General features: G+C 44.8%; 2 protein-coding genes across 6 annotated transcripts in view; both read right to left on the bottom strand.

Annotated features, from left to right (window-relative positions):
* LOC140740875 (pyrethroid hydrolase Ces2e-like) overlaps positions 1 to 24,940 on the bottom strand; it is a 114,448-nt gene extending 89,508 nt beyond the window's left edge. For 2 of the 5 annotated variants that reach the window (XM_073070462.1, XM_073070466.1), the window contains exons 1-3: positions 24,877 to 24,940; positions 14,668 to 14,872; positions 12,687 to 12,826 (exon numbers count right to left, since the gene is read on the bottom strand). In XM_073070462.1, coding sequence (XP_072926563.1) covers positions 12,687 to 12,733 — 47 coding nt within the window. In that variant the 5' untranslated portion in view covers positions 12,734 to 12,826; positions 14,668 to 14,872; positions 24,877 to 24,940. Of the gene's footprint in view, positions 1 to 12,686; positions 12,827 to 14,667; positions 14,873 to 24,572; positions 24,613 to 24,708; positions 24,796 to 24,876 lie in introns of those variants that run through there. The other 3 variants (XM_073070463.1, XM_073070464.1, XM_073070465.1) reach the window with 3 other exon arrangements.
* A 6,896-nt stretch (positions 24,941 to 31,836) lies between these two features.
* ciao2b (cytosolic iron-sulfur assembly component 2B) lies at positions 31,837 to 55,946 on the bottom strand. The gene is made up of 5 exons (XM_073070460.1): positions 55,777 to 55,946; positions 54,298 to 54,377; positions 39,755 to 39,880; positions 36,905 to 36,950; positions 31,837 to 33,276 (listed from the first exon to the last, which is right to left on the bottom strand). Exons 1-5 carry the CDS (start codon positions 55,931 to 55,933, stop codon positions 33,179 to 33,181), a joined length of 507 nt encoding a protein of 168 aa, XP_072926561.1. The 5' UTR covers positions 55,934 to 55,946; the 3' UTR covers positions 31,837 to 33,178.
* Between the last annotated feature and the right edge of the window lie 16,143 nt (positions 55,947 to 72,089).

Raw genomic sequence — 72,089 nt, 5'->3', positions numbered from 1 at the left:
TTTTTCTTTGACTGTAAGGAGATAGCAATATTCATGTCATCTGGTTGGAGGCTACTCAGATGGAATATAAAGGTCTGCCCCTCCACCAGGGGTGGACATCTCCGATGTCCTGGAAAGGAAAGTTTCATCCTGTGAACAGATGCGTGGAGACGAAGGAACTGAGGAAAGGGAGTACCAACTTTACAAGAGATGGTGGGAAGAGGTATAGTCAAGAAAGCTGTGGGAATTAGTAGGTTTATAAAAGATGTTGGTCGACATTTTGTCTCCAGAGATCGAGGTAGAGAGATTAAGAAAGGGGAGGGAGGTGTCAGAGATGAACAAAGTGAATTTGACGGCAAGGAGGAAGTTTGAGGCAAAGTTGATGAAATTGACAAGTTCAGCATGAGTGCACGTTGACGTTTGAGAAAATTCGGTGTGTGCCGGTTAAGTCGGGGATAACAACTGATGACAGCCAGTACTACCCACAGTGGCAGAGGTGGCACAGTAGCAAAGCGGTTAATTAACACTTTACTGTGCCAGTGATCCAGCTTTTGTTTAAAGAGTGGTTTCATTTCTCACATACAGTACTGTGCAAAAGTCTGAGACACACATGGTTAGGTAAGGTGCCTAAGACTTTTGCACAGTACTGTAGTAATTTTGTGCATGTAATTGTATAAAATTCTGGTTAAGCCACATCTGGTGTGTTATGCACAGTCATGTTCACCCCACTGTAGGAAAGATGCTGAGGCTTTAGAGAGGGTAGAGAAGAGGTTTGCCAGGATGCTGCCCGGTTTAGAGGGCATGTGCTATCACAAGAGGCTGCATAAACTTGGGTTGTTTTCTGTGGAGTGTTGGAGGCTGAGGGGAGGTTTACAATATTATGAGAGGCCAAGATAGAGTAGACAGGGAGTATCTGTTTCTCAGGGTTGTAATGTCTCATACCTGAGGGTATGCATTGAAGGTGAGAGGGGATAGGTTCAAAGGAGATGTGAGGGGTAAGTTTTTACTCAGATTGGTGGATGCCTGGTGTGGTGGTAGAGGCAAATACATTAGAGGCTTTTAAGAGATGTTTGGATAGGCCCATGAAAGTAGGGAAGAAGAAGGGATATAGACATTGTGCAGGTAGGAGGGGTTGGTGTTTTTAGACCATTGGACCATGAGACGGAGCAGAATTAGGCCATTTGGCCCATCAAGTCTGCTCCGCCATTCAATCCTGGCTGATCCTTTCTTTCCTCCTCAGCCCCACTCCCCAGCCTTCTCCCCATAACCTTTGATGCCGTGGCCAATCAAGAATCTGTCAATCTCTGCCTTAAATACACCCAACGTCCTGGCCTCCATAGCTGCCTGAGGTAATAAATTCCACAAACACATCACCCTCTGATAAAGAAATTTCTCCGCAACTCTGTTTTGAACAAACACCCCTCTATCTGAGGCTGTGCCCTCTTGTCCTAGGCTGCCCCACAATAGGAAACATTCTCTACTCTGTCTAGGCCTTTTAACATTTGAAAGGTTTCAATGAGATCCCCTCATCCTTCTAAATTCCAGTGAGTATTGGCCCAGAGGCATCAAACATTCCTCAAATGATAACCCTTTCATTCCCGGAATCGTCATTGTGAACTCCCTCTGAAACTTCTCCAATGCCAGCGCATCTATTCTGAGATGAGGAGCCCAAAACTGTTCACAATACTCAAGGTGAGGCCTCACCAGTGTCTTATAAAGCCTCAGCATCACATCCCTGCTCTTGTATTCTTCACCTTTTGAAATGAATGCAAACATGCCATTTGCCTTCCTCACCATCGACTTAACCTGTAAGTTAACATTTAGGGTGTTCTGTACAAGGACTCCTAAGTCCCTTTGCATCTCAGATTTTTGGATTTTTTTCCCTGTTTAGAAAATAGTCTGCATGTTTATTTCTTCTGCCAAAGTACATGACCATGCATTTTCCATCACTGTATTTCCATCAGCTTTCTTGCCCATTCTCCTAATCTGTCTTTCTACATCCTACCTGTTTCCTCAACACAACCCACCCCTCCACCAATCTTCATATCATCTGCAAACTTGACAACAAAGCCATCTATTCCATCATCTAAATCACTGATATACAGCATAAATCATACAGATATATAGTTAATTCCCATGAATTCTAGGACAAGAGGACATGACTTCAGGATTGAAGGACGTCCTTTTAGAACTGAGATGAGGAGAAATTACTTTAGTCAGGGGGTGGTAAATCTGTGGCATTTATTGCCACGAGTGGCTGTGGAGGCTAAGTCATTGGGTGTATTTAAGGCAGAGATAGATAGATTCTTGATTAGCCAGGACATCAAAGAGTATGGGGTGAAAGCAGGGTAGTGGGGATGACTGGATGAAGTGGATCAGCTCATGATTGACTGGCAGGGCAGACTCGATGGGGTGAATGACCTAATTCTGCTCCTAAACTTTATGGTCTTATGGTCTTATAAAAAGAAGCAGTCCCAACACCAAGCCTTGCTGAACACCACTAGTCACTGGCAGCCAACCAGAAAATGATCCTTTAATGCTCCCCATTGGGATTTGGGGTTTTTAATTTTGTAAAATGTTTTGAAAAACTGATAAAAAAAATTTTAAAAAAATTATCCTTTTATTCCCACTCACTGCCTCCTACCAATCAGCCAGTGCTCTAAACATGCCAGTAACTTTCCTGTAATAACAAGGGCTTTTAACTTGGTAAGCAGCCTCATGTGTGGCACTTTGTCAAATGCCTTCTGAAAGTTCAAATATACAACATTCACTGCATCCCCGTTATCTATCCTACTTGTAATCTCCTCAAAGAATTCCAACAGGTTTGTCAGGCAAGATTTTCAGTGAAAGAAACTATGCTGACTTTGTCTCATCTTGTCCTGTGACACGAAGTACTCCATAACCTCATCCTTAATAATTGACTCTAACATTTTCCCAAACACTGAGGTCAGGCTAACTGCTCCACAATTTCCCTTCTGCTGCCTTCATCCTTTCTTAAAGAGTGGAATGACATTTGCCACGCTCCAGTCCTCTGGCACAATGCCAGAGTCCAATGACTCTTGAAAGATCATTACTAATGCCTCCACAATCTCTACTATTACCTTTTCAGAACCCTAGGATGCAGTTCATCTGGTCTGGGTGACTTATGTTCCCTCAGGTCTTTCAGCTTTTTGAGCAGCTTCTCCTTTGTAATAGTAGCCGCACTCACTTCTCTTCCCTCTCACCCTTCAACATCTGACACCCTGCTGATGTCTTCCACAGTGAAGACTGATGCAAAATACTCATTTAGTTCATCTGCCATCTCCCTGTCCCCCGTTATTATTTCTCCGGCCTCATTTTCTAGCGGTCCTATATCCACTCTCATCTCCCTTTTATTTCTTATATACTTAAAAAAGCTTTTTTCTATCCACCTTGACATTGTTTGCTAGCTTGCTTTCATATTTCATCTTTTTCTTCCTAATGATTCTTTTAGTTGCTCTCTGTAGGTTTTTAAAAGCTTCTCAATCCTCTGTCTTCCCACTACTTTTTGCTTTGTTGTATGCCCTCTCTTTTGTTTTTACATTCGCTTTGACTTCCCTTGTCAGCCATGGTTGTACTATTTTGCCATTTGAGTATTTTTTGTATTTGGAATACATCTATCCTGCATCTTCTTCATTTTCCCTAGAAACTCACACCATTGCTGCTCTGCTGTCATCCCTGCCAGCATCTCCTTCCAATTTACTTTGGCCAACTCCTCTCTCAATTTCCTTTACTCCACTGAGACGGAGTAGACTTTACCTTCTCCCTAACAAATTTCAAGTTGAACTCAGTCATATTGTGATCACTGCCTCCTCAGGATTCCGGTTCACTACATTAACACCCAATCCAGTATCGCTGATCCCCGAGTAGGCTCCATGACAAACTGCCCTAAAAAGCCATCTCACAGGCATTCAACAAACTCTCTCTCTTGAGATCCATTACCAACCTGATCTTCCCAATCAACCTGCATGTTCAAATTTCCCATGACTATCATAACATTGCCCTTTTGACACGCCTTTTCTATTTCCCATTGTAATCTGTGGTCCACATCCCAGCTTCTGTTTGGAGTCCTGTATATAACCACCATCAGGGTCCTTTTACCCTTGCAGTTTCTTAATTCAACCCACAAGGTTCAACATTTTCCGATCCTATGTCACATCTTTGTAATGATGCGATGCCATTCTTTACCAGCAGAGCCACACCACCCCCTCTGCCTACCTTCCTGTCCCTCAGATTCAACGTGTAACCTTGGACATTCAGCTCCCAACTACAATCATCCTTCAGCCACGATTCCGTGATGGCCACAACATCATACCTGACAATCTGTAATAGTGCAACAAGATCATCCACCTTATTTCTTGTACTCCGTGCATTGAGATATAACACTTTTGAGTACTGTATTTGCTCCTCTTTTTGATTCTGCATCCCTAATGCACTGATACTCACCCTGCTGGCTGCAAATTTGTCTTGTAATCTACCTGGCTTCCTGACAGTCTGACTGCACGCTGTCTTTGCATTTTTACTATCCGTCCTATCCTGAATCCCTTCACTCCAATTTCCATCCCCTTACCAAATTAGCTTAAACCATTTCCAACAGCTCTAACAAACCTGTCTGTGAGAATATTGTTTCCCCTCGGGCTCAGGTGCAACCCATCACTTTTGTACAGGTCACACCTCCCCCAGAAGAGATCCCAATGATCCAAGAACCTGAAGCCCTGCCCCCTGCACTAGCTTCTCCGCCATGCAATTATCTGCCATATCACCCTCTTTCTGCCCTCACTAGTGCAAGAATACAGGCAGCAATCCAGAAATTACTGCTCTGGAAGTCTTGCTTCTCAGCTTTCTGCCTTGCTCTCTAAATTCTCTCTTCAGGGCCTCTTTGCTTTTCCTTCCTATGTTGTTGGTACCAACATGTACCATGTCTGCTCTCCCTCCTCCTCCAAAATGTTGTGGATGCAATCTGAAGTGTCCCTGGCTCTGGCACCTGGGAGGTAATAATACCATTCGGGTGTTCTGTTCATGTCCACAGAATCTCCTGTCTGCTTCCCTGACTAGTGAGTCCCCCATATACCATTCCCCCCCTTCTCCCTCTTTCCCTTCTGCACCACAAATCCATGCTCAGTGCCAAAATTATGTCATCTGCGTACAGGGCTATGCGATGTGCTTTATCTCCTATAGTTATTCCTGCTATGTTAGCCTGTTTCCAAATTGCCATAGCAAGTGGCTCAATGGCCAGGATAAATGGGAGGGGAGATGGGGGACAGCCCTGTCTTGTTCCCCGTTGAAGTTTAAAAGATGCCAAAAAAAAGCCCATTAGTTAAAATTTCAGCCTGTGGGTTAGAATAAAGAAGCTGTATGCACCTTGGAAATTTTCCCCCATATCAAATCTTTCTAAAACTTTAAATAGATACTGCCACTCCACTCCGTCGAAGTCTTTCTCGGCATCCAGTGACAGAATAGCGATATCAGAGCTTCCAGATTTTTCATGAAGTATATTAAGCACTCTTTGAATGTTGTGGAAGCCGTGCCTTCCGTTAACAACGTAAACACGAGGAAATCTGCAGGTGCTGGAAATTTCAACAACACATACAAAATGCAGCAGGCCAGGCAGCATCTATAGGAAGAAGTACAGTCGACGTTTTGGGCCGAGACCCTTCGTCAGGACTAACTGAAAGAAGACATAGTAAGATATTTGAAAGTGGGAAGGGGAGGGGGAGATCGGAAATGCTCCTGTCTTCTTCTATCATTTCGGATGTGTTCCACCAGCATTTTGGGTGCGTTCCTTCCCTTAACAAATCCATTTTGCTCAGGGTGGACTATTTTTGGCAAGAGTGGCTCCAGCCTTCTAGCTAATACCTTATAGAGAATATTGAGATCTGTGGTGAACTACATATACGTGTCTGGACTGCTCCTGTGGCTCCTCCCACAGACCCCTGTATAAAGGCGACTGAGGCCTGTTGCCCAGCCTCATTCTCCAGGATGTAGTGTTGTTCATTCTTCCAGTCAATAAAAGCCGATATCTCGCTTCTTACGTCTCAGAGTGAGTTATTGATGGTGCATCAAGATCATGGCCCAGAAGATCCACATAGAGACGGTGGTTTTCTAGGTTTTAACAGTAGTGTAATTGCTGCATTATTAAGAGAGGGGGGAAGGGATCCAGTGTCAAATGACTCCTGATACATATCAAGCAGAGGTGGTATTAGTTTAGTCTTAAAGATTTTATATACTTGTAGGATCCTCAGATTATTAACTGTAATGTTAACTGTTAACTGCATATATAAAATGGCTTCTCTTTTAATTAGGTTATAAAAGAACTAACCAATGGAAGCAACATTGTCCTATCTGTATGTGTGGGAACCTGGAGTGAATGCGCAGGATTTTTCAGGTGGAGAACTCGAGAGGAAGGACGTGCTGGATGTGCTCTGGTCGACCACCGAGGTTGGTCCCAGGCGGTGGGTCGAGGAGGTCGGAGAATATCGAATGGTGGATCGAAGGCTTCAATAATTGAACTCCAACAGTTGTTCATGAACTGATTGAACTCTGATAAGTTTTGGCGCCCTTTTCTTTCTTTTTATATTGTATCGCTATTAATTATCTAGTTCCAGTACGACTTATAAAGTGTAATCTGTAAAATGTGCATTGTGTGCTGTCTGATATTGTACGTGCGAGGTTGTACTAGTGTGCATTACACAGCATCTACGCATACGGGAGATACGGTTTGGCGGGTGGACGGATTTTCCCCTAGACAAACACAAGCTGATAGCCCTAAGCGCTACATATTTCAATCAGAATTCCTTTGGGCCCAGGAGTTTTCCCTCCCTTCATGTTAGTTATAGCTTCAGAGAATTCTTTAGCATCTAAGTTAGACTCCAGCAAGGTCAAGGACATTTCTTCCAAGGGTGTAAACTCTAACAAGTCGAGAAATTCCTTTTGTATTTGTGGAGCTGAATCTGAATATTCTGAGTTATACAGATTTTGGTAAAATCTCAAAAAGATATTGTTTATTTCTTTTGGGTCAGATTGTGTGGAGTTTACTGCCCTTCCTGTTTATATCTGTTTGATGCGCCAAGTCAAGCGTTTGAAGCCGCCACCAAGGGGAGTAATGTAAAGCATTAGGCAGGTTCAAGATAAATGAAACTGGGGCGTGATCTGAAATTATTATGCTATCGTACCAGCAGCTTATAATTGTGGATATTAAAGCAGCTGAAACAATTCTGGAGAAGGTCTGGCAAGTGCTAGCAGGAAAAACTTAGTTTATCCGGGTACTTCCTTCTCCACGCATCAACTAAATTAAAGTCTTTAGCGCATTGCAATAACTCTTTTCTTGTCTGATGGTGAGAGGTATCTATCCCATTAGATCTGTCTAGTTCAGGTTGAAATCACCACCTACAATAAGTTGGCCCGGCAGAGCAGCTGATGATAAAAACAAGTGTCTGAAAAAAACCTGGATTGTCATCATTTGTCCCGTACACATTGACCAAATTAAGCCTGATTGAGAAAATTTCGCATTGAATAGTAAGATATCTGCCAGATTGGTCTTCAGTAACATTAACAAGGTGGAGAGTCACCAATTTATGTATAAGGGTAATTACCCCCCATGAGTGTGAACTGAAAGAGGCTTAAAAAACCTGTCCCGGCCATCTCCTCCTTACTCTGACTACATCCTCAGGGGTTAAATGGGTCTCCTGCAGAAAAACTATTTTGGCTTTTAACTGTCTTATCCTACTCATGACTTGCTTTAACTTGACAAGTTTATTTAATCCTCTTACATTCCAAGAGGTAAACTTAAGTTCGCAGGGCATAGGCTATTAGTTATAATTTCAATCCTGTTGAGCTGAATTGATTTAGAATGACTTCTAATTGAAATTACAACGTAACAAAAAAAGTTAAGTAAAAACCAGTAAATAGTAACTAGAACATTGTAAACATAACTGAGTGTAGTTCCCAAACTGAAATACACCCACCCACCCCACGATGAACACCTCCTGACGGCCCCGAAAGAGAGCCTAATTATGGAGCTTAACTGGTCCTCCCGTGCCGTCGTCATGGTGAGGAACAGCAAGGCCAGCAGCCAAAACAGAGCCCCAACGTTATCAGCTGTAGAGAATATTACAACCAAATTATACCAAGAGTCTTTGTCAAATTTAACTTGATTGTAGTTACAGTGCTACTATTCAAGCGCAAAAGTCAGCAAGCTGCTGTACTGTTTCACTTGCCCGCAGCCTCCACGTTGAGGTCCTTCAGCTCCTGCACAAATTTCTCCGCTGCCAGTGCACTGTCAAAGGTGTGGTGTTTTCTTTTGTAGGTCACCAGCAGTTCAGCAGGGTGAATTATCCCGTACCGTAGGTCCAGGATAGAGAGAGAGGCTAACTCTTTCTTCACTGGATCAAAAATTTTCCTTCGCCTGAGGAGTTTGGCAGAGACGTCAGGGAAAAACATGATTCTCTGATTGTCCAAAAGTACAGGTTCTTTCAGCCTTCATAACTCGGGTCTTGTCTGCGTAGTTTAGGAACTTAATTATCACTACCCTGGGTCGCTTAGCTGACTGTGCCTCAACTTTGTAGCCCTGCCAATTCTGTGCGCTCTCTCAATCAGCAGGGGCCCAGGGAAGCTTTCAGCACCAAGCACCTCGGGGATCCATTTTTCCAAAAAATAGACCATATCAGTCCCTTCCACCCTCTCTGGGAGACCCACCAGACGAAGGTTAGAACAGCGGCTACGATTTTCCCAGTCGTCCACTTTAAGTGCTAACACCTCCATAGCTGCTTTTGTGGTTGTATTCTGATTACGCAGAGAGGCAATGTCATCTTGACTAGTGCTAATTCTATCTTCGGCTTCTGTAGTGCGCACTGTGACAGCTTTCACATCAGCTTGCACTCCCTGTACAGCGTTTAGTAGCCCATCAAATCCCAACACGAGGTCATCTTTCATTGTTTGAATAGCGTTCAGGATCTGGTTTGGGCTTACTGCCCTGCTAACGTCTGTAGCCTCTTTTTCACTAGCATTGTCGTTAGCTTGCACCGCATGGTTACAGGTGGGGTCTAATTTCAAAAACTTTTGCGTCTGCTTTGTTGGTTTCAGTGGCATTTCGGCTATCACTCAGGTTCCAATCAGACAAACTGAAGCTGTTCAGGTAATTTGAGGTTGTTTGGTTGCGTAATTTCAGAACTTTTTGGAGGAGCTGACACATGTCTGCTCAGCACCGTGCCATGACCGGAAGTCCCAACTGAATGACAGTAAACCTGTTTCTGATCCCACAGCCCTACACTCTCCACACAGTCCCACGTCAATTCCCAGAGTATTCCCAGTGGCCTGCTATCTCCTCACAGCCCCATAGTTCCCAAATCCCACTGTCCCACTCTCTCCCCACAGCCTCGTGTCAGGCCAATCTCAACCCACTATCTGTGTGTGTCTATAAATGCCTTTCTGTCTGTGTCACTCTTGTCATCTTTTTGTAAATGTTTATGCCTCTGTGCATGTGTGTATGTGCTTTTCTATACCACTGTGTTGGTGTATATGTGAATGCGTATCTCTGTGTGACTGTGTCAGTGTCCATGTACCCTGGTTTAATACCATGCTTCATTTTATTAATATAGTTGTGCTATTGGGCATTTTATTTTTTGTATGGATTATTTCAAAATGCAAAGGTGTATATAAAGTGTCCTTTTAATTGCATTATACAATCGAGTATTTAATTTTGCTGTTTAAAATTTAAATGTTGTTGATTCAGTTGGGTTTGGTGAATTAGCCAATATGATTTGTCTTGTTAACACTTTATCCGATTAGATACCTGAGAGAATAACGGGCAGCCATTTTTCTCTAGAGAATGTGGAAAACAAACAGGTAGCCTTTTCTTTTTATAGAGCACGGGATCGAAGGAGTTTCAAAAAAGGAGAAAGACGGAGAATTGAAACGGACAACAAACATAGTGGAAGAAATGCTCACAGAACCCAATTTGGAAGGACAGATACTTATGTCGGAAAGTTCCCATGTAGACTATGGTTTCACGGAGATCGTGTAGATAACTTTCAGCCAGTCAGTACCCAACACTGGAGAAAGTCCATCGCCTTTTTCCCTGGATGTTGCACATATATTTATTTATTAATGTTTTACTTGGACTGGTTCTTCAGCACCGAGAGTAAACGAAGCGATGCAAACTGGATTGATTATGTAGCGACGAGCTCAACAATTGTGTGCATGTAATAGACTTACTATATATAATTAACAGTGATAATTTATTTAATGTGCCTTTTTCTTCACTTCATCAATTAAAGCTTATAATATATAGTTAATACAATTTTGATCTGAGTTTATAACTGGTTTGAGCTAAATTAGTGCTTCTGATGAACTGTAATTTTGCATGGGTATGTTATTGTCTTTATTAAACATCCAGGACTTTTGTGTTTTTGTGTTTACCTGAATCATATCTAAGTTAACACAGAAACACAAGTTTGAATGTCGTTATCTTGCTGTTAGTTTGTATTCACAGTAACAGCTAACTCATAAGCCTACAGTAAGAGGGTTACATCTCTACCTGTGTGTGTCTCTTTTTCTGTTGTGTGTGTGTGTGTGTTTGCGTCTCTATGTGTGCGTGTGTGCGCACGCGTGCATCTCTTCCTCTCTCTGTAGCTCTATGTGCGCGTGTGTGTGTGTGTTTGTGTCTCTGTGTGTGCGCATGTGAGTGTGTGCGCACGCGTGCATCTCTTCCTCTCTCTGTAGCTCAGTGTGTGTGTGTGTTTGTGTCTCTGTGTGTGCGTGTGTGTGCACGCGCGCATGCGTGCATCTCTTCCTCTCTCTGTAGCTCTGTGTGTGTGTGTGTGTGTGTGTCTATGTGCGTGTGTGTCAGTGTGAGTGTGTGTGGGTGTGTGTGTATGTCGGTGTGTGTGTCGGTGTGTGTGTGTCGGTGTGTGTGTGTCAGTGTGTGTGTATGTGTCGGCGTGTGTGTGTGTATTTCGGGGTGTGTGTGTGCGTGTTTGCGCCTGTGTGTGTGTATTTCGGGGGGTGTGTGTGCGTGTTTGCGCCTGTGTGTGTGTATGTGTGTCTGTATCTCTTTCTCTCTCTGTGTCTCTGTCAGTGTGTGCATGTGTATGTACTCAGTCTGAGGCACTCTCTAACAGACTGTACCAGGATGTACTTGTGGCCTGCACCCCCTGCCCCCACCCCGTGTTGTGGTGTAGAATGTCATGGATGTTCACTTCCTGGGTCAGGGGTGGTGGTGGGGGTGGGGGTTGGGGGTGGGAGTGGTGGTGGGGGTGGGGGTCGGGGGTGGGGATTGGGGTGGTGGTGGGGGTCGTGTGGGGGTGGGGTTGCTTCTTCTTTTTGTTTTGCCACACTTAGCTTCCAAACACAACCGCTGCTACGTGAAAAGATCAAACAGTGCAAGATGAACTTCCAACTAATGTTCTTTGTTTAGCTTCTGGTTCTAAATGGGAGTCACTTTTTAAGTTCTTAAAAACTAAATAAATCAGCTTGAAGTTGAGAAAACTCATCTTTGCAAACAAGCTCTGTATAAACTGGCTCATTATGCCTGTCCCGTTGCTGAAGGTGCAGTGTAAGCCAATGGGCTAGTTAATTCGGTATTTTTTTTAAAACAGACAGTGTTGGCCAGGTTGCTTAGTTCCAGGAAGCTTGCAGACCAGAGGGACAATCACTTAGCACGTCAATAACTGATGTATTACTAAGTTGGAAGGTGTGTGTTTTCATGGAGTTTGCTTCAGAACATTTCTTGTAGGTAGCTAGTAGCTTTTGGACCGTTTGTGTAAAAGGGTATCTGAAAGAATATCATGTGTGTGAGGTCACCCAAGTAGCAACGAAACAGTATGAAAGAAGAGAGCAGTCCAGGCTTAGTTGGAGTGAAGTAAAGAATATTCAGAAGCATGAAAGAAACACAGGGTGAACAAGAATCTATTCCTCTGCCTTCGATTTCTGCAATGGATGACTGGTTCATCCGCATTGTTGGTATGTCTTTTTAGTTTATTGGAAACTAAAAAGTGTTCTGGAAATCCTTTGTGTTTTAGAAATGGTTTGTACCTTGGAAGTCTTTTAGCGTCATAGAGTGATAGAGTCATAGAAAAGTACAACACAGAAACAGGCCATTTGGCCCATCCAGTCCATGCTGAACCCTTTAAACTGCCTAGTCCCATCAACTTGCACCTGGACCATAGCCCTTCATACCTGTCCCATCCACGTACCTATCCAAACTTAGCTTGAACGTTGAAATCGAAAGCATATCCACCACTTGCACTGGTAGCTCATTCCAGACCCTCATCGCTTTCTGTGACGAAGTTTCCCCTCATGTTCCCCTTAAACTTATCACCTTTCACCCATTTACAAGACAGAAATCCTGAGTTTTAAATGTGTTTGAAGTACGTTGTCTGAATTTAAACACGTATCAATGAAAATAAATGAAATACGTTTTAAACTATTTTGTTAGCTGCAAGTATCTTTTCATTGGTAGGTGAGGGGACCCACCATTCCCCTGTCAGTAGTGGGTATTGACAGCTGAAGTCAGTGTGGAGAATAAACAGGAAGTGGACTAGTCTTTGTAGATTGGATAGTCACAGTATAACCTCCCATTAGTGAGGATACCCATTGCTATTTATATCCGATAAAACATAAAATCTTCGTCTGAGTTTAGAGATTCACAGTCAGCGGACCCAACAGCATCACAAACCCCATACAGTACTCACAGAAAGCTTTGTCTTGGTGTCACTGGGCCGGACAGGTGTGTGCACATTCAGGTACAGGCAATCCTCACTGTACGCTGCTGGTCCTGAGGTAACAGAGCAAATCTAACAGAAGCTCCATCAAAGTTGAATTCTGTAGACATCTGGGACATGAGAGAGAGGAGTGGATTGAGTACGAGTGGAGGTCAGTAACCCTGATCACAGGAGAATAACCCAGTTCAGCCTGCCAAACAACCAGGAGCTGCCAATCTGTGGCCATCATGTTAACATTGGCTGGCCATTACAATGAATCCTTCATATCACTGCTTTCTACCCAGTCCCCCTCCTCCCTCACCACTTTCCCCCAGAAAGCGTCCCATCCAGATGCTTCACGGCTTGGTTATGGCAGCTGCTCTGCCTGAGACCGCAAGGAGCTGCAGAGTTGTGGGCACACTTAGTACATCAAAGAAACCGGCCTCGCCTCCATGGATACGGTAACAGGCCGTGATCTCATCTCTGTTGTCAGGAGGAGGTACAGAGCCTGAGGACCGGGAAATTATTTCCTACCCCGCCAGGCTCCCGAACTGGTGTGGATAACTTCACTCACCTCAACTCTGATCTGACTCCACAAACTATGGACTCACTTTCAACAACTCGTGTTCTCTGTAATATTTATGTACTTATTTATTATTATTTTTAGTTTCATTTTGTAGTTGCACAGTTTGCCTTCTTCTGAATATCAGTTGTTTGTCAGTTTTTGTAGATTTCCACTGATTCGTTTCTATTATCTATTGTGGATGCCCACAAGAGAGTGAATCTCAGGGTTCTATATGGTGACATAGATGTACGTTGATAATAAATTTACTCTCAACTTTGCTGGAGCTTGCTGTGCACAAATTGGCACTGGGTACCCCCAGCTTGTTCCCCATTGATTCCCATATTCTGGAATCTCAGTAGGTGTGTCGCTACCCCTCTTCACATCCTTTGCATGACCCTTGTGACCCTCACCAATATTTATTGAAGCATCCTATCCAGACGCGTCTCAGCTTCACATGGTAAAGGCAGAGAGTTGTGGACCCAGCTGTGCACCTCACAGGAACCGGCCTGCCCTCCATGGACACTGTCTACACTTCCCACTGCCTTGGTAAAGAAGCCAAAATAATTAACGACCCCTCCCACCCTGGACATTCTCTCCTCTCCCTTCAGGCAGAAGATATAAAACTCCGTAAGCACGTACCACCAGGCTCAAGGACAGCTTCTATCCTGCTGTGAAAATGAACTTGATCTCCAATCTACCTTGTTTTAGTGGGAAGGTTTAACACCAGCTGCCGGTCCAAAGCCACTGTCGCCATGTTAGTTCTTGAGTGGCCTGTTTAAAGAACACTTCTGGCACTGCTTCCTGTGTCCAAGTACCGCTATAGTATAAATATAGCGCATGGGAGCAATCGCTCTTGTTTCGGGGCTCACCATGGACTGGGGTTGTGACCAGTGACATGGAAAGATCAGAAATGTGCTGCAGAGAAAGGGCCCATTTGCACACTTAGATAAGCATCTATGTAACTTAATTTTCAGTGAATCTTTTATTGTTTGTCTTTATTTTCTTAATAAATACAGTGGATTCCAGTTAATGGGGACACATCAGGACATTCTGGTCCAACTATGAGGTTAACCCAATTAGCTGGCAATGACGGGCCATTCCCACTGCTGCCAACCCTGCCAGCAGGGTAGCAAGGTGGTTACTACAACACTTTACAATGCCAGCTGTAAGACCAGGGTTCAATTCGTGCCACTGTACGTTCTCCTTGTGACTGTGTGGGTTTCCTCTGCGCGCCCCAGTTTCCTCCCACATTCTGGTTAGTTGTGAACACGCTATTTTGCCATAGCATGGCGATACTTGCGGGATACCCCAAGCACAATCCTCGCTGATTTAATTCACTGTGAACAACACATTTCACTGTATGTTTTGATGTACATCTGACAAATAAAACTGATCTGTAATCTTTACCCTGGAGCGAAGGTCCTCGCCTTTCGTGTTCCAGTCCACGTCTCTGGAGTCTGCGGGACGGAGAACCTCAAGGGACCAACTGGCGGCTTCGCAAAAGGGATACCGAGGTAGTTATAGACGGGCTTGGCCATTCCCTTCACCGACACCTGCTTCCCCTCCAGGGCTCCGTACTTGGTGACGACAATCGGAGGTCCATCATCTACATCTGAGAGACCAGGACAGGGTTAGAGACTCACGTTCTGGCTGCCCTACACCAAATATCATCTTGTACACCTCCATCACGTCACCTCTCATCCTCCTTCATTCCAAAGAGAAAAGGCTCAGCTCATGTAACCTCTCCTCATAGGAATGTCCCCGTAACCTATATTTTTGTATATTATGCTGTGTATGCATAATTTATGTTCAGTTGATCTCATTTATAAGTGTCATATTTGTGATGCACTGTACTACTGCTGGAAGAAATCACATTTTTACGGCATTTATCCCATCGGACCATAAGAATTAGGAGCAGAATTAGGCCATTCAGCCCATCGAGTTTGCTGACGATAACTTGAATCTGAAATGCAAAGAATAGAATCATGGCTGATTTATTATCTCTCTCAACCCCATTCTCCTGTCTTCTCCCCGTAACATTTGACACCTTGACTAATCAGGAATCTGTCAACCTCTGTTTTAAATATACCCAGTGTTCAAGGTTCATTTATTATCAAAGTATGTATGCAGTATACAACTCTGGGATTCACCTTCAACAGACAGCCACGAAACAAAACCATGGTAGCCATTCAAAAAAACCATAAAACCCCACTCCCCATGCTCAAAAATCATGCAGATGGCAAACCCCTCTCCTTGTGCAAAAAAAACCAAATCACACAAACGGCAAGAAAGAACGGGCAAAGCCACAAAATAAACCACAGAAACTGAGAGTCTAAATGAGCTGCAGTCAAATCCAGAACTTCGGTATCATCCTCTGACAGCATTGCGGGAGAGAGAGATCACCTGGACACCAGGGCAGTCCCTCGGGAGGGGCGAGACTGTCACACACAGACACCCTTCTCCGGCAGCATTGCGGGAGAGAGAGATCACCTGGATACCAGGGCAGTCCCTCGGGAGGGGCGAGACTGTCACACACAGACACCCTTCCCCGGCAGCATTGCGGGAGAGAGAGATCACCTGGACACCAGGGCAGTCCCTCGGGAGGGGCGAGACTGTCACACACAGACACCCTTCCCCGGCAGCATTGCGGGAGAGAGAGATCACCTGGACACCAGGGCAGTCCCTCGGGAGGGGCGAGACTGTCACACACCGACACCCTTCCCCGGCAGCATTGCGGGAGAGAGAGATCACCTGGACACCAGGGCAGTCCCTCGGGAGGGGCGAGACTGTCACACACCGACACCCTTCTCCGGCAGCATTGCGGGAGAGAGAGATCACCTGGACACCAGGGCAGTCCCTCGGGAGCGGCGAGACTGTGACACACAGACACCCTTCCCCGGCAGCATTGCGGGAGAGAGAGATCACCTGGACACCAGGGCAGTCCCTCGGGAGGGGCGAGACTGTCACACACAGACACCCTTCCCCGGCAGCATTGCGGGAGAGAGAGATCACCTGGACACCAGGGCAGTCCCTCGGGAGGGGCGAGACTGTCACACACAGACACCCTTCTCCGGCAGCATTGCGGGAGAGAGAGATCACCTGGACACCAGGGCAGTCCCTCGGGAGGGGCGAGACTGTCACACACAGACACCCTTCCCCGGCAGCAGCGAGCAAGTCGCTGGTCAGTGGTGCTGAATACTCGCTCGCTGTTCACATTCACCTCGGTGTCTCAGTCTTCCTTGATATTTTAATCAGCCAGAAATTGAGTTAATCATGGGCGCATGCCTCGTCTCTAGGCTTCCAGGCCTCATTTCTGCCTTTCTCCTGGAATCTTCATGGAGACAGTAAAGTGCCCAATTGCTCAATCGATCTTCAAACTGTAGATCACAGGTTCCTACAGTACCAGAAACACATTTAAAATAAAAGACATAGAAGAAGAGAAAGAAAGAGTTTTGTGGGAGATGTTGCCTGAGGTTGCTTGCTTGGCCTTTATATACTTATCAGTCAGCTGATTAGCTGTCATTACGGAAGCTCAGTATTCACACTAAATGGATACCCACGGAACTTCATACGAAGATGCCCGAGAGCTCAACAATGCACTAACCATACATCTGAAATATCTCGGAAATGATGGCTCGACTGCTCCAAGACTACAGCATTTTGGTCACGCACAAGCCAACAGCAGAGTAATCTGCAAACTGAAACAACAAACCAAGTTACCGAGCAAGATCAATGTTGTGTGGTCCTCAAAATCCAATGTGGGGACTGCAGCAAACATGACGTCAGCTGGACAGGGAGAAAACTACCCACAGGGAGCCACCAACATCAACTGGCTGGAAAGCAGCATGACCAACTCTCCCTAGTCTCTACCCATGAAGATCGAGACGGGTCCAAATTCGATTAGGAATCAGTGAAAGTCGTGGCACAAGCAAACACGTGGCATGCAAGAGAATTCCTGTAAGCATGCTTTTTCACAAGCAATTCTGTAAATCGACAAGTAGACCTTGATCCTATTTATAAACCAATGCCGGCAAAATTCCAGACCACAATGTATAGAGACTCCTCCCTACGTCACAACTGCGTTCCATAATGGATGGATGGCATCCGATAGTCTCGCGAGACCATGGATCTGTACCTGGAAAGTCTTGCTTTGATCTCCTCTCCAGGGCACAGGCCTGGGTAGGGTTGTATGGGAGACCAGCAGTTGCCCAAGCAGCAAGTCTCCCCTCTCCATGACACCGATGTTGTCCAAGGGAAGGGCAAGGACTGATACAGCTTGGCACCAGTGTCGTCGCAGGAGTTGCCAGAACGAGGTTGAAGGCAACGTCGGACAGCCTTAGGGACTCCAGCTCCGGATTTGTCCTCAGGGTTTACTCCCGAAGCCTCTCCCATGAGTGGGTATGGCCACAAGGCAGCGGAGATTTGAAATCAGAGTTTTCCCTCTCTGAGATGGACTGCCTTCCCAGGCTGACGAGCTCCCTCTACCCAAAGCACTGGTTTTAAGGCGTCAGGACCCGCCTTTGCCCCTTCTCCTGTCAGTAGAAACAGTTCCGCCGGGCTTAGAAGCTAAACCACACGAGAAGGCCAGGAGTTGGACTTGGTTGTCAGAGATTATTTGAAGTGCATGCCGTGAGGAGCACTTTTAGATAACAGGAGCTTGTCCCCACTACCACTCCTTGGCTTGACAACCTTAGAACCGTTCCATAATGACGGCCAATTAATTAGCTGATAATTAGCTAAAAAGCAAGCACCACGAGTTAACAGCGCACTGACGATGTCTCCACTTAAAGTGGTGAAATGTTTGCAGACAGATTGCCAAGATCGGAGAACAACTCAACCCACGGCATCACATTCTACCCTGAGATTCAATTTCTTGCAGGCATTTTCAATAGAATAGAGAAATACATTAGAATCAACGAAAAACGACACACAAAGATGGAGAAACAACCAATGTGCAAAAGACAAACTGCTTATAGAAAGACAGATAGATAGACACAGACAGAGAACACGAGTTGTTGAAAGTTCGGAGTTGAGGTGAGAGTTTGTTCTCACAGCAGGAAATTCACCTTTACAAAGAAGGAAAAGAATGGGTTGACTTTTGGACAATTGTGCAGCAAACTCCTGGGACTCTGAAATAATCACTGGTCTGCTGAAATTGACCGTGTTTCCACACTTCATTCACAGGAGGCTTTTGAAGACACGTCTTCTTCTCCTGCACCATCAGGAGCCCAAAGAAACACTCAATACTTCAGCAACAAATTCTTCCCCTCCGCCATCAGGTTCTGAATGAAAAATGAACCCATGAACTCTCCCTCACTACTTTTACTTGTTTTATTCTCCTTTTACACTACTCACTTTATTTAATTATATATGTTACTGTAATTAAATTTTGTAATTATTATCCTGCATTGCAATGTACTGCTGTCACAAAACAAAACATAAGCTGAACATTTGCCAGAAACAACTTTAGGCCTTCGTGAAACGAGAGAACACGTAGAACTGCCGAGCAGTGATTTTGCAATCTTGTGCGTTAGGAAAAAAAACTCTTCATCCGAGCCAAGTAAACAGGAGAGATCCCTCTTCACCAGGAGAAATCCCTCTTCACCAGGAGAGATCCCTCCTCAGGGAGCTTTCTGCTGTGTTCGTCACCGCCGCCTACATCCTATCCCCTGAGCGCAAACGCCAAGGACACACGGGGAGAACTTTACAGTTTCGACAGCTCTCCATGAAAGCAAACACCCAGATGGTGTCTTCATAATTGCGGGAGAGCTCAATCACGTTAACCTGTGGGGAGGTTGATAAGTCCCACCTGATGACTCCCATCAGGGAGGAGGCTACATAGCATCCACGTCAGGGCCACCAGACACAAAAACAGCTACTTTCCCCAGGCACTAAGGCTGATCAACACCTCCGAGCTCCGAGGAGAGATTGGACAAACTTGGGGTGACTTCTCTGGAGCGGCAGAGGCTGAGATGAGATCAGACAGAGGTTTATAAGCTTATGAGAGGCATAGATAGAGTAGGCAGATAGTACTTTTCCCTGGGTTGAAAGGGCAAATTTGGAATGTTTAAGGGAGATGTGTGGCGACGGGTTAGTTTATTTTTCTCAAAGAAAGGAATCTGGGATTCTAACAACAACACACACAAAATGCTGGTGGAACGCAGCAGGCCAGGCAGCATCTATAGTGAGAAGCGCTGTCGACGTTTCGGGCCGAGACCCTTCGTCAGGACTAACTGAAAGGAAAGATAGTAAGAGATTTGAAAGTAGTGGAGGGAGGGGGAAATGCGAAATGATAGGAGAAGACCGGAGGGGGTGGGATGAAGCTAAGAGCTGGAAAGGTGATTGGCGAAAGTGATACAGAGCTGGAGAAGGGAAAGGATCATGGGACGGGAGGCCTCGGGAGAAAGAAAGGGGGGGGAGCACCAGAGGGAGATGGAGAACAGGCAAACAACTAAATATGTCAGGGATGGGGTAAGAAGTGGAGGAGGGGCATTAACGGAAGTTAGAGATGTCAATGTTCATGCCATCAGGTTGGAGGCTACCCAGCCGGTATATAAGGTGTTGTTCCTCCAACCTGAGTTTGGATTCATTTTGACAATAGAGGAGGCCATGGATAGACATATCAGAATGGGAATGGGACGTGGAATTAAAATGTGTGGCCACTGGGAGATCCTGCTTTTTCTGGCGGACCGAGCGTAGGTGTTCAGCGAAACGGTCTCCCAGTCTGTGTCGGGTCTCACCAATATATAAAAGGCCACACCAGGAGCACCGGACGCAGTATACCACACCAGCCGACTCACAGGTGAAGTGTCGCCTCACCTGGAAGGACTATCTGGGGCCCTGAATGGTGGTGAGGGAGGAAGTGAAAGGGCAGGTGTAGCACTTGTTTTGTTTACAAGGATAAGTGCCAGGAGGGAGATCGGTGGGAAGGGATGGGGGGGACGAGTGGACAAGGGAGTCGCGTAGGGAGCGATCCCTGCGAAAAGCAGAAGGGGGGGGGGAAATGTGTTTGGTAGTGGGATCCCGTTGGAGGTGGCGGAAGTTACGGAGAATTATATGTTGGACCTGGAGGCTGGTGGGGTGGTAGGTAAGGACAAGGGAAACCCTATCCCGAGTGGGGTGGCGGGTGGATGGGGTGATGGCAGATGTGTGGGAAATGGGAGAGATGCATTTGAGAGCAGAGTTGATGGTGGACGAAGGGAAGCCCCTTTGTTTAAAAAAGGAAGACATCTCCTTCGTTCTGGAATGAAAAGCCTTATCCTGAGAGCAGATGCGGCAGAGACGGAGGAATTGTGAGAAGGGGATAGCCTTTTTGCAAGAGACAGGGTGGGACGAGGAATAGTCCAGGTAGCTGTGAGAGTCTGTAGGCTTATAGTAGATATCAGTAGATAGGCCGTCTCCAGAGATGGAGACAGAAAGATCAAGAAAGGGGAGAGAGGCGTCAGAAATGGACCAGGTAAATTTGAGGACAGGGTGAAAGTTGGAGGCAAAATTAATGAAGTCGACGAGCTCAGCATGTGTGTAAGAGACAGCGCCAATGCAGTCATCGATGTAGCGAAGGAAAAGAGGGGGATGGATACCGGTATAGCCTTGGAACATGCACTGTTCCACAAAGCCAACAAAAAGGCAGGCATAACTGGGACCCATACGGGTGCCCATGGCTACACCCTTGGTTTGGAGGAAGTGGGAGGAGCCAAAGGAGAAATTATTGAGAGTAAGAACTAATTCCGCTGGATGGAGGAGAGTGGTGGTAGAGGGGAATTGGTTAGGTCTGGAATCCAAAAAAACCCATAGAGCTTCGAGACCATCTTGGTGGGGGATGGAGGTATATAGGGACTGGACGTCCATGGTGAAAATAAGATAGATAGATACTTTATTCATCCCCATGGGGAAATTCAAAATTTTTCCAATGACCCATACACTTATTGTAGCAAAACTAATTACATACAATACTTAACTCAATATAAATATGCATCTAAAATCACCCTCTCAAAAAGCATTAATAAATAGCTTTTAAAAAGTTCTTAAATAGTTTACTAAGAAATACATTGAATGGTAACTTAAGCTCAGTCCTGACCCCAGCACTTTAACATATCCTACCCCTGGCATTTGAATTGTAAAGCCGAATGGCATTGGGGAGTAATGATCTCTTCATCCTGTCTGAGGAGCATTGCATCGATAGCAACCTGCCACTGAAGCTGCTTCTCTGTCTCTGGATGGTGCTATGTAGAGGATGTTCAGGGTTTTCCATAACTGACCGTAGCCTACTCAGCGCCCTTCGCTCTGCTACCGATGTTATACTCTCCAGTGCTTTGCCCACAACAGAGCCCGCCTTCCTTACCAGCTTATTAAGACGTGAGGCGTCCCTCTTCTTAATGCTGCCTCCCCAACACGCCACCACAAAGAAGAGGGCGCTCTCCACAACTGACCTATAGAACATCTTCAGCATCTCACTACAAACATTGAATGACACCAACCTTCTAAGGAAGTACAGTCGACTCTGTGCCTTCCTGCACAAGGCATCTGTGTTGGCAGTCCAGTCTAGCTTCTCATCTAACTGCACTCCCAGATACTTGTAGGTCTTAACCTGCTCCACACATTCTCCATTAATGATCACTGGCTCCATATGAGGCCTAGATCTCCTAAAGTCCACCACCATCTCCTTGGTCTTGGTGATATTGAGACGCAGGTAATTTGAGTTGCACCATATCACAAAGTCCTGTATCCTAGTATAGTTTCCTATACTCTTCCTCCTGTCCATTCCTGACACACCCCACTATGGCCGTGTCATCAGCGAACTTCTGCACATGGCAGGACTCCGAGTTATATTGGAAGTCTGATGTGTACAGGGTGAACAGGACCGGAGAGAGCACGGTCCCCTGCGGCGCTCCTGTGCTGCTGACCACCGTGTCAGACCTACAGTCTCCCAACCGCACATACTGAGGTCTATCTGTCAAGTAGTCCACTATCCAAGCCACCATGTGAGAGTCTACTCCCATCTCCGTTAGTTTGTGCCTTAAGATCCTGGGCTGGATGGTGTTAAAGGCACTAGAGAAGTCCAGGAATGTAATCCTCACAGCACCACTGACCCCATCCAGGTGAGAGGGGGATTTGTGCAGCAAATACGTGATAGCATCCTCCACTCCCACCTTCTCCTGATACGCAAACTGAAGAGGGTGGGGGCCAGGGAACTTAAAATAATTGAAAAAATTCAAAGCATGAGAAGTGTCACGAACATAGGTGGGAAGAGATTGAACAAGGGGGGATAAGACAGTGTCAAGGTATGCAGAAATGAGTTCAGTGGGGCAGGAGCAAGCTGAGACAATACGTCTACCTAGGCAGGCAGGTTTGTGGATCTTGGGTAGGAGGTAGAAATGGGAAGTGTGGGGTGTGGGAACTATGAGGTTGGTGGCAGTGGATGGGAGATCCCCAGAGCTAATAAGGTTGGTGATGGTATAGAAGACAATGGCCTGGTGCTCCTTAGTGGGGTCATGATGCTTATGGAGGGCAAGAGCGTCTTACACTTCCTTTGGTAGAGACATATCTCCACTCTGCCAATAATGCCCACCAATCTTGATAAACCCCTCCTGCACCCTCTCCACCTCTTCCTGTAATGGGGCGACCGGGACTGCAAGGTGAGGCCAGAATTCAGTTGGCAATGACTGAACCTTGGGAATAGACCCCAACCTTCACCAGTGCCCTGCTGGGACCTAGACACAAGTGAGTTCCTATCCCCACCCTGGGGCTCTCTGTGAGCTGATCCCATTATCTATATACTACTAAAACTCTCCTGCTCTGTCTGTCTGTTTGTGACCTCCAATGAGCCCAAACGGTGCATTACAGTGGCACTTTTTTGACTAAATCGACTTAAAATGCACAGAGAAGGCATGCAAAGTTCAGGGTTATATATTTGTATACAATTGCTCACTCGTCAATCGACAGGCCCCGCTTTCCACAACCCGAGCCAATTCCAGCTTTAAAGGAAACCGCGATGTGACACCACGACGCATGCGCACGGGCAGCCTCAGCAGCGACACCAAGCGGAGCGGCAGGGCAGGGCAGCTCTATTTCCAGCGGTCACGTACAGCATGTGCAGGATTGGGACAGATCTAACTGCCACCCATCAATAAATCTTATTGTAATGACGCACTTCGAAACACTTGCCGCAGTCAAAGGACAGCAGCGACTATATCACGTCCATTTAGGAGAGCGCCAACCGCATCATCAAGGATAATCAGCATCCTGGAGGCTTTGGTGTTACTGCTTCGTATCTTCTATCCGGCATCAGGGTAAAAAAAAATGGTCAGCCTAATTATGCCGCGTGGAAAGAGAAGGGGGACATCCAGGATCAAAGAGTCAGGACAAAAAAGATGAGAGAAGAAGAGACAGAGGGGGAGAGGAATGCACGTCTCCAGAATGACTAAAACAGGCACAGAAAGAGGAGAGAACAAAAATCGGATGAGGCTAGGGCCGCACGACTCCAGGATCAGAGAGAAAGAACAAATGGTAGAAGAGGAGACGAAGGATGAAAGGGCTGCGTGTCTCCAGAATGACTAAAACAGGCACAGGAGGAGGAGAGAGGAAGAGACAAAGGAGCTGAGAAATGCACGTCTCCAGGATCAGAGAGAAACAACAAACAGAAGACATGAAGAGACAGCGGATGAAAGGACTGCACGTCTTCAGAATGACAACGAGAGGCACAAGGGTGGCAGATCAACCAGAAATGTTGCCATCAAAAGTGTCCTTCGTTAACGAGGAGGAGCTATATTTGCCTTGCTACACGTCTTTCTTCTTTAATAAACTGAGTTTTTCTTCTTCAATCCCAAAGCAAAGCGATAGCAATAGCATTCAGGAAAATTTAATGTTCATTCTGGTCACATTAGACTCCACTACCCTTCTCTCAAAGGGTGCCCCAACAGGTCACCCGGTTGTCTAGTCTAACATTGAGTTTTGGCTCTGAACTCCGAAAATCCGCTCATTTTGTTTCCGATTTTACCCTCTTTTGTTTTCAGTCCACCATAACTGATAGGAGCAGGATTAAGTCATTCAGTTCGTCGAGTCTACCCCGCCATTCAATCTTGGCTGATTTATTATCTCTCTCAAACCAATTCTCCCGCCTTATCCCCGCAATCTTTGACGCTCTAGCTAATTAAATACCTATCAAACTCCGATTTAAATATACTCAATGACTTGGCCTCCATAGCCGCCTGTGTCAGTGAATTTACAACTTAATTAAACTTCTCCAGAGTAAACTGCATGCCAACCCGGGCCCGTCAGCTCAACAATCACCCCCTCACACCACTGTACCGTACCCGCCTCGGTACAGGAAGACCCGAGGCTGCTCGAACCAGCAGGACGAATGCCTGCAGACCTGCTCGGGACACTTGCGCTCTACAGAAGAGCAAAGGGCTGAGGGTGCCTATTTTTCTTCCGGGATCAGCCCCTCACCTGCGGCCAAAGCCAACACCAGGACGCAGAACAGCGGCACCAACCAGCCCGATGGCGTCGCGCTGAGAGCGGGTAGTCGGCTCTGGCGGCCGCTGATAGATACCGGCTCGGGGGGGAGCGTGGTGATAATGTTGTCCTGCCCGACGGGCGAAAAACGCGTGCGCTCACCTTGGAGCCTTAAACGCTGCACAGTTAGAGACAGTCCCCAAGGCTGGACCCTGGCAAAGTCCGAAACCAACGATTGTGAAAGGGGGAACGGACTTTGCAAAGCGATCAACCTGTTCAAAACTAGCCTTTATTCTCCACTACACAAATGTAAAGGAGACCGAAATAATTGTTACTCCAGAACCAATACAACGCAAATAAACACAATGAGGTAAGGAAAATATTATTATTATTATTAATACTGCAAAAAATATACATACGTAACATAGCTTATATATACAGATTGATTGTATGTTCATAAACTGACGCTAGGCACAGGAGTGTCTGTACATAAGGTGACTGACAGGAAATTATGTCTTGGTGGTTGGGAGTGTAGTGGGGTAGGTTAGTTGGTAGAGCTGTGATCAGCCTTACCACTTGGAAAGCAACTGTTTTTGAGTCTCGTGATCCTGGCACGGATACTACGTAGCCTCCTCCTTGATGGGAGTGGGACAAACAGTGCGTGAGTGAGGGGGGTGGAAATATATTCGAAAATCTGAGATGTTTTAAATATGCGTTTAATCTTGTAATGTGACAAAATGGAACCTGTATAATCGCAGAGCGCTTCACTATAAACTAAGTGTGCACATGACAGATGGCATGTAATGTCCTGATCATTGTTAATCGTGAGTACTGCAGGAGCTGACTCTCAGGACAGGTAACAGCCCCAGAATAACCTGAAAACTTATTTTGTAAGCTGTAAGTCAGAAGCTGTGTGCCATCCTTTGGGAGTGGAAGTGCTTCTACTTGCAAGTAATAAACGTGCCTTTGAACAGATCCACTCTGTTCTTTATGGTTCTTTGTTCTAAGACCTAGCGAAAGATACACGACAATGAGATCCTTCATGACATTACTGGTAACTTGTTGAGCCTGTAGTCCTGGAGTGGACACTACGTAGCCTCCTTCCTGATGGGAGAGGGACAAACAGTCTATGAACAGGGTGGGTGGGATCCTTCATGATGTTACTGGCATCTTTCTGTTGATTGTTACGGACGTGGTTCCAGGGTACTTGGAGGAACGTGATAAAATAGGCCATAGTCAGCATGGTTTCCTCAAGGGAAAATCCTGCCTGACAAATCTGTTGGAATTTTTTGAAGAAATGACCAACAGGATAGACAAAGGAAAATCGACTGATTTTGTGCAGTTGGATTTTCAGAAGGCCTTTGACAAAGTGCCACACATGAGGCTGCTTAACAGGCTATGAATCCATGCTATTACAGGAAAGATTGTAGCATGGATAAAGTGGTGGCTGGAAAAGTGAGGGAATTTCTGGTAGGCTGCCAGTGACTAGTGGTGTTCCACAGGGGTCTGTGTTGGGCCGATTCTTTTTACATGACTTGGATGATGGAATTGATGGCTTTGTTGCAAAGTTTGCAGGTAAGTGGATGGGTAGGTAGTTTTAAGGAAGTAGAGAAGCTAAAGAACTTAGATTAGGAGAATGGGCAAAGAAATGGCAGATGGAATACTGTGTCGGGAAGTGATTGGTCATGCATGTTGATAGAATACTATTTTCTAACTGGAGAGAGAATACATAAAAATTGGGCGCAAAGGGATTTGGGAGTCCTTGTGCAGGATTCCCTTAAGGTTAATTTGCAGGTTGGGTCTGTGGTGAGGAAGGCAAATGCAATGTTAACATTCATTTCAAGTGGACTAGAATATAAAAGCAAATGTAATGTTGAGACTTCATAAAGCATTGTTGATACCTCACTTGGGAGTATTGTCAGGAGTTATGGGCGCTGTATCTTAGAAAGGATGTGCTGAAACTGGAGAGGGTTCAAAGAAGGTTCACGGCAGGATTGAATGGTTTGTCATATGAAGAGCATTTGATGGCTCTGGGCCTGTGTTCATTAAAATTGAGAAGAATGAGGGTGACCTCATTGAAACCCATTGACCAGTGAAAGGCTGAGATGGAGTTGATGTGGAGAGGATGTTTCCTATGGTGGGAGAGTCTAAGACCAGAGGACACAGCCTCAGAATAGAGGGGCATCCTTTTAGAATGGTGATAGGGAGGTATTTCTTTAGGCAGAGAGTGGTGAATCTGTGGAATTCTTTGCCACAGTCAGCTGTGGGAGCCAAGTTTTCATGTATATTTGAGGCAGAGGATGATAGATTCTTGATTGCTTAGGGCACGAAGGGATACGGGGAGAAGGCAGGAGGTCAGGGCTGAGAGGAAGATGGATCAGCCATGGTGGAGCAGACCCAATGGGCCAAATGGCCTAATTCTGCTTCTATATCTTATGGTCTTATATGTCCTTGATGGCAGCTAGGCTGGTGCCAGTGATGCATTGGGAAGTTTTGACCACCTGTTGTAGAGCCTTCCTGTCTGTCGTAGTGCAGTTTCTGGACCAAGCAGTCATGCTGCTTGGCAGGATGCTCTCTACTCATCTGTAGAATGACACGAGTATGGATGTGCAAAGTCCAGTCTTTTCCGGCTTCCTCAGAAAGTAGAAGTGAGTTTTCTTGACTGTGTCGGATGTATTCTGGGCCCATGAGAGGTTGTGTGAAAATGTCATTAGCCTCCAGAGGAAGTAGAGATATTGGTGTACTTTCTTATCAGTGACACACTATTAGCGTTTTTCATTGAGATACAGTGAAAACTTAACTTTGAATGCCATCTGAACAGATCAGCTGTACAAGAGTGGAGAATAAAGTGTTACATTTACAGAGAGTGCAGAGAGATGCAAGGTTATGACAAGGTAGATTGAGAGGTCAAGAGTCAATCTTATCTGACTAGGAAACTGTAATGTATGGATCTATTTCTTTTAGATCAACAACACCCCTCCTCGCACTACATATTGATCTGTTGTCTGCGCACGCGCATTGTTCTCCATCTCTCCCACTCGCTGCAATGTGAATACACCAGTTAATGCCATCTCCTGTGTGTGTGCTTTTGTTTAATATATATGTGTAGTTGTGTACAGACACAACATATTTTTAACGAGTACAAACCTAAATGTTGGAGAATATCACCAACTGCACCGACAGTTGGGATGAGTAAAACAGCACGAGAAGACTGTCTCAGGTGCTAACAAACTTGTTAGTGACAGGGAAAATTGTGCTGAATTTTAAGTGAAAATAACGTGGTGATGGCTTCAGTCGGGAAAGTTGACAAACTTGATAGTGCTAATGAAGACTGAGTGTTGTATATTGAGAGGATGGGACTCTATTGTATCGCAAACAAAAGAGAGCCCCTCCTCTCTTAGCTTAATGGGCCCAAAAATCACTTGAGCCCCAAACTGCTGGTAATAGCTGGGAGATTGATTTTACTAAAGAAACCAGTCAAAAGATGAGAGCATTTCTGAATGCATTGTAGAACTGAGCAAACTTTCCCAGTACTGTGACTGGGAAGAGATGAAGAGTGATGGACTTTCTGATGCATTAAGGGACAGGACTGTATGTGGCATGCATAGTCAAAGCACTCCAATGAGACTACTGTCCGAAAGAGACCCAACCTCAGAATGGGCATTGACCATTGCAATATCGTTAGATACTGCAGCAAAGGATGCAGCAGAACTACAGAAAAGGAGGTTAGAATGTGAAATGCACAAAATATCCCCAAATGGTGCAAAAAGCCAAAAATGGTATCTCTGTGGCAAATCTCATGATACAAATGACTGTTGGTTCAAAGAAAAAAAATTGCAAAGTGTCACAAACAAGGTCACATAGAGAGAGAGAGTGTGCATGTCAGACAAAACACACAACCAAGTGAAAAGTCTCTAACACCAAACTAAGCAAATGCATTGTTATTAAATGTAAATTATAAACAAGAGTCTGACAAAGGTGAACTGTCACACCTAGAACTGCATAGTATAACTGAAGCAGATTGCAACATAATAGGGATCACAACAGATGTGTCTGGGTGTAAAGCTGAAAATGGAACTGGGCCCAGTATCAGCCTTGTCTATGAATCCAGAGGCTGACTACAACAGACTGGTTTCTAAGAAACCATTAGAGAAGATTTCAGTGATGCTAAAGACATACACAGGTGAAAAAGAGTCTCCCAAAGGCAAACTGAAATAAATGTGATGTATGGAGACCAAACACAGCAATTGGAGCTTTATGTATTGAAAACTGAAGGCCCAGCACTTATTGGACATGAATAGTTGAGAAAAATCCAACTCGACTGGCACTCAATCAAAGCTCTCAGTGTGGCATCAACAGGCAATTGCAGCCCAAATTGTAACACTAACCAGAGACTGGCAAAGCTGCTTAATGCTAATGAGAAGGCATCTGAGAAGGGAATAAATAGATGGAAGACTTGGCCAAAAGCTGTTCGGGATGCCAACAAGTTCAAAATGCACCCCTGCAGGCAGTATTACACCCGTGGGAGTGGCTGTCATCACCATGGCAGAGTACATACTGACTTTGCTGGGCCATTCATGGACTTCATGTTCCTGATCGCTGTGGATGCTCGTTCGAAGTGGCTGGAGGTTATACCAATGAAGCCAATCACCACAGTAGACTGTCTCCACTCTGATCACATCAGAAGAATTCCAACTTTTTATGAAGGAAAATGGCATCAGACATTTCAAGTCAGCTCCTCACCACCCAACAACAAATGGGTTAGCTGAAGGGTTTATCCAAACCTTCAAGAAATCTATTAAAGTGATGAACAAGGAAGACAATTTCTTTTTTGTGTATTGGAACTCTGTTCACGTGATGACAAATCAAACACCTGTTCATGAGCAGGTATCTGAGGTCTTGCACAGACCAGGTACTCAAGGCACATATAAGATAGCAGTAAACATAAGTCTCACAAAAATAATATAATGTAGCCCAAGTTCCTAACTGACATGTCCTGATAGTGCATGGAATGTCATTGGCAAGAACAAGCCCACGGCAACCTGCAGATAAACACAGTCCAGCTTGTCTTCCACCCAGCGAACACTAGAAGGCAGCTCCGATGAGAGAAGACAGACACAATCCAGCATGGATGCCGCACCACATCACCTCTCCTGGGCACCTGCAAAAGGATACATCGTGGCATGAGGGTCTGGTCTGCGCAACCAAACCCACACAGCTCTTCTGCCATCAGTCTCACCAGTGAAGCAGACTGGAGTATTCTATATTGCCTAATGTCCATCAGGTGCTTGCAATCACAAGAAAAATATCCAAGATGATCACTCACGCCATTTGTTACGACTGCAAACCTACACTGTTGTCTTCCTGTAGCAGACAGCAACACATCCACACCAAATCCAGTCATCCGCTATCGAGCAACTTGCTGATGGGGTTGACCTGCAATACTTGATGTTCTTGATAACCAGCAATGTCTTGCGATCGTAAAAAAGATGCCAAGGACAAACAATTACACCTTTGGTTGGACTTCGAGAGGCCGTGACCAAGTGTGCAGCCATGCTGCCTGGCCCACTGAGTTCCTCCAGCATCTTGTGTGGTCCTCCAGATTCCAGCATCTGTTATCTCATTTGTCTCCAAAGTCTTTGTCTTGGTGATCTGCTGTCGTGCGTTTTGGAGGTGCACACAGCAGTCAAGGTGGTAGTCAGGGAGTGAGGGAGTCTGAAAGGTTTAGATTGTTTGTGGGTGGATCATCTCTGTACAATGACTCAGTGACCACAGAGGTACTTCAGTAAGGCCACCCTTACATAAGGGTAAACATACATGGCGAATACACTTGATCATTGAAGAATGTAACTGACCCGGACAACAATACAAGAACTGGAGCTCTTTACACTGGACTAGGAAATCTGATAGCTGCTTCAAATGATTATTTTTCTGAGGTGGTAAAGTGAAAAAATAATTGGCACAGCTTGGTGAGTTGGTAACAAGAGCAGATGTGAGATCATAAGACATAGGATCAAATTAGGCCATTTGGCCCATCATGTCTGCTCTGCCATTCCATCATGGAAGATTTATTATCCCTCTCAAACACATTCTCCTGGCTTCTCTCTGTACCCTTTGATGCCCTGATAGATAAGGACCTATCAACCTTTGTTTAAAATATACTCAATGATTTGGCCTGCACAGCTGTCTGTGGCAATGAATTCCACAGATTCACCACTTCTTTTCTCCTCTTCTCTGTTCTAAAAGAATGTCCTTTTATTCTGAGGCTGTGCCTTCTGATCCTAGATTCCCCACAATAGGAAACATCATCACATCTACTCTATCTAGACTTTTCAATATTCAACAGGTTTTGATTGAATCTGTACATGCTGCCTGAGACGTCACCTTTCAAACCCACCATCTCTATCAACTGCAAAAACATGGGGGACACCACCCACTGCAAATTTCCCTCCGAGTCACACAACATCCCAACTTGGAAATGCCTGGTGGCCATTTTATTAGGTACACCTGTTCATTAGACATGATCAAGGGGTTCAGTTGTTCAGATTAAACATCAGAATGGGGAAGAAGTGTGATTAAAGTGACTTTGTGGAATGATTGTTTGTGCCAGATGGGGTGGTTTGAGTATTGTAGAAACTTGGGATTTTCACACACAACTCTTGAGTTTATAGAGAATGGTTAAAAAAAATCCAGTGAACAGTAATTCTGTGGGCAAATAACTTGTTAATGAGAGGTCAGAGTTTTGACAGACTAGTTCTAGCTGACTGGAAGGTGAAAATCATTACAACAGTGGTGTGCAGAATACATACACTCAGTGGCCATTATTAGGTACAGGAGTGGAACCCGGTGTGGTCTTCTGTTGCTGTAGCTCATCTATTTCCAAGGCTCAATGTGTTGTGCATTCACAGATGCTCTTCTGTACACCATTGTTGTAACATTGGTTATTTGAATTACTGTCACCTTCCCTCAGCTTGAACTAGTCTGGCCATTCTCCTCTGACCTCTGAGTGTACATGATAATAAATTTACTTTAACTTAGGACAAGCCTGTCCAATGTTGTGTTGATATATGAGTAAAACACATGTCCAGGGGAAACATAACACAACCACAGCTAACAGAAGAATCAACACATTTTGTAGCTTTAATTCAGTACGGTTTCACACATTTGCAAATAAAAGAGATTTGACAGCAACATATCAACACAAGAGATTTAGTAGATGTTGGAAATGCAGAGCAACACACACAAAATACTACCACTTCCTCTGGTAGCTTGTTCCATATATGCACCATCCTCTGTGTAAAATACAAAATACAGTAACACTGTTGTCAAAGTAGCACACAAAATGCTGGAGAAACTCAGCATGTCAGGTGGCATCTATGGAGAGGAATAATCAATCTACGTTTCAGACAGAGAATCTTTGTCAGAAAACATTGGCTGTTTATTCCTCTCCATGGATGCTACCTGAACGGCTGAGTTTTTCCAGCATTTTGTGTGTTACTCTGACAGCAGTGCTACTGATGATAACTTTGGGGGGAGGGGGGGGGGGGTGTAATGTCATTCAGCCTCGTCCCAGACAAGTGGATACAGTAATTAGAAAAGTTAAAATATTTGCTCATCTTGTTAACCTGAATGACTTAACACCCACTGTGGTAAGTCAGGGATTGCAAGTATATCTAGTCTGTATTTGTTTCCAAAAACAATACATTTTAAAGCTACTGCCAAACTAACAGAGTTTATTCCGTTAATAATCTGCAGAAAATTATCCAGAGGCCAACATTCCGAATGCAACTGGCCGCAACGTACGGTACCTGGGATTGAGGGGGCTCATGTGCGCAAAGCAGCGTGTCAGCAAATACAGGTAACACCTGTGAGAGTGGGATATAAAATAACAGAACGGGAAGACAGCTTCGCCCGATCCCCAGAGACTAATCTTAGATGGTGGCCAGAGGTTATTGCTGAGGATGGGCTCATTAACTGATTTCCATCCCTCCCAGTGCCGGGCTTGGCAGTAACACTGCCCACCCCCACCAACAGTGGCCAATTCCATCGGGCCGAGAGAGGAGAGAAGGGACAGTGTGCAATCACCTTCAACCCACAGCGGACGTGAATGATGTCTGACTCTCATTCAGACTACAGAGAGACCTTTGTTTAGCTTTGTGACTCCAGGAGAGGCAAACACACACAAACACACCCAGATGCACACATCCATCCATCCACCCACAGACATATACTCTACATATTCCACATCCCAAACACACACACTAACCCACATGCTCCATGTACACACACACACGTGCACTGATATCGCTTGGCCAGCTACTCCATGTCACAAATGTGTATACACACTCACACTCATCAGGCACAGCCACTCCATGTACACCTGCAGACACATCACCAAAGCCCTGTCCCTTGTCCCAGGAGCCTGGCCCGCCAGCACCCAGTGTTCCAGCCTCAGCGAGGAGGCTCAGACTCTGGCTGACAGGCACTGATTGACGACCTCCAGCAGGTGAGAGTTCTCCAGAGCTGCAGCCACTCGCTCCTTGTCTGCCAGCTGCTTGTTCACTGGGGAAGGAAGCAGACATTCGCTGAGAATGAGCAGAGTGCAAGGCACAGTAAATCCCATCAGTAGAGTCACCCCTCAGGCTCCCATATCCACGGGGGGTCCCAGTCATTACAAAAACAGACGCTTTGGTCCGCTGCCCATTCGCACACAGTCAGCGGCAGGGCCCTGAGCAGTGTTGAAGAACACAGAGACTGGAGAAACAGGTACATTGTTCCCTGAAAGTTGTGACACAGGCGGACAGGCTGGTGAAGGCGTTTACACATTGGCCTTCAACAGTCAGGGCACTGAGCACATGGAGTTGGAATGGATTAATAAAAAGACAAAGATTAGCTGTCACATGTACGTCGAAAAATACAGCAAAATGAAACCGAATCAGCGAGGATGTGCTGAGGGCAGCTTGCAAAGGTAACCAAGCTTCCGGCACCAACACAGAAGGCCCACAACTCAGTGAGCCTAACCTGTACATCTTTGGAATGTGAGAGGAAGCCGGAGCAGCTCATGTGGTCACAGGGATGACATACAAGCTGCTTAGCATCATCGGCAGGAAATGAACCCGCACGTATAGCTGGCTGCTTTAAAGCATTACACCATAAGATAAGATATGGAAGCAGAAGTAGGCCATTCGGCCCATCGAGTCTGCTCCACCATTCAAATATGGGCTGATCCAATTCCTCCAGTCATCCCTACTCCCCTGCCTTCTCTCCATACCCTTTGATGCCCTGGCTGATCAAGAACCTATCTATCTTTTGCCTTAAATACACCCAGTGACTCGGCCACCACAGCCACCCTTGGCAACAAATTCCACAGATTTACCACCCTCTGACTGAAGTAATTTCTCCGCATCTCAGTTCTAAATGGACGTCCTTCAATCCTGAAGTCATGTCCTGTTGTCCTAAAATCCCCCTACCATGGGAAATAATTTATTGTGTTGTGCAAGATGATGGTAAGACTGCATTTGGAGTATTGCGAGCAGTTTACTTAGTTATAGGAAGGATGTCATTAAGTTGGAGAGGGTGTAGAACAGGTTCACAGATGTTGTCAGGACTATAAGGCTTGAGTTATGAGAGATGGATAAGCTGGAATTATTTTACCTGGGGTGAAGGGGGCTGAGGGGTGACCTTACACAAGCTTATAAAACCATGAGGAGTGTAAGGTAAGGTGGATGATTACATTTCCTAGGGCCAGGGAGTCTATAGGTTTAAGGCGAAAGAGGAAATATTTAAGAGAGGGAAAGTTTCTCAACAAAACTCAGTCAAGTGTAATACCTTAACTGTCCCTGCACAACATTCGTTAAATGGTCTTTCGTACTCTCCTTCTGTTGATGATTATTTAACTGGCTTATATGTTCACATTTATTTAAGTCTGATAATTGACATTTGCACATGTGACCATTCTGCTCACTATTGTCTTATAAATTGTTGGTTGCTGTTGTGTTGTCTGTTATGGTATTGTCCTGTGATTTCTGCTTGGCACTGAACCACAATCAATCCTGGTATGTTTCACATACTGGCAATAAAGTGATTCTGAACTAAAAGATGAAAACAAACTGCCAGAGAAAGTGGTAGAGGTGGCTACATTTACACCTTTTCCTACAGTGCGGAAGTCTAGCACCAGAGGGCACATCCTCACGATACGAGGATGTCCCTTTAGAATGGAGATGAGGAGGAATTTCTTTAGCCAGAGGGTGGTGAACCTGTGAAATTCATTGCCAGAGATGTCTGTGGAGGGCACGTTTTTAGGTATATTTAAAATGGAGTTTGATAGGTTCTTGATTAGTCAGGGTGTCAAAAGTTACGGGGAGGAGGGAGAATGAGGTTGAGAGGGAAAATAAATCAGCCATGATTGAATGGTGGAAAAGACTCGAAGGGCCAAATGGCCTAATTCTGTTTGTATTATGGTCTTACAGTTCCTTTCTCTGGGTGACTGGAGTGTTGATCTAGCTATTGATGCTTCCTTGAAGAAATCTGATATAAAAATATAAAGGCTAGAAAAACTCCACAGGGTGACATCACCGTTTGCTCGACAGCACTCGTTATCTGGATTCACTTCCTCCTGTTGTCTGTAAGGGGTTAATGTGCTGTAAAGTTTTAAACTCTAAGCTTCACAGGTTTCCCCTGCAATGGACGGCATAGTAGCGCGGTGGTTACTGCAACACTTTACAGCACCAGCTATCGCGGTTCAATTCATGCTACTGTCTGTAGGGAGTCTGTACGTTCTCCCCGTGACCGCATGGGTTTCCTCCCACATTCTGAAGATGTATTGGTCGGGGTTAGTAAGTTAGGGCATGCCACGTTGGTGCCAGAAGATCTCTTTGAAACCCATCTAATATTGAAAGGCCTAGATAGAGTGGAGGTGGAGAGGACGTTTCCTGCAGTGGAGGAGTCTTGGATCAGAAAACACCATTAGAAAAGAGATTAAGAGACATTTCTTTAGCCAAAGGGTGACAAATTTGTGGAATGTGTTGCCACAGAAGGCTGTGGAAGCCAAATCATTGGGCATACTTAAAGCAAAGGTTGATAGGTTCTTAATTAGTAAGGTTGCTTTAAACATACTCAACTGACTTGGCCTCCGCAGATTCTGTGGCAATGAATTCCAGATTTACCATCCTCTGGCTGAAGAAATTCCTCCTCATATCTTTTCTAAAGAGACGTGTGTGCCCTCCAGTCCCAGACTCCACCACTATTAGAAACATTCTCTTCAGCTTCACTCTATATAGGCCTTCCAATATTCAATAATGTGGCTGTATCAGAATTATGTCTGGCAGAAGGTCAGGACTGGCAGCTCAGTGTCTTGGGATACTGATTCTGTGCTGCGTGCTCTATAACTCTGTTAGGCAGATCAACATGAGGAAAAGGGAAGGATATGGACATTGTGTAGGCAGAAGAGATTAGTTGGCCATTTAATTGGATTAGCACAACATTCTGGGCCGAAGGGCCTGTTCCTGTGTTGTATTGTTCTACGTTCTACGGAGGGATTATTGTTTATTTTTTGTAATAAGGGAGGACATACATCAGGGCTTAAGAGGATATCCCAAGGAATCGTTTCAAGATTTTAAGGAGCTATTAAGAAGCGACGAAGGTAGGGGAGAGGCTACTGCCTACGTGCATTTTAATAAGGCCTTTGACAAGGTCCCGCAAGGCAAGCTGATTTTATTTTTTTTAGAGATACAGTGTGGAACAGACCCCTCGGGTCCAATGAGCCGAGCCACCCAGCAACCCACGGATTTAACCCCAGACTAATCACAGGACCGATTAACTTACTGCTATACGCCTTTGCAATGTGGGAGGAAACAGGAGCATGCCCATGGACTTGCAGGGAGATTGCGCAAACTCCTTACAGACATCGCTGGAATTGAACTCCAAACTGTAATAGCGTCATGCTAACCACTAGGCCACCATGGGCCCCTGATCTTGAGGCTGAGTTCACTGGGATTCAGAATAGGCTCAATGATAGGAAGCAGAAGGTATTGTCTGAAGGTTAATTCGACAACTGGAGGCCTGTGACGAGTGGGGTGCCCCAGGAGGAGTCAGTGTCGAGATCCCTATTAGTCAGCATTTATGTAATTGATCTGGATGTGAATATACGTGGCACAATTAGAGTGTTTGCTGATGATACTGGCTTGCTTACCTGCATGTTCAGATGCGTGCGTCCCTGGTGTTATGTGTACATCCACCTGCAGGGAGGACAAACCCACAACAGAAGGTCAAGTTCAGGACAGAAGTTGGAGGGGCATAAAGTCAAGAATGAGCTGCTCATGGTGAGCAAAAGCAAGGTCTGAGGAAAGGATGGCATGTTAACTCCATAGCCCATTTTGTCCCGCCCCATCAATGAGCACCTCTTTGCTCACTTGCCTCCAAAGCACTTCCCCACCCTTCGTTTGGAAAGTCTGACCATTCCTCCATCTTGCTCTTGCCTGCCTGCTTGCCTAAAGGCAGAAACTGAAACAGGAAGAGGCCACAGTGAAAACTATCCACTGCTCAATGTTACAAGACTGCTTTGGTAGCGTCACCTGGGAATCATTTTGAGCTGAGAACATCTCCTAATACCCAGAAGTGGTCACAAGCTTCATTTGGAAGTGCATTGAAGACATTGCTCCCTAAAAATCTGTCCCAGTCTATCCAAACCAGAAGCCTTGGATAAATAGTTTAGTGCGTGTTGCTCTCAGCACAAGGGATAAAGCCTTCAGCTCCAGAGACCAACAGAAGCTCAAGAGATGTCACTATGATTTACATAGAGCCATTAAGGTGGCAAAATGGCAACACAGGGACAAAATCCAGTCACAACTCTGTTGTTGAAAAGACTTGACAAAGTGGATGTGGAAAGGATGTTTCCTCTGGTGGGGGTAGCTAGAAATAGAGGGCATAGCCTCAAAATTAAGGGGTAGCCTTTTAAAATGGAAGGAAGGAGGAATTTTTTTTGACAAAGAGTGACAAATCTGTGGAATGCTCTGCCACATACTGTGGTGGAGGCCAAGTATGGGATATACTCAAAGTAGAAGTTGATAGATTCCTGATTGGTCGGGGCATCAAGGGATATGGTGAGAGGGCAGGAATATGGGGTTGAATGGGATCTGGGATCAGCCATGATGAAATGGTGGAGCGGACTCGATGGGCTGCTCATATGCCTTATGCCCTTATAGTGAACCCTCTCGGGTTCAGGTGTAATCTGCCCTTTGGACATACCTTCCCCAGAAGAGATCCCAATGATCCACAACTCTGAATCCCTGCCCTTGCCCCTGAGCTACACATTCACCTGCCAAATCATCCTATTCTTACTCTTAGTGGCTTGTGGCACAGGCAGCAATCCAGAGAGGTCTGTTTATCAACTTTCTACCTAGCTCCCAAAAATCTCTCTTCAGGACCTCTTCACCTTGTCTATATCTATGTCATCAGTGACAATATGTATCTAGACTTCTGGCTTCTCACCCTCACCATGGACCCGATCTGACACATCCCTGTTCCCGGCACCAGGGAGGCAACTACCATCCCGGTGTCTCTATTGCGCCCACAGAACTTTGCCTCCGTTCCTCTGACTAAGGAATCTCCTATCAACACTGCAGTCCTCTTTACCTCTCTGCTCTCCTGAGCCACAGTACCAGACTCGGTATCAGAGACCCGGTCACTGTGCGCTCCCCCCACCACCGGTAGTTCCTGAAGCTTATTGATTAGTTTAGAGGGGGCGATGGTGTTAAATAAGCTGTGATGGATAAAGAACGTTTTGATGTGTACATCTTTGCTATCTAGATGCTCCAGTGTTGAGTGAAGAGCTAATGAGATGACATCTGCCATGGTCCTGGTCCTCCAGAAGACTAAATGGAGTGGATCTAAATCGCCCCTCAGGCATGAGCTAATTTGCTTCATCAACAGCCTCTGGAAACACTTCATTACTGTGGATGTAAGTGCAAATATAAAATTGTCACTGAGGCAGAATTACAAAGAAGGATCGGCAATGGCTATATTTCATTAGGGTTTTAGATTCATTATGTCATCAAAGACTCTCGCAAATTTCTACTGTGAAGACCTGGGTGGTGGGATGAAGATGTCTCTACCAAAAGAGGTGTGAGGCACTCCTTCCCTCCACTAGCCTGCAGGTCACCCTAGGGCAAGGTGCAGCACCTGCATAGCTCCCCCAATCAGGGTCATGTGAAGCCATGGGTGCAGGTGGCGGATGGTCATATGAGCAGCCAGTGCTCATTTCAAGTCCTGATAAGCAACCACTGACGCCAAGCAGACAATCTCTGGAGAGTATTGATAATGGCTAGGGTCACCTGTCTTGTAAAGACACTGGCAATGGCAAACTACTTCTGTAGAAAAATTTGCCAAGATCAATCATGGTCACCAATGTCATACGACATGGCCCATAATGAACGAACAAGTGAACCTTTGAGAGAATTCTGACTGGTTGCATCACTGTCTGATATGGATAGACAAATGCACAGGATTGGAAAAGGCTGCAGACTCAGTCAGCTCCATCATAGGCACAAGCCTCCCGACTAGAGGATATCTTCAAGAGGTGGTGCCTCAAGAAGGTATGATGGAGGCATATCACCATCTGGGGCATGCCCTCTTCTTGTTACTACCATCAGGGAGGTGGTACAAGAGCCTGAGGATGCACATTCAACATTTTAGGAACAGCTTCTTACCCTCTGCCATTAGATTTCTGAAGAGTCCATGAACATCATCTCTTATTCCTTTTTTGCATTATTTACTTATTTTTGTAACTTACAAATTTTTCTCTTGCACTATACTGCTGGTACAAAACAACAAATTTCATAACCTGTCAGTGATAACAAACATGATTCTGATTAAAACCCATCATCCCACAAATGAAACTTGCACACACATACACTCAGTCACGCATGGATCACCATGCAAGTGATGCCTCCTTGCATTTGTGCGCACACACACATGCACTCTCGCACACCCACTGTCGCTCTACAGTAGCTGGTGTGCAACCACGTTGTTATGCAGCTCTCACCTTGAAGCGGGCAGGTAGAGATCGCAGCAGCTTGACTTTGATGGATAAGCCAATCAGTGTGGCCATACTGCAGTGAGGGATTGTTGGCGTGAAGGCGACTGACACACTGTTCTCTTGATCGACCACCTGGACAAGGACAGGCAAAGCAGGGTCAGTACAATGTGCAGAAACTCCTTGTTAGTCTGTCTCACAGGCAAACCTGCCTGAGGGGCAAAGCTGGAAGGTTCAGATTCTAGGATCAAGGCAACCTGTGACACCAGCAGTGTGAAAATTAGAATCAAAGTGTTTGTTCGTATCCACTGCTTTCTGAGTAACCTGTGAACATGGAAGGTTGAGGAGTTTTAGCAAGCCCCCACTGACACCCACCAATTTGTACATAGAAGCATCCCATCTCAATGCACCATAGCTAGGTATGGCAACTGCTCTGCCCAAAACCCTCAGCATCTACTTCCTCAGAAGTTTGCAATGATTCAGCATATCATCTAAAACTTTGACAAACTCCCATAGATGTGCAGTGGGGAGTAGAGTGACTGGCTGCATCATGGTCTGGTATAGAAACACCCAGGCACTTGAATGGAAAAGCGTACAAAAAATTAGAGGATATCTGACCCAGTCCATCATGGGTAAAGGTACTGAGCACACCTACATGGAGCGCTGTAGGACCTCCACCATCTTGGCCGTGCTCTCTGCTCACTGCTGCCATTGGGAAGGAAGCACAGGAGCCTCAGAACCCACACCACCAGTTCAGGAACAGTTAATTCCCCTCATTCACTAGGCTCTTGAGCCAGAGGGGATAACGTCACTTAACCTCACTCACCTCAACACTGAACTGTCCCCACAACCTATGGACTCACTTTCAAGGACTCTTCATTGCATGTTCTCAATATTTATTGTGTTTTTTGTTTCAGGTGAGGCAACACTTCACCTGTGAGTCTGTTGGGGGCATATATTGTGTTCGGTGCTCCCAGTATGGCCTCTTATATATTGGCGAGACCCGACACAGAACAAGCAGGATCTCCCAGTGGTCACCCATTTTAATTCTACTTCTCATTCCTATTCTAATTATGTCCATCCATGGCCTCCTCCACTGACGGGATAAGATCACACTTAGGTTGGAGGAACAATACCTTATATTCCGCTTGGGTAGCCTCCAACCTGATGGCATGAACATTGATTTCTCAAACTTCCAGTAATGCCTCCCCCACTTCACCATTTCCCATCCCTTTGTCCTTCTCTCATGTTATCTCCTTGGCCACCCATCGCCTCCCTCTGGTGCTTCCCCCCCACCCCATTTTCTTTCTTCCTTTTTCAATCTTTTTATTATTATTATTAATATCAACATAATAAGATTAATACATAGATAATGGGATTACAAACATACACATTTCAACTGAACATGAAAGAATACATAAGCAATAGTTACAATATAAATGAGTCTTCCCAAATCATGGACAATACAAGTAACATATAAACAAAGCAAACCTAGGTATATCATAATATATATATATTTAAAAAAACAAAAAAGAGAAAAAGAAAAAAAAATTATGCAAGAAAAACTAATCTAACAATCTAATAACTAATAAGGAGGAAAAAAACAAAAAAAGAAAAAAGGGAAAAAAAATAATGAAAAAAAGGGCTGTTTATAATATCTAACAAGAATACAAAATCATCAGTGTCGTCAACTCCAATCCTCTCAATATATATAAAATCAAAACTGGAAAAACAAATAGGCTTGGAACTGGGTCACATTACATCATATGAAAATATTGAATAAATGGTCTCCATATCTTTTCAAATTTAATATAAGTATCAAATACAACACTTCTAAAAAATTTAGACATAACATAGTTTGAGAAAACCAATGAAATACGGTAGGAGGATTAATTTCTTTCCAATTCAACAAAATAGATCTTCTAGCCATTAATGTAAGAAATGCAATCATTTGTCGAGCAGAAGAGGATAAATGGACTGAGTCCATCATTGGTAAACCAAAAATTGCAGTAATCAGATGAGGTTGTAAATCAATGTTCAATACCGTGGAAATAATATCAAAAATGTCTTTCCAATATTTTTTCAAAAGCGGACAAGACCAAAACATATGAGTTAAAGACGCTATCTCAGAATGACATCTGTCACAAATAGGATTTATATAGGAATAAAAATGAGCCAATTTATCCTTGGACATATAAGCCCTATGCACAACTTTAAACTGTATTAATGAATGTTTAGCACATATAGATGATGAATTAACTAATTGAAGAATTTTATCCCAATTCTCAATAGGGATAGTAAGGTTAAGTTCTCTTTCCCAATCATTTTTAATCTTATAGAAGGGCTCTGAACGTATCTTCATAATTATATTGTAGAGTTTTGATATTAGCCCTTTCTGAGAAGGATTTAGTTCAAACAAATTCTCCAAAATACCTGAAGACACAAGATTTGGAAAGGTAGGAAGTACAGTATTTAAGAAATTCCTAATCTGTAAATATCTAAAAAAATGAAATCTAGGCAAATTATATTTATTAAATAATTGTTCAAAAGACATAAAACAATTATCCAAAAATAAATCGGAAAATCGTAGTAATCCTTTAGTCTTCCAAGCTGAATAAGCTTGGTCTATAATAGAAAGATAAAAAAAGCAATTGGATACAATAGGAATATTTAAAACAAACTGAGTCAACCCAAAAAATTTCCGAAATTGAAACCATATACGTAAAGTATGTTTAACTATCAGATTGTCAATTCGTTTCTGCAATTTAGAAAGAGCAAAGGGAAGAGAAGACCCTAAAATAGAACCCAATGAAAATCCTTGTACAGATTTAATTTCCAGGTTCACCCAATGAGGGCTAAAAGATAAATCCCAATCCTTTAACCAACATATCAAATATCGGATATTGACTGCCCAATAATAAAATCTAAAATTAGGCAATGCCAATCCACCTTCCTTCCTTGCCTTCTGTAAATACTTTTTACCTAATCTAGGATTTTTATTCTGCCATATATATGAGGAAATTTTTGAATCAACATTAGCAAAAAAAATTTCGGAATAAAAATTGGTACCGTTTGAAATATATATAAAAACTTGGGTAAAATAACCATCTTAATAGCATTAATCTGACCTATCAGAGATAAAGATACTGGTGACGATTTAGTAAACAAACGTTTAATCTGATCGATTAGAGGTAAAAAATTAACCTTAAATAAGTCCTTATAATTTTTTGTAATTTTAATCCCTAAGTAAATAAAAGAGTCATTAACTAATTTAAAAGGTAAATTTCCATAAATTGGAACCTGTCTATTTAAAGGAAACAATTCACTCTTATTAAGATTTAATTTATACCCAGAAAAATTACTAAATTGAGCCAACAATGATATAACTGCAGGAATGGATTTCTCAGGATCAGAAATAAATAATAATAAATCATCTGCATATAATGATAGCTTATGTATATCCGTCCCACGATTAATGCCAAAAATGTTCTGTGATTCTCTGATAGCAATTGCCAAGGGTTCTAAAGCAATATCAAATAATAATGGACTAAGAGGACAGCCTTGTCTAGTACCCCAAAATAAACGAAAAAAGGGAGATCTTTGATTGTTAGTAAACACCGAGGCTACTGGAGTATGATATATCAGTTTAATCCAGGAAATGAATGTCGGACTAAAATTAAACTTCTCAAGCACAGTAAGTAAGTATGGCCATTCAACTCTATCAAATGCTTTCTCCGCATCTAATGAAATGACACATTCTGAAGTGCTATGTGAAGGAGTATAAACAATATTCAATAATCTCCTAACATTGAAAAAATAGCGATTTTTAATAAAACCAGTTTGATCTTCTGAGATAATTTGAGGTAATACCTTCTCCAGCCTGGATGCCAGTAACTTGGAAAAGATCTTGGAATCTACATTCAATAAGGATATTGGTCTATAGGATGCACAGTCAGTACAGTCTTTATCTTTCTTCAATATTAAAGAAATAGAAGCTCTATAAAAAGATTGTGGCAAATTACCCAATCTAATTGCTTCTTCAAAAACCCTGCATAACCAAGGAGAAAGAGTAGAGGAAAAACATTTTAAAAATTCTACTGTATACCCATCTGGACCTGGTGCTTTCCCAGAATTCATAGAGGAAATAACCCCTTTAATTTCTGCATCCGTAATAAGAGTTTCTAATATTGAAAGATCATCTGATGATAATTTTGGAAAATTCAATTTCCCAAGAAAATCACACATGGTATTATAATCATGAGGGAATTCAGAATGATACAGGGAGGTATAAAAATCTTGAAAAGATTTGTTTATCTCATCATGGTTAACTGTCAGATCTCCATTCTGCTGATGAATCTTAGTAATTTGGCATTTAACCAAAGCATTCTTCAATTGACTAGCTAACAGTTTACCCGATTTATCACTATGTATATAAAAATCAGATCTGATTTTCATTAATTGATTTTCAATCGAAGATGTAAGTAATAAACTATGTTCCATTTGAAGTTCAACCCCTTGTTTGTAAAGCTCCTTACTAGGAGAAGTCGAATATTTCTTGTCAATCTCTTTAATTTTATCAACCAATAAAAGAGTTTCCTTCTTAATGAGTTTTCTCAAAACAACGGAGTAGGAGATAATCTGTCCACGTATATATGCTTTAAAAGTGTCCCAAAGTGTTCCACAAGAAATATCATCCGTGGAATTAGTTGAAAAGAAGAAATCGATCTGTTCCTTCATAAATTTAATAAAATCCGGATCTTGCAGTAAGGTAGAATCAAATCGCCATTGTCTAGCACTAGAAGCTGTATCCGTAAATTTAATAGAAAGTTTTAATGGAGCATGGTCAGAGATGGCTATAATATCATAATTACAACCAATTACCAATGGAATAAAACAAGTCAATAAAAAAATAATCAATTCTCGAGTAAGAATGATAAACATGTGAGAAAAATGAAAACTCTTTGTCCTTAGAATGCTGAAATCTCCAAATATCAAAAATTCCATTATCAGTCAAAAAAGAGTTAATATAAGTGGCCGACTTATTAGGTAAAGTCTGAGTAGATATAGATCTGTCCAACAAAGGATTTAAACAACAATTAAAGTCACCACCCATTATTAACCTATATTCATTTAAATTAGGTAGAGAAGTAAATAAAGACTTAAAAAAATCGGGATATCCACATTTGGAGCATAAACATTAACCATAGCAACCTTTTTGTTAAAAAGTAACCCAGTAATTATCAAAAATCTACCATTCGGATCCAAAAAAATATCATGTTGGACAAATGCAATCGAGGAGTCAATAAAAATTGAAACTCCCTTTACTTTAGCATTCGAATTCGAATGGTACTGTTGACCCCTCCAAAACCAAAAAAAAACGATGATTGTCCTCTTTCCTCACAAGTTTCTTGTACAAAAATAATATGTGCATTCAGTCTTTGGAATACTTTGAAAATCTTTTTCCATTTAATCGGATGGTTTAAGCCATTAGTATTCCAAGAGACAAAATTAATGGTCTGAGCCATATTTCTGAAATCAACCCTTTGGTATATAAAGGGTTAACCAAATTATGAACTCATGCACCCGGAAGAGGAACAAAAATAAGGGGTGGACCCGGAAGTGACGACATCGCGGACATTTTAGTAGTTTAAAATCAGCCCAAATGAAAAAACTAAAAAAAACTGATATAAACATAGGATTTAGAAAAAAAAAACCCACCCCCCCACCCAAGAGGAGAAAGCCCCTCCCCAGCCAGGAGAAGGCTAGGGAAAAAAGAGAAATGAAACTAAATTTACCCCCATATCAGCAGAAGGCAACTCCGTATATAAAGGAAAAAAAAGATCCACCCAAACTCTAAAGAAATAATGATCACTATACTAAAACCAAACTTCTTAATATAATTGCTAATAAAAAAAACAAAAAGAATATAATCACTAGTAACTTATAAATCGGGTTAAAACCCAAACAAACCAAAAAAAATTTAAACTGTGATAAGAAATGCATTATAGGAAGAAGACGAGAGAAAAAAAATGGCGAAATAAAAAAAGCCAAAAATATTTTAGAGAAGAAACCGCCATCTTAGTAAAAAAAATTTGCCTTCGAAGGATTAATAATAACGACCAAAGATAAAGTACAGTGATTGAAGTAAGTAAAATAAAAAGATTAGTACGTCGGAAAAAACTTTAACTAGAGTATAAAATATAGAGTAAACCTACACCAATAGCCAGAAACAAAATCTGGTTTAGGAAACAAAAACCATCTTGCAACGATCAAAATCACTCATTTATTAGAGACGAGAATCCGCAGCAGTAGGGAAGTTCTCATTCAGAGCTTTGCCTTCATTACTTCTGGACTAAAATCCTCCACTAATCGAAAATCAAATTCTTGGAATTTGACCATCCCTACACGCCGAGCCACACGAATAAGTTGCTCTTTAACATGCACATAGTGAAATCGGATAATTACCACCGGTGGTTTAGCTGAAGCACTTGGTGATCGACGCATAATTCTGTGAGCACGATCAAGTAACGGAGGACTGTCTGGGAATACAGAAGGGAACGCATCCTTTAAAAGTTGAGCAAAATACTTCGAGGGGTCCCCTTGTTCAATACTTTCCGGGAGACCAAGTATGCGTAAGTTCTGTCTTCTGGACCGATTTTCAAAGTCGACACTCTTGGCTTTAAGTGTTTCCACCTGTTTAATCGTCGAAGATAATTTCTGCTCCAGTGTTTCGATTATCAAGTCTCGCTTCCGAGCGTCCTCTTGCAAAATTGCGATTAGAGCTTGCTGCTGGTTAACTACTGAATCAGTCTTATCCATATAATCCTGAAAAGCCTTTATATCTTGTTTGAAAATTTGTCGTTCTTCAGATTTTTCATTTAAAACCTCCAATAACATTTCATAAGTCAATTCAGTGCGCTTAGGATCAGTCTTTTTCTTCTTTCCGTTCCCGTTAGAATCTTTCCCAGGGTCTCGCCCTTTAGATCTCAAAGCCATTTTTGTACTCATTTCTTCAAAATTCACAATAAACTCTTAAAGATAAGTCCAAAAAAGTAGCAAGAATCTTTTGGTGTAGGTAAAAGTAAGTTAAATAAGTGTGATCATAGGTTAAAAAAAGTAAAGGTTATGGAGCGAATCTGAAACAGTGCTCACTCCATGAGCGTCTCCTGCTGACTCCCCATTTTCTTTCTTCCGTGGTCTTCTGTCTCTTTCACCAACTTCCTAGCTCTTTGCTTCATCCCTCCCCCTCAAAGTTTCACCTATCACCTGGCGTTTTTCTCTTTCCCCTCCCCAACCTTTCAAATCTACTCCTCAGCTATTTTTCTCCAGTCCTGCAGAAAGGTTTCAGCCCGTAACATCGACTGTACCTTTATCCATAGATGCTGCCTGGCCTGCTGAGTTCCTCCAGCGTTCTGTGTGTGCCGCTCAGACTTCCAGCGTCTGCAGATTTTCTCTTGTTTGAGGTCCCAGATGGTGAGGGCTTTTAGCCTATTAGTAATGATCTCCCACACCCAGGGCATGTTACCACACCCAGTCCACACCCAGGACTGTTACCATCAGGAAGGTGGTGCAGAAGCCTGAAGGCACACACTCAGCGATTCCTAAATGGACATTGAACCCTTGGATACTACCTCACTTTTTTAATATATATTATTTGACAATAGACAATAGGTGCAGAAGTAGACCATTCGGCCCTTCGAGCCTGCACCGCCATTCTGAGATCATGGCTGATCATCTACTATCAATACCCGGTTCCTGCCTTGTCCCCATATCCCTTGATTCCCCTATCCATAAGATACCTATCTAGCTCCTTCTTGAAAGCATCCAGAGAATTGGCCTCCACTGCCTTCCGAGGCAGTGCATTCCAGACCCCCACAACTCTCTGGGAGAAGAAGTTTTTCTTTAACTCTGTCCTAAATGACCTACCCCTTATTTTCAAACCATGCCCGTTTGTTTTTTGAATGATTTTTAATCCATTCCATATAAATACACTGTAATTGATTTAGTTATTTATTATTTTATTTTGTTTTTTTTCCTGTATTATGTATCGCATTGAACTGCTGCTGCTAAGTTACCAAATTTCACGACACTTGCCGGTGATAATAAACCTGATTCTGGTTCTGATGGATGTCACCTTTTGAAGAGGTCCTTGATGCTGGGGTGGTTTGTGCCCACGATGAAGCTGCCCTAATCTACAATTCTCTGCAGTTTCTTTTGACCCTGTGCATTGGAGACTTCATATAGGTGGTGATGTAAACAATCAGAATGCACTCTGTCTACATCTGTCACCCTCCCCACCTCCCCATCAACCTGTCTGCCTTCTTGCAGATTGTAACATCGGAACAGCAAGCAGTTGGTCTCCCCTCTCGTTGCAGGAGACGAAGCCTGTCTTGAGATGTCAGTGTTGGGATGGACAGTAGTTTGTAGTTTTTGATGGACTCTAGATCATGGTCTCTGGAGGATTTTGTGCACTAGTTTTCTAACATAGTAATTTTATGTCTTGCACTGTAAAGAGGCCACATAACAATAAATTTCACGATAGGTCAGTGATAATAAAGCTTATTCTGATCAGATCTAACATCTTGTACATAATCTTCTAAAATACCAGATTCTGTAGATTCTCTGGGAGTGCACCATGTAGTGGAAGCTTTTCTTAACTTTAAAGGCAAGAGGAGAACTTAACACATGCTTGGGCTCGGTGATGGTACCGATGGGCATTTTTTTTGCTGGTGGGGGGGAGGGGGATCGTTGTGCGCTGCCGCTTACGCAAGGGAGGGGGGAGCTGGGGGGGGACTTTGGGATTCTCACGTTTTACTGTCGTTCATTCTTTGGGGCACTTCTCTGTTTTTGTGGACGTTTGCGAAGAAAAAGCATTTTAGGATGTATATTGTATACATTTCTCTGACATTAAATTTAACCTTTGAACAGGAACGTAGAGATGTGCTGGTTGGATGAGGAGGTTGAGCCTGATGAACTGGGGCAAAACCCTGGTTAGACCACACATGGAATATTGTGTTCAGTTCTGATTGCATCATTACAGGAAGGATGTGGAAGCTTTAGAGTGGACACAGAGGGAATTTTCCAGGATGCTGTGTGGATTAGAGTATGTTTTATGAGGAAAGGTTAAGCGTGCTGGGGGTTTTCTCTTGTAGTGAAGGAGGATGAGAGGTAACTGATACTAGGATGATACCAGGAATAGGTAAATGGACAACCAGGGCCTTTTTCCTAGGGCAGAAATGCTAATATAAGGGAGCATAATTGTAAGGTGATTGCATTGGAGACATTTAAGAGACCCTTAGATAGGCAAATGGATGATAGAGAAATGGAGAGCTATGTGGGAGGGAAGGGTTAGATTAATCTTAAGTGTAAGTTTAAAGGTCAGCACAAAATTGTGGGCCCAAGGGCCTGTACTGTACCGTAATGTTCTATGTTTTAATTTTAAGCTGCAACTCCCCCAGAATATGGTCAAAAAAGTATGTTTGATAGTTGTAACACTGGGAGGGAGGTCTGTGAAAAAATCTGAACAACAAGATTGTGCCAGTACAGATCAGCAAACAGGACAGATGGGTGAATGAAGTGAGAGTTCGGGTTGCTCTGACATAAGATCTCTTTGGCTGCAACTCCACGCCTCCCAAAATTAACCTTTGCACAGCTCGTTTTGTTCAAAATACAGAGAAAAGAACCTGGTTTAAAATGTGCAATGCCACAGGTTTCACTGGTGTTTGTAGGATACTTCAGCACAGAAACAGGCCCTTTGGCCCATCTAGCCCATGCAGATCTGACCTTCTACCAAGACCCATTGACGTGCACCCGGACCACGGCCCTCCATACCTCATTTATCCGTCTATCTACCCAATTTTCTCTCACAATGTTACAAATGAACCTGCATCCGCAACAGCCAGTGGCAGCTCATTCCACACTCACACCACCCTCTGGGTGTGTAAGTTCTCCCTCAGGACCCCTTGAATAGTTCTTTTATCCTGGGATGTGGTAGGAGTTTCTAAGGGGATGGTGGGGAGGCACTTGGTAGTAAAGGGGGAGGCAGCTGAGGGATTACAAGCTTAATTTAAGAAATTAATACTTAAATACATTACTAATTATCAGCATTTGATCCTTGATGCCTCAAAATTGACTGCAATGATCATGTAATACAGAGATCATTGTGGTTTCTTTGCTGCTCTATGTTGGGGAGCAGCATCAGTGCTGGTGATGCAAAAAGACTAAATAAACTCATCAGAAAAGCTGGATCCGTCCTTGACCACAACCCAGTCTCTTAGTGGTGGAGAGACACATCCTTTCCATGACCTACTGAATGAGCAGCAGAGCATCCTTTCAAACAGACTCATTCAGCTCCACTGTCACAGGGATCATTACAGAAAATCTTTCCTACTAAGTGCAAAAAGCATATGCAAAGGTTCATTGCTGTGCGACAGATGAACACACATCATAGTACAATAGTCTCTGCTTCGTTATTTCGTACATTATTGCTGTACATCGGTGAATTATTATTGTCCTGTACTTTATTATTGGTTAAGTCTGCACATTAAGTCTGTTTTTAAATGTCGCTGCTGTAACGAAAGAATTTCCCACTTGTGATCAATAAAGTATTTATTATTAGTAATCATCTCATCTCTTGCTAACCTTCCATCCTCTTAGTCATTGCTTGAAGTGCGTTATAGTTGTTGAAAAGCAACTTGACACTTCTGTATTCGAGAGATCAGGAGAAATCTGGACTGAAGAAATTGTGTTATTTGTCACTGCTTTGAATTAGCAGTTCCTATTTTTTTCTTACACCGTACATAGTCAAACTTCTTCATAGATTTTATGCAATGGCCAGAAAGTGATGGGGGGCCTGGGGAGGAGATCTGGGAGCCAAGGGGATGGTAACATAAAGTTTGGTAACCACTGCCCTAAACCTATGACATTTAGTTCCAGTCTCGCTCAACCTCAGTGGAAAAAGCCTGCTTGAATTTATCTATATACTACTAAAACTCTCATGCTGTTTGTGACCTCCAATTAACCCAAACGGTGCATTACAGCGGCACTCTTTTTGACTAAATTGACTTAAAACGCACTAACTTACAGAATGCATGCAAAGTTCAGTGTTATATATTCATAAAATTGCTCACTCATCAATCAACAGGCCCTGCTTTCCACGACCTGAGCTAATTCCAGCTTTAATGGAAACCGTGACGCGACAACACGACGCATGCACACGGCCAGCCTCAGCAGCGTCTCACGATACTCAGAGCCGATTCCACCTTTAATGGAAACCGTGACGTGACACCACGACGCATGTGCACGGCCAGCCTCAGCAGCGATGAGGGCCCCACACAGTCCTTCGAGGTGAGCTGACACTTCACCTGTGAGTCTGTCAAGTTATCTGTTGTATCCAATGAAACAACTTCTACATTGCACACACCTTCACCCAGTCCTCTACAATCTCCCCTTAGAGCTACTTGGTACCAAACAGGTTAAAAGGGAGAGGCCAGATTGAGTGTCCTCCAGGTTCAGGGGTTCGGTTCAGGGCTAACAACCCTAACTGGTCAAACAAAACTGTTCAGGCAACAGCAATGAAGAATCCTTCTACATCCGAGTGTGACGATATTCCGGAGTCTCCATTCGATACTTGTATGACCGACAGTAGTGAAAACCAAGAAGCTGATGACATGATGAAAGAAACTCTGTACACTGCCAGAGATGGAGGGACTTCATTGCTGCCCTAAATGCCAGTAGCGTAACGGGCAGCAAGTAAAACAGGTCGACAGTCAGGTAGAATCCGACTCAGGTTTATTATCACTGACAGTGTCTCTAAATTTGTAGTTTTGTGGCAACAGTACTGTGCAAGACATAAAATATTATGATGCTACGAAGACAGATAAACACAAAATGCTGGAGGAGTTCAGCAGGTCAAACGGCATCGATGAAAATGAATATTGTCCACATTTCCATAAGACACTGGAGCAGAATTAGGCCATATGGCCCATCGAGCCTGCTCCTCCATTCAATCACGGCTGATCTTTTTTTCCCCTTGATGCCATGTTCAATCAAACCTATTGAGTTCTGTCTTAAATACACACAATGACCTGGCCTCCAAATCTGCCTGTGGTAACAAATTCCACATAATTCACCACCCTCTGGCTAAAGAAATTTCTCTGCATCTGTGTTAAATGGATGCCCCTCTGTCCTGAGGCTGTGTCATTCTTGTCCTAGACTCCCCCACCATGGGAAACATCCTTTCCACATCTACTATCTAGGCCTTTCAAAATTTGAAACATTTCAATGAGATCCCCCCGCATCTTTCTAAACTGCGAATACAGACCCAGAGCCACCAAACATTCCTCGTATAACACTTTCATTCAAAGAATCATCCTTCTGAACCTCCTCTGAACCCTCTCCAATGCCAGCACATCTTTTATTAGATGAGGAGCCCTAAACTGTTCACATTACTCAAGGAGAGGCCTCATTAGTGCCTTATAAAGCCTCAGCATCACATTCCTGCTCTTGCATTCCAAACCTCTTGAATTGAATGCTAACATGGCATTTGCTTTCCTCACCACTGTTTGGCACAAGGACTCCCAAGTCCCTTTGCATCTTAGATTTTTGGATTTTCTCCCCATTCAGAAAATAGCCTGCACATTTATTTCTACTACCAAAGTGCATGATCATGCATTTTCCAACTTTGTATTTTATTTGCCACTTTCTCGCCCATTCTCCTAATCTAAGTCATTCTGCAGCCTACCTGTTTCCTCAACACTACCCACCCCTCCACCAATCTTCACATCATCTGGAAACTTATCAACAAAGCCATCTACTCCACCATCTAAATCATTGCTATACAGCATAAAAAGAAGTGATCCCAAGACCGACCCCTGCAGAACACCACCATCTCTGGCAGCCAATCTGAAAAGGATCCTTTTATTCCTACTCGCTGCCTCCTACCAATCAGCCAATGCTCTAACCATATTAGTAACTTCCCTGTAATACCATGGGCTGTTAACTTGATGAGCAGCCTCATGTGTGGCACCTTGTCAAAGGTCTTTTAAAAGTCCAAATATACAACATCCACTGAATCCCCTTTATCTATCCTACTTGTAATCTCCTCAAAGAAATCCAACAGGTTTGTCAGGCAGGATTTTCCCTGACGGAAACCATGCTGACTTTCTACTATCTTGTCCTGTGTCACCAAGTACTCCATCACCACACCCTTAACAATTGATTCCATCATCGTCCCAACTACTGAGGTCAGGCTAACTGGTCTATAATTTCCTCCTTTCTTAAGTGTGGAGTGACATTTTCAATTTTCCACTCCTCTGCACCATGCTAGAGTCCAAAGATTTTTGAAAGATCTTTACCAATGCCTTCACAATCTCTACTGCTACTTCTTTCAGAAGCCTAGGGTGCAGTTTATCTGGTCTGGATGATTTATGTACCCTTAGGTCTTTCAGATTTTTGAGCACCTTCTCCCTTGTAATAGTGACTGCATTCATTTCTCTTCCTCACATCCTTCAACATCTGGCACACTGCTAGTGTCTTCCACAGTGAAGGCTGATGGAAAATAGTCATTTAATTCACCTGCCACCTCATTGTCCCCCATTATTATTTCTCCAGCCTCATTTTCTAGTGGTCCTATATCCAATCTCATCCCCCTTTTAATTTTTTACATACTTGGAAAAGCTCTTACTATCTACTTTGACATTGTTTGCTTGCTTGCTTTCATATTTCATCTTTTCCCTCCTAATGATTCTTTTTGTTACTCTCTGAAAGGTCTTAAAAGCTTCCCAATCCTGTCTTCCCACTGATTTTTGCTCTGTTGTATGCCCTCTTTTGCTTTTATAATTAGTTTTGACTTCCTTCCCTTGTCAGCCATTTGAGTATTTTTGTTTTTGGAATACAACTATCCTGCACCTTCCTCACTTTTCCCAGAAACTCACGTCATTGCTGCTCTGCTATCATCCTTGCCAGCATCTTCTTCCAATTTACATAGGTCAGCTCCTCTCTCATACCACTGTAATTACCCTTACTCCACTGAAATATTGCTACGTCAGACTTTACTTTCTCCCTATCAAATTTCAAGTTGAACTCAATCATTTTGTGATCATCGTTTCCTAAGGGTTCTTTTACCTTAAGCTCCGTAATCACCTCCAGTTCGTTATAGTACATAATACCCAATCCATTTTGATCATCCCCTAGTAGGCTCTATGACAATATGCTCTTAAAAACCATCTTGTAGGCATTCAATCAACTCACTCTCTTGAGATCCATTACCAACCTGATTTTCCCAATTGACCTACATGTTGAAATCTCCCAAGACTATTATAACATTGCACTTTTGACACGTCTTTTCCAGTTCCTGTTGTAATCTATGGTCCACATCCCACCAGGAACCCTGTTGAAGGGAATCTGCCCGAAACATCGACTTACTCTTTTCCATCCATGATGCCTGTGACTTACTGAGTTCCTCCACAAATTGCGTTACTTAGGATTCCCACTATCTGCAGAATCTCTACAATCTTATTTTAATAAAATCTCGGAGGTTGAATTGCACTTACATTAACGCGAACTTGTTCCACCACGTTCAGTTCCTCCAGACTCAGTGGGTGCTCCGGGTCATTGATCGATCTGATCAGATGTAGATGTTAAGGAATGTTTGATCAAAGAGAATCACTCAACATTAGTCACTCTGTAAGAACTGTTGATACCTGCCCTCAATCATGCCTCTCCCCTCTTTAATTCCTGATCTCGCCTCAAACCTCTACCTGGGATCTCAATCCCCTGTGATGGTCTCCCACACAGAACACCAGGTTTCCATGGCTAGGTTGGGGAACCTGTAAGCTATGAATCCCAGGGGTGGGGTTATCACATCTACACCCTTCTCCGTGGGGAATCCCTCTGCCCCCAACCTCTCTCCCATGGAAACCCCTTGACATGACCTTCACCCTAGTGTTCTCCTCATAATTCCTCAACCTGCTGACCCCTCTCCCCAGGAAATCTCTCCTCTATGACCCCTCACCCTGAAGAATCCCTCCTGCATGACCCCTCTAGTTCAAGTTTAATTGTCAGTGAACCATACACATGAATCAGCGTTCCTCTGGGGCCCAGGTGCGAAACAGCATTCACATATATTTATGACAGCAGTAAAACATAGTTCCAAACAAAAAATAATAAAGCCCAGGTTCTGGCCTGCCTGTAGATTGATGGGTGTACGATTGATAGATACTCCTCCATTGCCCCTCACCCCGGGAAAACCCCTACTCTGACTCTTGCCTCTCCATGACCCCCTCACTCTGGAGAAATTCCCATCTTGACCCCCTCACGCTGGGGAAACCTTTTATCCTGACCCTTCACCCCGGGATCCTCATGTCCTGATCCCTCAACTTGGGGAAACCCTTTATCCTGGCCATTCATCCCAGGGTCCCCTTATCCTTAAATTGAATTGACTTTATTACTTACATCCTTCAAATACACGGAGTAAAAATCTTTAATTTACATTCAAATGTGCAATTATAGTAATTTATAATAAATATTATGCACAACAGGATAGTCAATATAACATAGAACTACAGCAGTGTCAGCATGAATTAATCAGTCTGATAGCCTGGTGGAAGAAGCTGTCCTAGCTTTTATGCTGTTTTATGTTTCCCGGATGGTAACATCTGGAACAGTTTGTGGTTGGGGTGACTCGGGTCCCCAATGATCCTTCGGACCCTTTTTACACATCTTCACCCCGGGATCCTCTTATCCTGACCCTTCACCCTAGGATCCCCATCCTGACCCTTCACCCCGGGGTCCTCTTATCCTGACCCTTCACCCTAGGATCCCCATCCTGACCCTTCACCCCGGGGTCCTCTTACCTGACCCTTCACTCCGGGATCCCCATATCCTGACCCTTCATCCCGGGGAAAACCCTTATCCTGACCCTTCACTCCGGGCTAAACCCATATCCTGACAATTCATCCCGGTACCCTCTTGCCCTGAAACTTTTATCCGGAGCTTCCCCTCCAACTCCCGGCTCGGCCGGGCCCGGATATCGAAGACTTCCCTGCCGTCGATGAGCTCGGCCTGCCGCTCGTCCTGCTCGGCGGCAGTGACAGGTCGCTCGGCGCTCCGGCCGAACACCAGCGGGTTGGCGTTCTCCAGCCGCAGCCCGCCCGCCATGCCGCCTCCCTCTACGCGTCGGACTTCCATGTCCGGGTCACGGGGTCGCTGGCGCCGGGCTCTGGTTGGCCAAAGGCGAGGGGCGGGGCTGCGCCGCCTCGGCTGTCAATCACAGTGGGACCGGACTCCTTTGTGGGTGGCACTGAGCCACCCATGGGTGGGAACAGAACAGAAACGGCAGCAAACTCAGCCATGGGTGCGGCCACATTGGGATGCCTAGATCCTAACACAAATGCTCAAAACTTACCCACTAGATGCGAGTGCACAATTAACATCGGAATTCTGATCTGGATATCACTTTAAGGACCATATTGTATTATCCCATATTCTGGTTATTTATCGCTACTTATTTATATTTGCATTTGCATAGTTTGTTCTCTTCTGCACTCCAGTTGATCTTTCATTGATCCTGTTATAGGTTTGCCACAGATTCGCTCAGTATACAGAGCAATGAATGTCTGCGTTGTACGCGGCGACATATCTGCTCTGATAATCAAATTTGCTTTGAATTTTATCGTCACATTCAAGAGCCATCAGGTAATGTCGGAGATCCGTAAAATCCGAGTTAGTCTGCACTTGGAATATTGTGTTCAGTTCTGGTTGCCTCTTTATAGGAAGGATGTGGAAGCTTTAGAAGGTGCAGAGGAGATTTACTAGGATTAGAGAGCATGGCCTGATTATTTGAGGACAGATAGAATGGCCTGGGCTATTCTCTTTGGAGCGAAGGATGGAGAGATGTAATTTGGACGAGGTGCTGAGCTGTGCCCACAATTCTCGACAATTTCTTGCAGTCACGGGCAGAGCATGTGTCTTAGCAATCGGTGATCTGTAAAGATAAGAGGATTCTCTGTACGTTATCGCAGCCAGCTCCACCCCGGCCACAACCCTCTCCACCATCGTGGACATCTTCCAGAGGCACAACCCATCATTAAGTACCTTCACCACCCAGGCAGGACATGCCCTCGTTACCACCATCAAGGAGGATGTACAGGAACCTGAAGACACACACTCAACGATTTAGGAACAGTTTCTTCCTCTCCGCCGTCAGATTTTTAAACGGATAAATAACGCTTGGACATTGCCTCAGTATCTTCCCATTTTATTCGCTATTCATTTATTTTGTAAGTTACAATAATTTTATGTCTTTGCACTGTTCTGATGGCGCAAAACAGCTAATCTCCATGACATCTGTCAGTGATATTAGACCTTCCGTTCAGTATTAGTGTGATGCAAGGAACGCGCGGAGCTGTTGAATTTGTTCCGCCCAGTTTCCATTACCGGGAGGAGCGGAGCCGCCGCGTCCCGTCCCGCAGAAACAGGCGACGGGTATCAATAGCGGCCCCGGCCCGCCAGAGGGCGGAGCGACTCCACAGAGCAAATGAGGCGAGAAGAAATGGGAGGAGTCGGTGAGACAGGGGATGGGTCTGTGGGAGGGCTTGGGACTGTGAGAAATAGGATGGGTCTGAGAGAAAGGGGATGGGGAGTTAGTGAGAAAAGACGGGTCTGTGGGAAAGGGGTGGAACTGGGAGAAAGGGGATGAGTCTGTGAGAAAAGGCAGGGGGTACGTGAGAAAGGGGGTGGGACTGTGAGAAAGGGGATACATCTGTGAGAAAGGGGGTGGGACTGTGAGAAAGGGGGTGGGACTGTGAGAAAGGGGATGGGACTGTGAGAAATGGGATGGGTCTGAGAGAAAGGGGATGGGGAGTTAGTGAGAAAAGACGGGTCTGTGGGAAAGGGGTGGAACTGGGAGAAAGGGGATGAGTCTGTGAGAAAAGGCAGGGGGTACATTAGAGAGGGGGTGGGACTGTGAGAAAGGATGTGGGTCTGTGAGAAAGGGATGGGTCTGTGAGAAAGGGGATGGGTCTGTGAGAAAGGGATGGGTCTGTGAGAAAGGGGGTGGGACTGTGAGAAAGGGTGTGGGATTGTGAGAAAGGGATGGGTCTGTGAGAAAGGGATGGGTCTGTGAGAAAGGGGATGGGTTTGGGAGAAAAAGTGTGGGACTGTGAGAAAGGGTGTGGGATTGTGAGAAAGCGTGTGGGATTGTGAGAAAGGGGATGGGTCTGTGAGAAAGGGGATGGGTTTGGGAGAAAAAGTGTGGGACTGTGAGAAAGGGTGTGGGATTGTGAGAAAAGGGATGGGTCTGTGAGAAAGGGGATGGGTCTGTGAGAAAGGGGATGGGATTGTGAGAAAGGGGGTGGGACTGTGAGAAAGGGTGTGGGATTGTGAGAAAGGGGATGGGTCTGTGAGAAAGGGGATGGGTCTGTGAGAAAGGGGATGGGTCTGTGAGAAAGGGGATGGGATTGTGAGAAAGGGGGTGGGACTGTGAGAAAGGGTGTGGGATTGTGAGAAAGGGGATGGGTCTGTGAGAAAGGGGATGGATCTGTGAGAAAGGGTGTGGGATTGTGAGAAAGGGGGTGGGACTGTGAGAAAGGGTGTGGGATTGTGAGAAAGGGGATGGGTCTGTGAGAAAGGGGGTGGGATTGTGAGAAAGGGGATGGGTCTGTGAGAAAGGGGGTGCATCTGTGAGAAAGGGGGTGGGACTGTGAGAAAGGGATGGGTCTGTGAGAAAGGGTGTGGGACTGTGAGAAAGGGGATGGGTCTGTGAGAAAGGGGATGGGTCTGTGAGAAAGGGATGGGTCTGTGAGAAAGGGTGTGGGTCTGTGAGAAAGGGGATGGGTCTGTGAGAAAGGGTGTGGGACTGTGAGAAAGGGGATGGGTCTGTGAGAAAGGGATGGGTCTGTGAGAAAGGGTGTGGGTCTGTGAGAAAGGGGATGGGTCTGTGAGAAAGGGGATGGGTCTGTGAGAAATGGTGTGGGTCTGTGAGAAAGGGTGTGGGACTGTGAGAAAGGGGATGGGTCTGTGAGAAAGGGGATGTGGCTGCGAGAAAGGAAATGGATCCGTGAGAAAGAGGAGTTGGCTGTGAGAAGGGGTGAGGGGTCTGTAAGAAAGGGAATGGGTCTGATAGAAAGTGGAGGGGGGTTTCTGTGAAAAAAGGGATTGGTTTTGAGAGAAAGGGGAGGTGTCAGTGAGAAAGGGGACAGCTCTGAGAGAAAGAAGAGGGTCTCAGAGAGAGAGAGGCAGATCTAGGAAGGTAGATGGTCTGAGGAAGTGTTCATTTAGCCACACTGGTGTGAGGTCTGAGCAACAGCGGGCCAGAGAAACCCATTGTAATGTTTGGTGAAGCAGGGCTCCGGGCCCAGAAATGGGATTCAAAAAGTGGATGATGCAAACTTACTGTAGTATTCAATGACTGATACCCCAGATCTCCATTCAGTGGGGTAAATTCCCAGATCTCCATTCAGTGGGGTAAATCCCAGATCTCCATTCAGTGGGGTAATTCCCCAGATCTCCATTCAGTGGGGTAATTCCCCAGAATTCTACCCAGATTTAGTGGACCTCCATACTGAACTTCGGGCTCTCCTCACACTCCGGTTCCAAGGGAGAGCTGCACTCTCTGAGGAAGCACCTTTATGTCGTCGCCAATAACTTCATCTACATCCTTCACCTGAAGGCAACGTGCTGAACTGTAGCGTGTGTAGACATTAGAAAGCTAGGTCATATCCAGGTAGATCATGAGGTGAAGTGTCCAATTTGTCGTGCAATTGTCTGATCGCCATGGGGCAGAAGTCTCTTTGAGCCTGGTGGTATGTGCTTTCCGAAAAGGATTGTCCAAGGTCAGTGGGATCTTTGATTTAAGATTGTTGATTGCCATCCTTCAACGGATGTGTGTCAAGGAGAAGGAAACTCCATATCCGATGCAGCATTAAATGAACACAATAAGCAAAAACAGAATAAACAGCACAAAAAACATCTGATAGCTAAAATATACATGGACTGATTGTATATGCATAAAGTGACATTAGGTTAGACGCAAGCTTGTTTAATGTCATTTCTGGTAACCCAAGCGTGATGGTGAATGAAATAATTGTTACTGTGGATCTGATGCAGGGCTGGGTTAGTGGGTGGAGGTGTTGATCCTGTTTTTGAGTCTGGTGCCCCTGGCGTGGACGCTGGGTGGTGGATACTGAGGCACTGAGAAGAGGCTGGTTTCTGTGACGCGTTGAGCTGTGTCCACAACTCTCTACACAGCTTCTTGTGGTCTCGAGCAGAGCAGTTGTCATGCCAAACCAGGATGCATCGGATTGGATGTTTTCTATGGTGCGGTGATTAAAAATTGGTGAGGGTCAAGTGGGTCACGCCAAGCAGCAGGAATGGATGTGAAGAGGGGCTGTGACGCACCTGCCGGGATTCCAGAACACTGGAATCATCAGGGAGCTGGGGATTACCCAGTATTTTCTAAAATGTGCTGGGAATTTTCTCCAAGAAAAGAAGTACTGATCCTATTTTCAGAAACAAGGGATGCTGGGAATTTGGAGGATGCACAGAGTATTCTAAGAAGTCCAGTGTATGCTAGCACAGGGAAAGTAATTTAAAACACAGAACACAGAATAATCCAGCACAGCACAGGCCCTTTGGCCCACAATGTCATGCTGACCCTTTAACCTACTCCAAGATCAATCTAACCCTTTCCTCCCACATAGCCCTCCATTTTCCTTCCATCCGTGTGTGGAATACAATAGGACCATACAACATGGGGGCAGAATTAGACCATTCGGCCTATTGGGTCCGTTCAATGGCAAACTTACTATCCTTCATTCTCCTGCCTTCCCCCCCATAACCTCTTTCCACCGGCATGATAAGTATACCCAATGACTTGGCTTCCATAGCCATCTGTGGTAATGGATTCCACAGATTCCCCACTCTCTGGCTAAAGAAGTTTCTCCTTATCTCGGATATCCCTCTATTCTGAGACTATTCTGCCCTCTGGTCCTAGACTCACCCACTGTAGGGAACACCTTTTCTCTCTAGGCCTTTCAATATTCAATGAGATCCCCTCTCATGATTTTAAACTCCAGTGAGTACAGACCCTGAGTCATCAATACCTTTGCAGGTCCCTGAAAGGTATGCAATCATTGAAGTGTGGTTCTGAGAGGAGGTCACTGCATGCACTGCAGCTATGTAAGGGTTAATAGTGATGAGAAGTCGGAAATCATGAGTACAGTATATTTGATTGTAATCCTATATAGTGAGATACGTCATTCACTGTATCAAAATACCAATCGTGGGTAACATACTGCAACGTGACACCAAAGTCAAATGCTGAGCACGTGACTGGAGATTCACTGTCCACTTATATCTGGACCCACTGCAAAGTGCAATTCAAGCAGATATTGATTTCAGCTCTTACGCAGCCATCGGGTGGGGAAAGCGTCTCACTCGTATGTTTATTAGACATCACAAAGTCACCTCGCCCAGCACGCTCACATCTAAACGGATGATTCAGCGATAATCTGAAGCCACCCGCTGACCGCCAATGAGACACAGCCCAACATGAGCCGAGGGAATTGGAGTGAATCAAAGTTCAAAGTTCATACTGAATTTATTATCAAAGTATATATATAATTCTGAGATGCATTTTCTTGTGGGCATTCACAGTAAATAGAAAGAAACGCTTGCTTGCACCATACACCGGGGTGCTCTCTTCAGTTACCTGATGAGGTAACCGTAGCCTTTGGCCAGGAGCAGATGTCGTTAGGAGGTGCCCAATCTTCATCGAGTGTTTCGACCCTTAACCACTACACTGTCCATCTACCGGGTCAGTAGCCAAGTCACTGCCCATCTGCTCCTGACTTCCAGCTCAACTCCTCTCCCCTGCTCCACATCCAGCAAGAGGCTCTTTCTGCCTCCTCCCCATCCTGCGAGCTGCTTGGTTCTTGCTCTTCTCATCAAGACCCAGCACAGACAGCAACCTCCATGCCAACCTGGCCCAGAACCCCCTACAGCCAATCTCCACAGGGAATAGCCACGCCTGCCATCGTTTGTCCCTGCACTCTTGGACTAAGGACTGGTACTTCAGAGCCTTGCTTTTGCGAGCCTCCTCGCATCCTTCCTCTCACGGTATTGTGAGCTCCACCAGGGTGATTTTCTTGTCTTCGGTAGACCACAGTAGATGTCTAGTCGAAGTGTGGTTAGCACCACCCCTGGGAACTGCAGCTTCCTCCCCACATCCACCCTCATCTCCCATGATTTGGCATTTTGCAGCAGATTGGATTTAGGCCTCTTTGATATATCTGGTGTGGCCCTTTCCTTGATGAAAATGGCTGCCCTGTTTGCCTCTCTGCCAGCTGGTCTCTTTTTTTCATCTCTCCTGCTCCAGTGTGGCAGCAAGGGACGGCAGGACCTTGTCGCGGTGCCACCTATACCATCCTTGTGTTAAAGCTGTTTTGCACCCTGACAGTCTGTGTGCCAGTGAACCCTGCTGACCACAAAGCTTGCAGATAGGGACTCTCTCAGCCCCCATGTGTGCAGCTGTAGGGAGAGTGTTACGCATAGACAACAAGAGGAAAGAGCTGCAGAGGGGCTCCAGTCTCCAAAGCTCTGCCCAAGTGATCTTGCACTTGGGAAGATCCAATTTCATCCAGGGGCCCTGTGACCCGACTGTACTGCCTTCGATACCCACCTTTCATCCTCATGGCTCCAAACCTCTGCCTGCATCATGTCTCGCCTATCCATCGCTCCATCCCACTTGCACTCCCCCATCATTGGCAGTGTGCAGAGCTGCGGCCTTGCCGTCCCAGGCATGGGTTACCGATGATATTTCAGTTGCAGGGGGCTCACTGCCTGGTCTATGGCTGAGTTGGCAGCCCAGTTTTGGCCCTATTTTGTTGTGACCCATATTGATTTATTAGCTTTTGGCATCGGAGACCCTCAGTGTTAACCCACTCTACACTTTGCCACCTTGAACTCCTCCACTACTGATGACAACTGGAGCTGTAGCTGGCCTGATCTTACATACAGCCCCACTGAAGAAAAACCTGGGGGGTGTTGCCAGTCACCTCTGCAGGTGCTTGTCGACATTCCTCTCAATGCCTTCTACAGTGGTCACGGGGAACTCATACACTGTGAAAAGCCAGAAGACCATGTTGGTACATCCATGTCTTCAATTTAGCAGGGAGTCTGGAGTCTGATTCTTCTTCAGCCACTCTTCAGTCTGCTTTGAAGTGTCGGTGATGTTGGCGCCATCTGTCACTGCTGCATTAAACCAATTTTCAAGACACTTTACTGAGTTGTCCTCAATGGATGGAGTGACTTCTCCCTGTACTTGAAGACTGAAATTGCAAGTACCCTTGCCCTTTTTGATCACCATGCATCCAGATTTCCTGACCTTGAAGGCAGCTATGTCGTCCAGCGTTCCCAATTCCCATCTTGCTTGGACATGGGTTGCAGTGATGTCATCCACAAACTCAGGTTGCAGGTTGTCGGATGCTGGGCTCCAACAGAATCAATGAAAAACCACACACAAGATGGACAAAGAACCAATGTGCAAAAGACATCAAACTCCGCAAATATAAAAAAAACAAAATAATAATAATAATACTGTAAATAAGCAATAAATATCGAGAACATGAGATGAAGAGTCCTTGAAAGCGAGTCCATTGGTTGAGGGAGCAGTTCAGTGATGGGGCAAGTGAAGTTGAGTGAAGTTATCCCCTCTGGTCAAAGGCCTGATGGTTGAGGGGTAACAACTGTTCCTGAACCCGGTGTGTGAGTCCTGAGGCTCCTGCACCTTCTTCCCGATGGCAGCAGTGGGAAGAGAGCATGTCCTGGGTGGTGGAATACAGCGCAGAATATAAAATATAAAATAAATCATAATCATCAGATAGACTCACTTTAAGGACTTTTCATCTCAAGTTCTTGATATTCTTGCTTACTTACTATTATTATTTTGGTTGCTTTTTATGTATTTGCACAGTTTCTTGACTTTTGCACATTGGTTGTCCATCTTGTGTACAGTTCTTCATTGATTCTAGTAGTTACAGTGAATGCCCGTAAGAAAATGAATCTCAGGGTTGTATATGGTGACATACAGTTACTTAGATAATAAATTCACTTTGAACATCGAAATGCTGCCACACACCAACACATTTCACGACGTGAGTCGAAGATATTTAACCTGATTCTGATTCTCCTTCCCAATGATAGTACTGGAAAGAGAACTCGCTCTTCTTCAGACTTCGGTTTCTGCTTCATGGGGAGTCTAAGGTAGCAGGGTGCAGACAGAAAAATGAAACCGAGTCAACAGTTGGATCAGTTTTGATTCTAGTGAAGGACGAACAGGTAGAGGGCCAAATGGCCAACCTGCTCTTACAAGCAACAAAAGGGGAAACACTTCATTTGTGAATCTGCTGGGCTTGTCTATTGTGTCCTGTGCTCCCGAAGCACCTTCCTCTTGGTGAAACCCGATGTTGATTGGAGGACTGCTTTGCTATGCACCTTTGCTCCACTTGCAAAAATCAGAGTTTCCTGGTGGCAAATTATTTTAATCCCTATTCCCATTCCCGTTCTGATATGACAGTCCATGGGCTTGTCTTCTATAATGATGAGGCCACTCTTAGGTTGGAGGAGCAACACCTCATATTCTGTCTGGGTAGCCTCCAACCTAATGGTATGACCATCAATTTCTCCAACTTCCAGTAATTTTTCTCCTTCCCTCTTCCCCCTTCTTCTATTTCCCACTCTAGCCTCTTACCTCTTCTTCTTACCTGCCTATCACCTCTCCCAGTGCTCCTCTTCCTTCCCTTTCTCCCATGGTCGACTCCTCTCCTATCAGACTCCTTCTTCTCCAGCCCTGTGACTTTTCCACCTATCACCTCCCAACTTCTTACTTCACCCCATCCCACCCCTCCTTACCCACCTGGCTTCACCAACCGCCTATTAGCCTGTTCTCCTTTCCCTCTCTTCGCTTTTTATTCTGGCATCTTTCCCCTTCCTTTCCAGTCCTGATGAAGGGACTCAGCCCGAAACACCAACTGTTCATTCATTTCCAAAGATTCTGCCTGACCTGCTGATTTCCTACAGCATTTTGTATGTGTTGCTCCACTTCACTTCCCAGGAGCGGGATTTCCAGGTGAGGATGTGACTTCCTGTCCGATTCCGAGTCAGAAACAAACATTGCACTGATTCCCAGCAGAGTGGCTGCCAACTGTTGCCAACTGTCACCCAGCGCCAGCTGAGCTGCCAACTGTTATTGAAAAAGCTGCTGCCTGAAATGTCTCTGTTGTGTGTCACCCTTCACCTGCTTCTCAGAAACAGTGTGACAAACATCAGCTGGAAAGCGCTCAGCTGTGCCAGTAAGCAGAGTCTCCCGGTAACAGCTCAGGCTCAGATTTATTTATTATGTGTACAAGGAAACGTACAGTGAAATGTGTTGTTTGCTTCAACAACCAACAGGGGTAGTGTTTGGGGTACCGCAAGTCTGTGTCTTTATTGATGCTTGAATGCTCGGTGGAGGGCACTGATGCTTTTTTGCTGGTGGGGGTGAGTGGGGGGAACTGTTAGCTTGCTGCCGCTTGTGTGTGGGAGGGGGGAGCTGGGGGGGCTTTGGGCTTTTAACGTTTAACTGTCATTCATTCTTTGGGGCACACTGTTTTCGTGGATGTCTGTGAAGAAAAAGGATTTCAGGATGTATATTGTATACATTTCTCTGACATTAAATATACCTTTGAAACCCAGGATATGTTCAGGGGGGGCAGCCGAGTGGTGTCACACTTCATTTACAAATAAATAAACAATAGATATCACCTTCCTGAGACATTACCTCCCTGTAGATGTTGCTGATGGGGAGAGGTGTACTCGAGATGGAATTGACTGAGTCCCACCACTCCCTGTAGATGTTGCTGATGGGGAGAGGTGTACTCGAGATGGAATTGACTGAGTCCCACCACTCTCTGTAGATGTCGTTGCTGGTGGGGAGAGGTGTACTCGAGATGGAATTGACTCCCACCACTCCCTGTAGATGTCATTGCTGGTGGGGAGAGGTGTACTCGAGATGGAATTGACTCCCACCACTCCCTGTAGATGTCATTGCTGGTGGGGAGAGGTGTACTCGAGATGGAATTGACTCCCACCACTCCCTGTAGATATCATTGCTGGTGGGGAGAGGTGTACTCGAGATGGAATTGACTGAGTCCCACCACTCCCTGTAGATGTCGTTGCTGGTGGGGAGAGGTGTACTCGAGATGGAATTGACTCCCACCACTCCCTGTAGATGTCGCTGGTGGGGAGAGGTGTACTCGAGATGGAATTGACTGAGTCCCACCACTCCCTGTAGATGTCGTTGCTGGTGGGGAGAGGTGTACTCGAGATGGAATTGACTGAGTCCCACCACTCCCTGTAGATGTCGTTGCTGGTGGGGAGAGGTGTACTCGAGATGGAATTGAGTCCCACCACTCCCTGTAGATGTCATTGCTGGTGGGGAGAGGTGTACTCGAGATGGAATTGACTGAGTCCCACCACTCTCTGTAGATGTCGTTGCTGGTGGGGAGAGGTGTACTCGAGATGGAATTGAGTCCCACCACTCCCTGTAGATGTCATTGCTGGTGGGGAGAGGTGTACTCGAGATGGAATTGACTGAGTCCCACCACTCCCTGTAGATGTCATTGCTGGTGGGGAGAGGTGTACTCGAGATGGAATTGACTGAGTCCCACCACTCCCTGTAGATGTCGTTGCTGTTGGGGAGAGGTGTACTCGAGATGGAATTGACTGAGTCCCACCACTCCCTGTAGATGTCATTGCTGGTGGGGAGAGGTGTACTCGAGATGGAATTGACTGAGTCCCACCACTCCCTGTAGATGTCGTTGCTGGTGGGGAGAGGTGTACTCGAGATGGAATTGAGTCCCACCACTCCCTGTAGATGTCATTGCTGGTGGGGAGAGGTGTACTCGAGATGGAATTGACTGAGTCCCACCACTCTCTGTAGATGTCGTTGCTGGTGGGGAGAGGTGTACTCGAGATGGAATTGAGTCCCACCACTCCCTGTAGATGTCGCTGGTGGGGAGAGGTGTACTCGAGATGGAATTGACTGAGTCCCACCACTCCCTGTAGATGTCGTTGCTGGTGGGGAGAGGTGTACTCGAGATGGAATTGACTGAGTCCCACCACTCCCTGTAGATGTCGTTGCTGGTGGGGAGAGGTGTACTCGAGATGGAATTGACTGAGTCCCACCACTCTCTGTAGATGTCGTTGCTGGTGGGGAGAGGTGTACTCGAGATGGAATTGACTGAGTCCCACTGCTCCCTGTAGATGTCGCTGGTGGGGAGAGGTGTACTCGAGATGGAATTGACTGAGTCCCACCACTCCCTGTAGATGTCATTGCTGGTGGGGAGAGGTGTACTCGAGATGGAATTGAGTCCCACCACTCCCTGTAGATGTCGTTGCTGGTGGGGAGAGGTGTACTCGAGATGGAATTGACTGAGTCCCACCACTCCCTGTAGATGTCATTGCTGGTGGGGAGAGGTGTACTCGAGATGGAAATGTCTGAGTCCCACCACTCTCTGTAGATGTCATTGCTGGTGGGGAGAGGTGTACTCGAGATGGAATTGACTGAGTCCCACCACTCCCTGTAGATGTCATTGCTGGTGGGGAGAGGTGTACTCGAGATGGAAATGTCTGAGTCCCACCACTCTCTGTAGATGTCATTGCTGGTGGGGAGAGGTGTACTCGAGATGGAATTGACTGAGTCCCACCACTCCCTGTAGATGTCGTTGCTGGTGGGGAGAGGTGTACTCGAGATGGAATTGACTGAGTCCCACCACTCTCTGTAGATGTCGTTGCTGGTGGGGAGAGGTGTACTCGAGATGGAATTGACTGAGTCCCACTGCTCCCTGTAGATGTCGCTGGTGGGGAGAGGTGTACTCGAGATGGAATTGACTGAGTCCTACCACTCCCTGTAGATGTCGTTGCTGATGGGGAGAGGTGTACTCGAGATGGAATTGAGTCCCACCACTCTCTGTAGATGTCGTTGCTGGTGGGGAGAGGTGTACTCGAGATGGAATTGACTGAGTCCCACCACTCCCTGTAGATGCTGCTGTTGGGGAGAGGTGTACTCGAGATGGAATTGAGTCCCACCACTCCCTGTAGATGTCGCTGGTGGTGGGGAGAGGTGTACTCGAGATGGAATTGACTGAGTCCCACCACTCCCTGTAGATGTCGTTGCTGATGGGGAGAGGTGTACTCGAGATGGAATTGAGTCCCACCACTCTCTGTAGATGTCGTTGCTGGTGGGGAGAGGTGTACTCGAGATGGAATTGACTGAGTCCCACCACTCCCTGTAGATGTCATTGCTGGTGGGGAGAGGTGTACTCGAGATGGAATTGACTGAGTCCCACCACTCCCTGTAGATGCTGCTGTTGGGGAGAGGTGTACTCGAGATGGAATTGAGTCCCACCACTCCCTGTAGATGTCGTTGCTGGTGGGGAGAGGTGTACTCGAGATGGAATTGACTGAGTCCCACCACTCTCTGTAGATGTCGTTGCTGGTGGGGAGAGGTGTACTCGAGATGGAATTGACTGAGTCCCACCACTCCCTGTAGATGTCGTTGCTGGTGGGGAGAGGTGTACTCGAGATGGAATTGAATCCCACCACTCCCTGTAGATGTCGTTGCTGGTGGGGAGAGGTGTACTCAAGATGGAATTGACTGAGTCCCACCACTCTCTGTAGATGTCGTTGCTGGTGGGGAGAGGTGTACTCGAGATGGAATTGACTGAGTCCCACCACTCCCTGTAGATGTTGCTGGTGGGGAGAGGTGTACTCGAGATGGAAATGACTGAGTCCCACCACTCCCTGTAGATGTCGTTGCTGGTGGGGAGAGGTGTACTCGAGATGGAATTGAGTCCCACCACTCTCTGTAGCCTCTTATGCGTCGGAGTTCCCACACCAGGTGCGGAGGTTAAGAAGGTCGAGAGTTTCAAGTTTCCACATCACGAGTCATAGAATCATGGAAAAGTACAGCAGAAAATCAGCCCATTCAGCCCATCTAGTCCATGCCAAGCCTCTTAAACTGCCTACTCCATCAACCTGCACTGGGTCCACAGCCCTCCATACCCCTATCATTCATGTACCTATCCAAACTTCTCTTAAACGTTGAAATCGAGCTCACATGCATCACTTGCGTTGGCAGCTCATTCCACACTCTCACGGCCCACTGTGAAGAAATCACCCCTCATATTCCCCTTAAACTTTTCACCTTTCACCCTTAACCCATGACCTCTAGTTATAGTCCCAACCAACCTCAGTGGAAAAAGCCTGCTTGCATTTACCCTATCTATACCCCTCATAATTTTGTATACCTCTATCAAATCTCCCCTGAATCTTCTACATTCCAAGGAATAAAGTCACAATCTATTTAATCTTTCCTTATAACTCAGGCCCTCCAGACCCAACAAAATCCCTGTAAATTTTCTCTGCACTCCTTCAACATTATTTACATCTTTCCTGTAGGTTGGTGACCAAAACTGCACACAATACTCCAAGTTAGGCCTCACCAATATCATCAGACTATCTACTACCACCCTCTGGCTTCTCCCGTAAAGCCAATGTCTAATCCAGTCTGCTATCTCATCTTGAATGCTGGGTGCCTAAACCTTTTTAACCAACCTCCCATGAGGGACCTTGCCAAATACCTTACTAAAGACCATGTAGACAACATTCACTGCCTTGCCTACATTAATTTTTCTGGTAACTTCCTTGAAAAACTCTATAAGATTGGTTAGAAACGATCTACCATGCATGAAGCCATGCGGACTATCCTTAATCAGTCCATGTCTAGGTGTGAACATCACCTGGCCTGATCCAATCATATAGATACAACAGCCAACAAAGTTCACCAATGCCTCTACTTCATCAGGAGGCAAGGGAAATTTAGCATGTCCCCATTGCTGGTTCCCATCAGGCTGGAACTTGCTATGTCTCACCACAGGCCAATTGCCCTTTGACTTCTGTTCCGAGTCACACTCCAGATCCACCTTTTCTAAACCTGTAAACTGGTACTTTTGTAAATTAGTAAATTGGTTTATTATTGTCTCCTGTACCGAGTTACCGAGAAGAGCTGGTCTTCCACACTGTTCAGAGAGATCAAATCATTACACAGTCCATTGAGGTGGAACAAGGGAAAGTGAGAACAGAATGCAGAATGAAGTGTTACAGTTACAGAGAAAGTGCAATGCAGAAAAGCAGTAAGGTTCAAGGTTATAGCCAGGTAGATTGTGAGGTCAAGAGTCCACCTTATTGTATTAGGGAACCATTTGAGAGTCTGATAACAGGGGGTAGAAGCTGTCCTCGAGCCTGGTGGTACAGGCATAGGCTTTCAGGCTTTGCTGTCTTCTGCCCGAAGGGAGACAGGAGAAGAGAGAAGAGCTCAAGGGGCAGGTGCAGGAGTTGATCACTCTGCCCTCTCACGTACCAGAACATTTTATTGTATTTAGAGATAGAGTTGGTAACAGGCCCAGTGAGTACACACCTCCCAATTATGCTAATACAATCAATTAACCTATTGACAATCTACCCATCTCTGCTGCTGATATCCCCAACAACTGAGAATCCACAGCCTTTTGGGAACAAGAGTCCTGGGATTTCACTGTGAAATTTCTCCTGATTCTTAAGCATCCGTATAACAGGCCCGCTAAACCCCAGCCCATAAGTCTTTGGAATGTGTGAGGAAACCGGGCAGAACATACAAACTCCTTACAGACAGTGCGGAAAGTGAACCCTGATCAGTTTATGCTGCTGCCGCAAAGTGATTACTTTAACTGATACGCTACCTTCTCACCTGACTTGCTGAGTTGTGTGCGTTGCTCACGATGAAATCACTTCTGATTCTTCCACTCTCCAGCCACCTCATGCTAATCTTACACAACCTCCCTTTCCAGGACAGCCTCCACATGCCATGACTCACTTGGGTGGATTCACATTGCAATGAGTCTTAGCCACCCTCTAAGAAATCTGAGAGTGGGTGAAATGTCTCAGTAAGAAGATCTGCAATGATGTCAATTGGACACAGTGTATATCTCTCTAACTGCACAGGGTTTCCTCAGCTGTCAATGTAAGTCACGAACATCCCTCTTGTCACAACCAGAAACATATTTAATATCACCGGCAGATGTCGTGAAATTTGTGGCTTTGCAGCAGCAGTACATTGCAATACATAATAAAAAATTAAATTACAACAATATAAAATATATATATATATAGATATATAATTTAATGACATTAAAGTATATAATTAAATTAAGTAAGCAGAGCAAAGGGAGAGCACAAATATATATAGTGAGGTATTGTTTGTAGGTTCATTGTCCATTCAGAAATTTGAGGCCCTGAATTGTTGAGTGTGTGTCTTCAGGCTCCTGTACCTCCTCTCTGATGATAGCAATGAGAAGAGGGCGTGTCCTGGATGGTGAAGGTCCTTAATGATGGAAGCTTCCTCTTGAGGCATCTCCTTCTGAAAGTACCCTCGATGTTGCAGCTAGCTTTACAACTTTCCGCAGCATTTTCCGATCCTATGCAGTGGCCCTCCATACCAGACAGTGATGCAACCAATTAGAATCAGAGATTTTTTGAATACAATGCTACCTACTTTTCCGATTTCATATCCAACCAATGTCATTGAAAAAATTTTAGGTTTAAACCCTTATCAATAGCAATCATTTATGATATGATTATGAAAACACAGTCAGATATATCCGATAAAATTAAAAATGAATGGGAGAAGGAACTTCAACTTTCTTTACTTACAGAGAAATGGGAGAAAATTCTTCAGTTAGTTAGCTTCTCTTCTATTTGTGCTAAACATACATTGATTCAATTTAAAGTGGTGCATAGGGCTCAGACGTCTAAAGATAAATTAGCTTGTTTTTACTCTCATATAAATCCGTTCTGTGATAGATGTCATTCTGAGGTAGCCTCTCTGACTCATATGTTTTGGTCTTGTCCTCTTTTGGAAAAATTTTGGAAAGTTATTTTTGATACATTCTCTACAGTTTTGCACATTGATTTACAACCTTACCCTATCACTGCAATTTTTGGTTTACCAATGATTGATCGGCCCTCTGCAGCTCGGTGGATGATTGCATTTGTTACGTTAATGGCTGGAAGATCTCTTTCATTGAATTGGAAAGAGATGAATCCCCCAGCTACATCTCAATGGTTTTCCCAAACCATATCCTGTTTAAACTTAGAAAGAATTAGAAGTGGTACCTTTGGTCCCTCGGTTAAATCTGAAGAAACTTGGAGGCCATTTATTCAATACTTACATAGAATGTAATTTGACCTTTTCTGATTCCTTTATATTATT

Source organism: Hemitrygon akajei, chromosome 17 (genome assembly GCF_048418815.1).
Source record: "Hemitrygon akajei chromosome 17, sHemAka1.3, whole genome shotgun sequence".
NCBI lineage: Eukaryota > Metazoa > Chordata > Chondrichthyes > Myliobatiformes > Dasyatidae > Hemitrygon > Hemitrygon akajei.
This window is presented reverse-complemented; position numbering and strand designations above follow the sequence as displayed.

Excerpts from the sequence above, each read along its gene's own strand:
- ciao2b (XM_073070460.1), bottom strand. The coding sequence starts at position 55,933 with ATGGAAGTCCGACGCGTAGAGGGAGGCGGCATGGCGGGCGGGCTGCGG. Across the intron at positions 39,881-54,297 it reads TGGAACAAGTTCGCGTTAAT|GTGGTCGATCAAGAGAACAG; the intron begins GTAAGTGCAATT and ends GTCCTTGTCCAG. Across the intron at positions 33,277-36,904 it reads GCACGCATCTGAACATGCAG|TGAACAAGCAGCTGGCAGAC; the intron begins GTAAGCAAGCCA and ends TTCCTTCCCCAG.